The 60,948-nt window shown below is 37.0% G+C and overlaps 5 protein-coding genes across 5 annotated transcripts; 3 read left to right on the forward strand and 2 right to left on the reverse strand.

Annotated features, from left to right (window-relative positions):
- Positions 1 to 6,841: 6,841 nt before the first annotated feature.
- sars2 (seryl-tRNA synthetase 2, mitochondrial) lies at positions 6,842 to 14,961 on the reverse strand. The gene is made up of 16 exons (XM_079387543.1): positions 14,673 to 14,961; positions 14,459 to 14,554; positions 13,495 to 13,524; positions 13,155 to 13,295; positions 12,890 to 12,944; positions 12,527 to 12,590; positions 12,336 to 12,441; positions 9,220 to 9,267; positions 8,924 to 9,032; positions 8,648 to 8,693; positions 8,452 to 8,539; positions 8,147 to 8,259; positions 7,746 to 7,839; positions 7,496 to 7,588; positions 7,235 to 7,300; positions 6,842 to 7,143 (listed from the first exon to the last, which is right to left on the reverse strand). Exons 1-16 carry the CDS (start codon positions 14,937 to 14,939, stop codon positions 7,018 to 7,020), a joined length of 1,542 nt encoding a protein of 513 aa, XP_079243669.1. The 5' UTR covers positions 14,940 to 14,961; the 3' UTR covers positions 6,842 to 7,017.
- A 742-nt stretch (positions 14,962 to 15,703) lies between these two features.
- LOC306851188 (kelch repeat and BTB domain-containing protein 8-like) lies at positions 15,704 to 23,898 on the forward strand. Its single transcript, XM_079387330.1, has 5 exons — positions 15,704 to 16,216; positions 17,406 to 17,559; positions 19,456 to 19,534; positions 20,239 to 20,466; positions 20,553 to 23,898. The coding sequence occupies exons 1-5, from the start codon at positions 16,214 to 16,216 to the stop codon at positions 22,075 to 22,077; spliced, it is 1,989 nt and encodes a 662-aa protein (XP_079243456.1). The 5' UTR covers positions 15,704 to 16,213; the 3' UTR covers positions 22,078 to 23,898.
- Positions 23,899 to 24,722: 824 nt separating this feature from the next.
- Positions 24,723 to 35,510, forward strand: slc5a2 (solute carrier family 5 member 2; the record flags this gene model as incomplete). The annotated part of the gene is made up of 15 exons (XM_079387441.1): positions 24,723 to 24,821; positions 24,936 to 25,007; positions 25,213 to 25,317; positions 25,417 to 25,476; positions 25,555 to 25,659; positions 25,764 to 25,869; positions 26,167 to 26,247; positions 27,176 to 27,387; positions 29,036 to 29,171; positions 29,264 to 29,371; positions 29,526 to 29,676; positions 34,279 to 34,447; positions 34,544 to 34,759; positions 34,839 to 34,974; positions 35,296 to 35,510. The coding sequence occupies 15 exons, from the start codon at positions 24,723 to 24,725 to the stop codon at positions 35,508 to 35,510; spliced, it is 1,971 nt and encodes a 656-aa protein (XP_079243567.1).
- A 932-nt stretch (positions 35,511 to 36,442) lies between these two features.
- LOC306851489 (F-box only protein 46-like) lies at positions 36,443 to 42,703 on the reverse strand. The gene is made up of 2 exons (XM_079387767.1): positions 42,278 to 42,703; positions 36,443 to 39,746 (listed from the first exon to the last, which is right to left on the reverse strand). Exon 2 carries the CDS (start codon positions 39,627 to 39,629, stop codon positions 37,635 to 37,637), a length of 1,995 nt encoding a protein of 664 aa, XP_079243893.1. The 5' UTR covers positions 39,630 to 39,746; positions 42,278 to 42,703; the 3' UTR covers positions 36,443 to 37,634.
- A 2,747-nt stretch (positions 42,704 to 45,450) lies between these two features.
- LOC306851082 (atypical kinase COQ8B, mitochondrial-like) lies at positions 45,451 to 54,332 on the forward strand. The gene is made up of 15 exons (XM_079387143.1): positions 45,451 to 45,543; positions 46,754 to 46,920; positions 47,000 to 47,329; positions 48,013 to 48,079; positions 48,606 to 48,677; positions 48,766 to 48,885; positions 49,037 to 49,122; positions 49,777 to 49,917; positions 50,029 to 50,110; positions 50,224 to 50,317; positions 51,719 to 51,860; positions 52,105 to 52,212; positions 52,726 to 52,791; positions 53,096 to 53,182; positions 53,343 to 54,332. Coding segments are annotated over exons 1-15 (1,854 nt in total). The 5' UTR covers positions 45,451 to 45,542; the 3' UTR covers positions 53,634 to 54,332.
- The last annotated feature ends 6,616 nt before the right edge of the window (positions 54,333 to 60,948 follow it).

A 60,948-nucleotide genomic window follows, 5' to 3' on the forward strand; every position in this document is an offset into this window, starting at 1 on the left:
CTGTGATTGACACACAAACAAAAGGGGAAAAAAGATAATAGCGTCGCTGAATATGAGTCAAATATTGCATATTTCTGTACAAATTAAAGTGTACTCTTTCTTCATGAGTGATTATTAACTAATCAGTATGTCAGGGGTTCTCAACTCTGGCCCTCAAGGTCCACTGTCATACAGCAGGTGCGTCTCAATCAGCTTCATAGTTCGCTAGGTTGTGAATGATTATATTGTGCACACAAATTCAGGCACTGGTAAGGACAGTGGCTCACTACACACTGGTGACTATTTTCGTCCTCATTGTACAACATCACTACTGACATTTATGCACAACAGTAAAACTGATATATATATTTTTTATGCTATTTTCAGCACATTATGATAAATACTTTGTTACATGTATGTGCAAGATTTCAGTCATAAATAAACATTTGCTAGATTAGACATTACCTGTCTAGTGATGTATGTTTATGCTGAAATATAATATTGGTTTGTGTTTTAAAACCTATCACGTCATTTTGTAGCGAATTATCTCTTAAGTTTTGAGCTTCAGAACTTCCTATAAGGGAACATAGTGAGCATCGATGCTTCCTGGTTTTCACAGCTTTTTTAGGGAGCAAACTAAATTTTGTGATTGAGCCCTTAAACACTGACTACTGAGCAAGGGACCTGAGTGATTCACACCCAGAATTTAGATCAACACCTGATCACGCTCACCTGCTTGTGACTTTATATTTAGTAAAACTGAAGAACTTAATTAGTTTGTTCATGTGCACTGCACTAGGTTGGAGCAAAACTCTGCATGTAAGTGGACCTTGAGAGACAATGTTGAGATCTCCTAACATGACAATTCAGAGAGGCAGGATGACTTCTAGATTGATGACTTACAACACTGGTGTCCAGTCCTGGGCATGGAGGTCCAACGTTCTGCAGAGTTTCTGGTGATACTTGATCAACTGCTCAGCTCTGCTTAATTGGGGTTGGAGCTAAACCAAACTAAAAAAAAGAGAAAGACAAAATAAAGTGAAAAATTATGATTCATAAATATGCACAACATCTGAAAATTCGCAAAGATGAGAAGAAACCAATGTGTTTACTGAGAACTTTCAACCCACTGAAAAATAAGAAATATTAAGTCACAGATGCATTTTTATTTATTCTTGTTATTCTTCTTATTATTCTTCAAATAAATTATAATTACCTTTTGGTTTATTGATGATTTTCAGTCTCTGAAATAGAAACATTCTATCAATTATGGATGGCATCATACATCATATGTAACGATATTTAATATGAGATCTAATACCATGTCTACACCAAATGGCGCAACAAAATACAATAGAACCTATAATTATATGATGATGTCTACACTGGATGCGGCGCGGTGCAACACAACAAATCCCTGACCGTAAACTGATGCCTCGTTCTATTTATGACGTACTGACACAAAGTTCAAATGATTTTCAATGGTCCCTTTGTCGCGTCCAGTGTAGACACGGTTTGAGAGTGTCTAGCTTGGGTATAGAGAATGGGAATCTACATCATTGTGCATTGCATTCTGGGTATACAATACAAATCACCAGAGGAAAAGATGACTATTTACGTTAATATTTTTAAGAGCTTCTGGCATTTTATTAGAATAAATGAATGAATATTTGAATCCCTTGTGTTATTAAAGATTTATGTTTTGAAATAAGTCTCTTTATGTTCACCAAGAAAACTGCATTTATTTGATCATAAATAAAAACAGTAATGTTGTGAAATATTATTATTATTTAAAATAATTTTTCTATGTGAATATATTGTAAAATGTAATTTATTCCTTATTTCTGAAGGATAATGTGACACTGAAGACAGGCATAATGATGCTGAAAATACAGCTTTGATCACTTTTTAAAACATACTGAAATAGAAAATAGTTATAAAAAAATGGTAATTTCACAATATTACTGTTTTACTGTATTTTAATCAAATAAATGCAGCAGTGGTGAGCATAAAAGACTTCTTTCAAATACATGACAAATCTGACCCTTAAACTTTAGGTAGTGTATGTTTGAGGTATTACTTACTAGTCATATGGTTCATAATGTCTAGAGATGTTCTTCGACAGGAGATACGCTCCAACTCTAGAGCACGGCCGTCAGCGTGGAAGAATCTAGGAACATAAACAATCTGTCACAGAGCCAACAATATTTATTATACAATGCCAGGTTTATTTACACTATAGGAGAGGTGAAATGCAGAAAACAAAAATAATCATTTACAGAATATACAATTTAATAACAATGTACATTATAGGTTTACTTATTTAGTAATGCTCTTACAGTGTTACTTATATGTTTGGACATCAAAGCCCTTTTAAAATAACTAACAAGCAAACACACACACAATTTTGCAAAAGAAAATTACAGATGCATGGTGATATAGGCAAAATATGTTGTGAAAGATGCTTATAAAGTTTTTTAAGCTTTCTCAGATCACCTGTGTTTTCTATTTCTCTGTCAGCAGCTCCCTTCAGAAATGTTTAAATCAGGAACTTCTCCTGTGTCATAGAGGGTTTTTTCCTGACACTTCTGAAATCACAGAACAAGTGGTATCAATAAGTGTTTAAAGATCAAAACCTGTTTTAAATTTCAGCCCATTTTCACGCTCTGTGTAAGTGATTTATCCGATTAACTGTACAGTAACTTACATACTTTAGGTTGAATTAGTTTACTTCCATTCATCCTTTGACAACTTGCCAGCAAAACCTTTATATAAAAAACGCTCATCTACACATAAGATGCCATTAAAAGCCCAAACTTTCAGAAACAAGAGCTCAAGTCTATAGTTACGTTAGCTCTTATAGTTAGCCTCACGGTTGAGATGCTAACGGACTTTTTCTGAAGACACTAAACCATTTCTATAAAGTAAATATTCAACAAAAGCGTGTCATGAAAAAAAGTGTCAGGAACACTTGTATGTACTATTTGTGTAATTTTAGAGACTAAACTTACCTGAAATGAGTGAAAACAGTAGTGAGAGACGGCGTTTAGCTGTTTGACAGTTGAGCTGCCCCCCGTTTCCATGGTGACTTCCTCCGCTCCAGCTCATCCCGCGCACATTAAAGCACGTAGAAGTCACGCAGAATTTACGTAAATATAATAATAATATAATATAATAGCTTTAGAAATGGTAAACGTGGTGTAGAAATAACAATGAAAAAACATTGATTAAAAACCAAGATGTATAAATAGGAATATATTTTTTTCGTACACATTAATACATGCATCATGAACAATTTTTAAACTTTGTTTCATGTATTTTTAAAATATATTTTCAAAATGTATTTCAATATATTTAACAGTTCTACATTCCTATGGGTGTAATTAATGTGAATTTATTAATAGGGCTATATAAAGGTAGTTTATTATGGTTTTTTAACTACTGAGATGTTTAATATGTTTTTAAGGATGCATTATAGGCATATTATATAAATGATTGTTAACAGGTGCACTACACAGCACAAGCGTAATGGAATTACATGCATACGACGTCGTGGTTACGTTGCCTATTGGTAAGTCATTAAATTACCAAAAATTACCAATACGTTACGTAACGGTTACGTTGCTGGTTAGCTGGGAAGCAGTTCTGGAGAACTGAACACTAAACTAAATCGTCCAACTGCTATCTCAGCATCTGTTCTTTTGTTTTTACCCACATACTGTATGCAGCTGATATCCCCTTTGCATTTAAGCATTTCACTTAATCTTCCATAATACATATGAGGGGTTAAAAATCTAGCAAAATTCTGACTGGCTTGGAAAATAAGACTCTTGCCAAATCCAGTAGGCAAACAAGGTGAAATATCTCTTTTTGATTCCACTAAGTGCCTGAAGAAAAACTCTTGAATGTCTTTTGAATAGTTTATACTGCATACTTTTAAGAATCCAGTGTTTAATCAATCTTGACTGCTCATTGCCACTGACATAAACACTACAGCTTTCATCTTCGATCAGACGGCTTTGGGTTGTTTCCAGATGGACCGTTAAAGAACACAACACACACATCTCCTGGAAATCCTGTACAATTCAACCATTGAGAGAATGACTTCAAATCTTCCGGGCCCGTATTCATGAAAAATCTTAGAGCTATAGAGTTGCTCCTAGTAACAAATTTCTTAGGAATATAGGTGTTTTCTCTTATGATTAAAGAAAAGATCCTAGTAAAGAAAAAAAGTAATTCAGAAAGCATCTTAACCCTTAAAATAGGTCTTAAGGTCCAAAATTGTTAGGAGTACAGACGAGGACTTTTAAGAGGCTTGAGAGTTTCTTTGCAGTGGAGAAAATGGACGAAACATGAAGTGGGAGAAGAAATGTGTTGCACACAATGCATGACAGTGAGTTAATAAAACGCTACACATTAGATGGTGCAGGGTTCATGTATGTGACTGATCTTATTAGACACACACTAACATCTCCGACACTGTGCAGAAATGCCATAGCGCCATAAATGGACGTAATCACTACATTAACATATTTAGCAACTGGAAAAATGCAACTATGCAGCAGTGATGATTTGAGTCTGTCACAACCTTCTTTAAGCAAAGTGATCACACAAACAATTACAGCACTTTCAGAACCTTATTGTGTCGCTGTACATTTCCTATAAAATATGTTAACTATTACAGTATGGTAAATAAAAAAATAAAGAATATATACATATATAATGTGTGTGTGTGAGAGAGAGAGAGCAAGAGAGAGAGAGAGTACAGTAAAACAGGAAAAATTACGCCTGTAATTTCAAAGTGAGGGCTTATAATAGACCCTACCCTTAAAAGCGCTCTTTTATTACCTTCTTGAACAACCTACCAATCACGGTCTTCAAAAGATGCTAACAACGGGGTCAGCCCCACCTCCTCACTAAGATAAAAGTTTGTCTTTTCCTCGCTCAGATTTGCTCTCAGATTGGTCTTGAATCACTTTTAAGACTCCTAGTTAGACATTTTACAGCTAAATTTTGTGTACATAGAAAAAGTCTTAGATCTTTTGAGTTCAGCTCATGAAAAATGGGGGCAAAAACAAAAGTGTTGCGTTTATAATTTTGTTCAGTGTAGGAGCTCTCTGAGAGGATTCTTAGAATCTTTAAGAATATGGGCCCTGAAGTGTTTCCAGCCAACAATGCACGGGGGTGACATCTCAGGCTGAGACTACCCTCCCAGAGACTACCGAACACACAGGTCGGGACCGTGGCTTAGTTGATTTTAGTGCCTGTTTAGTAAACAAGAGATCCTGGTTTCGAATCCCAGTGGTGTCTTTGGTTGTACGCTCGTGTGTGTCAACACCGCAGTCCTTGCAAAGCATGTGTTTTTCTGAGAATGGACAGCAAATATCCAGAGATAAAACCACCCCTCAGCTGCTTTTGAAGGATAATACCCCAGGCAAATTCACCACAGCAGCGAGGTGCCATGGCACATCTGGTCAAAGTGCCTGTCTTGTAAAGAGGAGATCCTGGATTCAAATCCCAGTGGTGCCTATCATCTGGTGGCATTACTCTGTGGGTTCTTTTTTGGAAAGGAGGCCCTGACACTGCCTCTGCTTTTCAAACCACACTTCATTTGTGCAGAGACCAGAGGACCTGTCTTTCCTGCCCACAGAGCATGTGACCACACAGCATTGGATAGGCAAAAGACCAGGAGAACCCTCTGGACTGGGCTCTGTGGCGCAACGCATTGGACTTTTAGATTGTCAGGTGAACAAGATTATAAACAATCTCTTTTAAGGTTTGCTTTGAAAGAGCACATGCACCTCCTTTCAGAGCATGGGCTTTTGCACAAGCGGAATGCAAACAGGGGCAAGTGCAGTGCAAATGCAAGTGCAGCACCTTTTTAAAATGTATTCATACAACTTTGGAATAGTCTCCTAATTTTTCTGTTCATCAGAGCATCTGCCAATTGTTTCTGATATGTTAAAGGAGGGAATCGATTTCACTCTCTTCTCTCCAAAACTGCCCACAGTAGTTTGATAATGTTCAAGTCAGGTGATTGAGCTTTTTGTGAAATTCTCTGTGGATAGTTTTTTCATGGAGTCGAGAGTCTTTAAAGAGAACATTGAGGGTAGTTGTCACTTTGATCCAGTAGTTCTGTGTTGTAGTTGTTATTGTTCAATGGTCCCCATCCCTCACTTTCAGTTTTAGTACACAGTCATAACCGTAAAGACTGTTGATATTAAAAAAAAAAATCAAACAATTGGGCTGTAAAACAGGCTCCCATGATTTGTCCTCAAGTTTTAAGATGGAAAGTTTACCAGCATGCTGTCTTCTCAATGGTGGTAAGAGATAAACTGCATGATATGAACACTGCTGCAAATACTTTCTCTATCCGTTAACATCATTTCATTAGTCATTTTTACTACTTGCCATTAAAAGTCATTTTACAGCAAAATAAATCATGTGTTTGCTCAGTTTGTGAGCTTTGCAACATAGTAGTCTGAATAAAAAATATTTAAAGTCATCTCTTCTGTCTTAACCAAATCAAATTACCACAAGAATTATTACTGCTAAAAAATTAATAAATAAATGATTAATTATAACTGCTAAATACAATAAATTGTTAAATACCATTTGATTCCCATCCCTACTGATCAAGTTATCCATGCTGATATATGCCCTGGCTATCCTAAATTGCTGACAGGTTTGAAAGCAGCACTGCACACTTAGCAAATTAGCCTTCATAATAGATGGGGGGGACCTGACATCATCATCAAATTTAATTATGATTTATATTACTTTGTTATGCTCCTTCTGATGTTTTGTGGCAGTGGTAATAATTTACACACAGACAGGAACCCCAAAAACACAGGAACAAATTCTGAGATGGCACCGATGGCGTTTTATTGAAAATTTGGATGAAGTTACATAAATGTTGGTTTGGAAATGAATTCATCTCAAACAAGAAGTTATATCAAATACCTATATACATTGCATTCACTGTTGAGAATACAGCAAAAACTGTACTTCACTCAAGTCTGATATACTAATCAAGAGTTATTTTGAGGTATGACGCTTGGGTTGGTTTGGTCCTATATATTTAATAGGAGTGTATTTAGGTTTTTCTATCACTTCCAATTCAAGGTAGTGCTGCAAAACTTCGGGAACCAGAACTGTCCCTTCCTAATGGAAGACAAACAGGGAGGCACAATATAAAATTAATAAAACTAATGTCTGTTTAAAAATACACAAGATGTTTTACTTCAAATTCTACCTTGGTTTGGTGTGTCTCCAAAATCGCAATGACAGTACGTGGAATGGCACAAGCTGTAGCATTAACCTAAAATATGGGGAGGAATAAAGAAAGGTTCTTGACTGCTACAGCCATTTTTTGTGCTGAAGGAATGGTTCTGTTCTTTTAGTTATCTCCTACAATCATATTTCATTTTTTAACAGTACGACAAATGGAATGGAATATTGCAGACACAAAACCTGGCTTACCATATTATTAACAGTATTATAAATAGTCTCGTACCGTATGCGCATACTTAAGGTTTCCATCATTTTCCTCATAGAGAATGTTAAGGCGCCGACTCTGGTAGTCTGTGCAGTTTGAGGCACTGGAAATCTGATAAAGGAAGTTGACATTCACCAAAAGGACTCAAAAGCACACATATATTCTTCTTCTTTTTTTTCTTTTTTTAAATTTTAGATAATTTTTACTCATGAATAAAAATTACAATTATATTGACTCTTGACTTTTTGTTTTAAAGTATCATTCCAACCTCTCCAAAGCTGCCACGTCCTGGCATCCATGCCTCAATATCATATTTCCGGAAGGCAGGAGGCCCCAATTCTTGAGTGGGCATATCCAAGACTCTATGAGAGAAATTGTTATTACAATTTTATTAGCAAGTGCTACAAATCTTAATTGTATTCACTGACCAGTGAGAGCTAGTGCAATGAATGAATATTTCACAATAAATATTTCGTCCTTGGTGTGAACAGATATCAAAAACCACTGTTAGCTTAAAAGCCACTTAAAAGAAATGCTATACTTCTATTTTATTGAATTAGTGCAAAATACCATAAAAATGAAAGAAAATTACTATCAATTAGCAACACATGACATGATATGTGATATATTGATGATGGATAATGGTAGAAAAATGGTTAGATTGTAGACCTGTAATGAAGTTTTAGGGAAGAGAAAATCTCCTTCTGTAAAGTGACAAATTCATCCAACAATTGGGAACTCTCCTCTCCCGTCTCATTCGAAGTCACACCAAACATTTCAACCTGCATGAATAAAAACATAGTAAACATCCTAAAAAGTTGTTCATAGTACTACATTTGTTCATAGTACTACATTTACATTGATCTTGACATCACTGGTCTTGATCTTGACATGGACAGAGAATCACAACACAACTTTTGTATTTTTCTTTCATTTGTATTTTTTCTATGCTACCACTTCGGTTTTCTGATTACCTTGTTAAAATGGTGAACTCTGTAGAGCCCCCAGGTCTCTCTGCCTGTATCTGTTTCAGCTCGATAGCATGTGCTACTACAGACTGTCCTAGGACAAAAATGTTTTAATTTATCTTATGAATAACATTTTATGCATGCATCAACAACTTGCAGCATTTAGGCAGTCATTTAGGTAAATCAGGGATTTGTTTTGTACCTGACAGGTAAATCCTTCAGATTTACAGCATGATCCATGAAATAGCCTAGAAGGTAAAATAAAGTAAAAGCTGTCCTTGCTCCTCATAATTTGACTGCAAATTTTGAAAGCCTCAAATATTGGTGACTACTGATCTATATTTCAGAATAAATTGATTAATAACTTGCCTAACAAACAATTGCATTTAATTTAGAAATAACCCTAGAATTGACAATCATATTCAAATATTCATATATGATTAATGATCATATCAAAGAAGTTATTGATTTTTTTCACCTGCCACTCCCACTTCTCCAGTACCAGCAAGATTAAGGTCAGGAAAGCGTGAAGGTTCCAGAGAGTACACCTGGGATTTATGAGCATTAGGCTGCATCCCACAACCCTCCTAAACAACAAATGCAAAAATATTGCAATGTCATGGAGATTCTTTATAGGTTGTCAATAAGTTGGCTAGTTTTGTGAACTTTAAAGGACATCTTTCCATTAAGAATCCTAATACACAACTATAATATGATAAAAATGTTGCTAAATAAAAATCTATATAATGGAGTTCAGAACAAAGCGGTACTCACAAAAACCACAGATTTGATCATGTCAGGAACAACCATGGGAATAAAGCCCTGTAAAAAAGAAAAAGAGAATGAAAAAACAGAGTATTAAGTTCACTCAGCATCTAAGAAGAAACTGAAATAATGATATTGCATATATACAGTGGGGATCGAAAGTTTGGGAACCCCTTGCAGAATCTGTGAAAATGTGGATAATTTTACCAAAATAAGAGAGATCATACAAAATGCATGTTATTTTTTATTTAGTACTGTCCTGAGTAAGATATTTTCCATAAAAGATGTTTACATATAGTCCACAAGACAAAAAAATAGCTGAAATTATTAAAATAACCACATTCAAAAGTTTGGGAACCCTTGGTTCTTAATACTGTGTGTGGTTACCTGGATGATCTACGACTGTTTTTTTGTTTTGTGATGGTTGTTCATGAGTCCCTCGTTTGTTTTGAACAGTTAAACTGAGCACTGTTCTTCAGAAAAATCCTCCAGGTCCTGCAGAATCTTCAGTTTTCCAGCATCTTTTGCATATTTGAACCCTTTCCAGCAGTAACTGTATGATTTTGAGATCCACCTTTTCACGCTGAGGATGATTGAGGGACTCAAACACAACAATTAAAAAAGGTTCAAACATTCACTGATGTTCCTGAAGGAAACACGATGCATTAAGAGCCGGGGGTGAAAACTTTTTGAATTTGAAGATCAAGGTAAATTGTACTTCATTTGTCTTCCAGGACCTGGAGGATTTTTCTGAAGAACAGTGCTCAGTTTAACTGTTCAGAACAAACAAGGGACTCATGAACAACCATCACAAAACAAAAAAACAGTCGTAGATCATCCAGGTAACCACACACAGTATTAAGAACCAAGGGTTCCCAAACTTTTGAATGTGGTTATTTTAATAATTTCAGCTATTTTTTTGTCTTGTGGACTACATGTAAACATCTTTTATGGAAAATATCTTACTCAGGACAGTACTAAATAAAAAATAACATGCATTTTGTATGATCTCTCTTATTTTGGTAAAATTATCCACATTTTCTGCAAGGGAATTTTCTGTTCCCAAACTTTCGCATGCCACTGTTTGTGTATATATATATATATATATATATATATATATATATATATATACACACACACACTGCCCGTCAAAAGTATTGGAACAGTTGCCTCACAGGTCTTTCTAACTGATCAGCTGTGTCCTGTTGCATTAATTCTTCAGATATTAAAAGCAGGGAATGTGTCGTATCAGTTATATCCATTACTTCTATATTCTGAATCTTGCATTCGATGATGACACACACAAACCAGGATGAAGATGAGGGATCTGACTTTGAGAGAAAAGCAAGCAATTTGGATGCTAAAAGAAAAGAGGAAGTCAATTTGAGCTGTAGCAAAAACAAAGGGCATGGAGAAATCAAGAGTTTGGAAACCACCAGCGACACCAGCAACCAACAACTACCTGATCGGCTGAGAAAACAACAGTAGTTGATGACAGATAAATCATAAAAGCTGTGAAAATGAACCCTAAAAGACGTGTCTGTAAAATCACCAACAACTTCTAGAAAGCTGGGGTGATGCTCTGACAATCTACTGTCCTCAGGAGACTGTCCTTTGACACAGAATTACAGATGCTACACAGCAAGATGCAAACCTCTGACCAGCACCAAAAATAGAAACGCAAGATTAGAGTTAGCAAAAAAGCACAAAGGTGAGCCAGAAGAGTTTTGGAGCTGTGTTTATGGACCGATGAGACAAAGATGAACCTTTATCTAAGTGATGGGAAAGCAAAAATGTGGAGAAAAAAAGGGAACTGCAATGATCCCAAGCATACAGCCTCCTCTGTAAAGCATGGTGGAGGTGGTGTCATGGTATGGGCATGCATGACTATCTCTGGAACAGGCCCTCTCGACTTTACTGATGACTTAATGTATGATGACAGTAGCAGAATGAATTTGGAAGGGTACAAAACCATCTTGCCTACCAATATTCAAGAAAATGCCACCAGATTCATTGGGAAGTGCTTCATATTGCATCAGGACAATGACCCAAAACACCCTGCCAGTTCAGTCAAGGAATTTATAAGGGCAAAGAAATGGAAAGTCTTAGATTGCCCAAGTCAATCTCCAGATTTAAATCCGATTGAACATGAATTTCACCAGCTGAAGAGGAGAGTAAAGGCGGAAACTCCCCAAATTGGGATTGGCTGCATTAAAGGCTGGGAAAAGTATTTCAAAGGATGAGACCAAGAGTCTGGTGATGTGTACGGGTCACAGACTCACTGCTGTGATTGTGTGCAAGGGATCTGAAACTAAATAATAGCTTTTAATCTTTTATATCTGCCTTATGTTCAACTGTCCCAATACTTATGCTCACATCAATGAGTGGGATGAACTCTAAAAGTGCTGTTCTTTTTATTTGGTAAAACATATATGTGTTGAAATGGCTAATAATAAAATGTGACATTCTGTAGTTTTGTTTCATATTCATCTTTTAATCATATTTGCAAATGTCTTGACTCCACAGCCAACAGAGCAATTTTGTCTTTACTGTTCCAGTACTTATGGAGGGCACTCCATTTTTACTTAACTAAAATAACCCAACTGCAGTTTGATTGAGATTAATTGGAATGCACAATGAAAAAACATGAATTTTGAAAATGTTTTTGTTTCTGTTTTTGCAAATTAACTCTTCATATATATAATCCGTAATACCTTCGTTCATCTTCGAAACACAAATTAATATATTTTTGATGAAATCCGAGAGCTCTCTGACCCAGGATGAGGAGGAAAAGAATTGTTAAATTAATATATGCAGACAAAAAGTATTCTCGTAGCATCATAACAGTACAGCTGAACCACTGATGTCACATGGACTGTTTTATCAATGTCCTTGCTACATTGCTGGGTCAGGGAACATTTCAGTTGTATTGCTGTCTATGGAAGGTCAGAGAGCTCTTGGATTTCATCAAAAATATCTTCATTTGTGTTCTAAACGAAGGTCTTAAGGGTTTGGAACAACATGAAGGTGAGTAATTAATTACATAATTTTCATTTTTTGGGTGAACTATCCCTTTAATTCCATTCATGGGTACGCATTATTCCAAAAGATGAAAACGTACTAACCCGTTTCTGAAGAAGGTCCATGGTATAATGTTGCAAGGCAAACTGAAGTCTGGCACCTACACCTCTCAAATAGTATGATCTGTGCCCTGACACATGGGCAAGCCGTCTAAGAGGAAAGAGATACAAAGGAAAAATTTATAAAAATAAATATTTAAGTAAAATTAAAACATTAGAGAAAGAAAACATCTAACCTTTGTCTTATGATGTCAAGACTCTCTCCAATTTGCAGGTGGCCTTTTGGTTTGAAATCAAATTCTGTAGTGGACACATGACACAACAGTATATTACAGTACATCTTGTGCAACACATCAATGCATTTGCAAAACATTTTACCAGGCACTGCCATGATAAAGGTACAAATATTTACATAAAATAAATAAACTACTCCGTTAAATACTGATCTCATTGGAGAATTGCTGTCAACTGCAGCAAGAAATCAGGAACGTCAAACCTAAATGTCAATACAAGCCATGATTGCTGCTACTAACCAAATTATATTTTTGACCAAACAATTTAAGTAGAGGGATAATACAGTTTACGTCAAATAAATTTACCTCGTTTCTGACCAACCAATTCAACCACTCTTGCCTGGCTCTCGTCTCCTATGGGCTATCAGAAAAGAAAAAATTACATTCCTGTTAAGTAAAAACACACCTTTGCATGTGCATGTCTTTATATACAGTTAAGAGGAATGAATTAACATTTGATCAGATATCTTGCATAAACTACTACATAAAATGTCCTTTTGAATTGAAAATAAGGCATTTCCCAGGGTTTCCCCCATTTTTTTGTACTGTGAAAAGGTAAGCGGTCCCCTACCACACTTGGATGTGTTCTGTTGGGCAATCTTAGGGCACGGCAGTAATGTTCTTTCTCCAGCTCACCCTCTTTCACATACAACTGACTAAGTTTCTCTCTGATTGCTCTGCCCTCTTCCCTAGCATTCGTGTACTCCTCAAGCTGTCAAGTACATAACAGAGAAAGAAAAAGAAGATTCCAATGTATATCATGCACAGTACATGATAGCAAGTAACATCACTAAAATATATTCACAGCTTTAAATTATTCTCAAGTAATAATTTTTTAATTAAAAGGTCATATTTATTTTCTCAAACTAAAGTCTAAAAACTTACAGAAATCAAAGAAAGCTGGCACTTACATTAGCCAACGTAGATTTGTCATGTTCATCCTGAAGAAAAAAAAAAGTGGGGGGAGGGGTGAAAAAGCACATTTTATCCAGAAATAAATACATCAATAGATTTAAAATTAAAGACTTGGAATATAGGCTAGTGCTCTAATTATGTAGACTGCTAACTGTGCTTTTGTCTATTTTGGAGTGGACACCCAGTCCTCATTTACTTCCATAATACAGAAAATAACAGCCAGAGGACACACCAGAAACTGACCTTCATCGACTATTTTTGGGCAAACTGTTCATTTAAAACTTATGTATATGTATGAAGCAAACTGTATTGTTTTTATTTTATTTTAGCTAAATGGGATAGTAGACGATAGCTATTGCCACCTGTATTGCCAACCAATATCTTCTTCTGTGCTTAAAAGAAATTCATACAGTCTAAGAATGATCTTTTTTTTAATATGTGTATTCTATCAATGCCACTGCTTTTAAATCATAAAAGATAATCTGGAGGAAATGGAGGGGGAAAAAATTGAACAATGCCTCGTTCTGTAATCAAGGAAAACTCTAGGGAGTCAAATAAAATGTTTCAATTACTTCAGGTATATTTTGGGATGTTGAGGAAGATGAAGGTGGATGAGATAAACTTGGAAAGTGTACATATATGTTAAAAGGAAGTAGGAGGAGTTATGATAATACTCATTTGATCAACTCTGAAAGCCTTTGGTCAATGGCAAATGAATACTTAGAGCTCAATTTGTTGTTCTCTGAGGTATGCTTTGGTCGTAAGGAAGACTACCCTAGATCACGATTTTCAGACAAATACATTTTATCATTGAGCAGTTTACAGCACAACAGGTTTGGAACAACATGAGGGCGAGTAAATGATGACAGAATTTTCATTTTGGGTGAATTATCCCCTTTTTTGTTGTTGTTGCGAGTTTAGATGAATAACATATCCTACTGCATAAATGTGTACACTTACCACAAGAGCGCGCACTTTGGTACTGATCACATTCTTCCTCGTCTCCAAATCTGATATTTCTCTTTGCACCTTCTGTAGTTCCTTCCATACTGAGATCTGGACACACAGTAGCATGTTCCAATTACGTTTTCACATTCATTATCTAAAAAACAACACAACTTCAATTCATGTAGCAGTATTGTTTTAATGAATGACATGTAATGCAGTGTCTTACAATAACTCCGACATCAGCTGCCCGCAGATCTCCTTTCCGATTCTCCACCTCCTCCTTCACCGCGTCCGTCTCCTCGCACACACGCCGCATGTCCAGTTTAGGTTTGTGACTGTACCCTTCCAGCACATGCTCGTACAGACTGCTCCTCACCGGTCGAGAGGAGCAAGGTCGGCAGGACCGTCTAAATGCACTGCTGACATTGTGTCTTGAAGACGTAAACAGATACAAAGAGCAAAACCGTGAAGATGCCCTTACGGAGGACGCCATGCTGAATGAGTTTAACTGTACAGGAGCCGATAGGACTCATTTCGTCCAAACGCGATTAGAAATGCCATGACTCGTTAAAATAATAATAATAAATATGTTTAAAATAGCTATTCATTCTGAAAGCTTATTACACTTTGGAACTCAAAAACTTCCAGCTATATTATGGCTGCATTATTTTAGTGGAAATTATCATTAGTTTTGAAAGGGCTTTTACTATGGAAATCGTACTGAAATACATAGGATTTGTTTGTATTACTGAACAGTTTGTACAACCAGCTTTGCAACAACAACATGTTTTTGGATTAGAACAATGAGATAAGGTGAATAATAATAATAAAAGATTAAATTAAGGGACTAGGGCTTTTCTTATAAATCAGATTCTTCTGTTATAGCTAAAAATTTGTATTGCATTTTTATTTTTCAGCACCTTAAGTGAATTTGTAAAAGAAAGAAACTCATTGTGAAATACACAAAACTAGATGTGTGTAAATTTCCCAGAATAAGGATATTATTAACCATAAAGACATCTTTGTTATTGCTCACAAGTCCATAAAGTGAGGAAACTTTGTAAATATCAAGCCATATAGCTGAATACATAAAAAAGTATTATCAGTATTGTCACAAAATACACATTTTTCATATTTATTTGATCAAATCTTCGTCGTACGATTTCACTGCATGGATATAAACCGTTTAATAATTTTTAATGGATTTCTTTAGCTTTGGGAGTTTCAAATTTAAGGAAACGGAAGTAAATATCCGTCACATCCGGTAAATCGGCCAATGAGCAAAGCGGAAGTTTAGTGTGTTGTTCCGGCAAGTGACAGAATATCTCAGCTTGCTTCGCCTTCAATCGTGGAGCAATGTTTGCAGCTGTGAGCAATAGTTGACATTATTGATCAAACAATCATTTATTTATCCTGGGACTACGTTTCGCTGAGCCAATCCGGATTAGCAGCCTTTAATAATCTGCATGGAGCCGTGGTCGACAGTGTGGATGTATCAGGCGCGCGGGTATATTTTTGTGCTCATATGCTAATGATGGACAACACACCGTAATGAGCCGATCAATTTGCGCTGAAACTACCCAGGAAGGTCAAGGCGTTGTGAACGGGCCGAATAGTGTCAGGCCGTCTGTACCATTGTGGCACCCTGAGAGCCTTGATACACAAAATCGAACTCAAGACACCCCAAGAATTAAGAGAATATCCATCACCCAGATCTGTCCCGCTGGGGTCGACTCTCACACTTTCTGATAGAAATCTTCACCTCTCATGGTAATATTTAAAAAAAAAATGTGCATGGTTTTAATGGGCAAGAGTTTTATGCTCGGTTGGGCTGTTTTTGTATTTGGGTGGAGGGCACATTTCGTTTTGCAGTGTAGTATTAATATTTGCATACATACGGTGCATGAAGAATCAGGTTACTTTGGCAATCCCATTACTAATATTCTGATCAACAAATAGCTTCTGGGGAATGTTTTGATGAGGGAAGAAACCTGGAAATAGCAGGGAATTGTTAAATAAATAAAAATATACCCTGTCTAGAAACCTCAAAACAAAATCTCGAAAATGTCTGGAGTGAGCATATTTTAAAATAAATTATTGTTTCCTTGTGTATTGAATCAGTGTTACTGCACATACATTATTAATTTTTCTCATATTTTTTGATAATCTAAACAGAGATTTCCTTAAATATCTTTGAAATCATGAAAGAAACTGTTTTTTTTTTTACATATATACATGTGTGTATTCAGTATTTTATTGTTTGTGCTAAAATAGGTTTTCTACCTTTATAGTTCATTAATATATGGTGTTTTCGATGAAAAGTAACAATGGAGGTTATGCCATGCATGTAAGAGTTCGAGTTTGATAAGCATAAGTTATATTCGAGGCACTCAAATACAAGGCCTCAGAAAACTTCTGAATACTGACCTTCTCTTTCTGTCACACGGAAGATTCAGATATATTGCCATTTTTGTTATTTTCATCTCCCTCTGATGTTTCAAATTTAGTCTAGGAATTTAGTAAATGCCTCTTTCTGTGGTCAAGGACAGTAGGCCTGGAAAAAGTCTAGGGAGTCAAATAAAATGTTTCAATTGAACATATGTAAATTGTAAACTGTTCATCCAGTCATCTTTGAAAGTCTTTATTCAGTGATAAATGATTTTGTATGGTTTTGCTTGGTCATTTTGTAGCTATCAGAGGTATGTTTCAGTCATAAGGGAGACTACCCTGGACTACGATTTTCAGACACATGCATTTAATTTATCATTTTACCTTTGAGTGGCTTGACTTTAATTCTACAGGTGAATTTCCAGCACCATATATTATATTGTGTATATGTGGGTGTGTGTAGTTCAGCCCTAGAAACTGTAAATGTAACCACAGCATTATACTGTCACTATATGAGCATTTGATAAATGACATGTTATAAACGATGTGTTTTTAAATTAACTTGCCACAGATGAATGCTGTCAGAGGTGGTGCGGTTACCTGGCGACCACAGCCGTGGCAGGATGCAGATAGAGGTGGTGGAGAGCCTCTCTCAGATAGCGACTCAGAGGAAGAGGATTTTCCTGATGACTACTCGACTCCCTTGGGGGAATATGTAACTCAGGGTGAGACAATGGTTGTAGTTTTGAACACTGACTGAACAGTGAGAGACAGAATAACAACAAAACAATCCAGAAAAACGCATTTCAGAAAAGTTATAAATTGATTTGCATTTTAATTAGTCAAATAAGTATTTGATCCCCTATCAATCAGCAAGATTGATCTCCCAGGTGTCTTTTATACAGGTAAGGAGCTGAGATTAGGAGCACTCTCAAGGGAGTGCTCCTAATCTCAAATTTATTACCTGTATAAAAGACACCTGTCCACAGAAGCAATCAATCAGATTCCAAACTCTCCACCATGGCCAAGACCAAAGAGCTGTCCAAGGATGTCAGGGACAAGATTGTAGACCTACACAAGGCTGGAATGGGCTACAAGACCATCGCCAAGCAGCTTGGTGAGAAGGTGACAACAGTTGGTGCAATTATTCGCAAATGAAAGAAACGCAAAATAACTCAATCTCCCTTGGTCTGGGGCTCCATGCAAGATCTCACCTCATGGAGTTTCAGTGATCATGAGAACGGTGAGGAATCAGCCTAGCACTACACAGGAGGATCTTGTCATTGATCTCAAGGCAGCTGTGACCGTAGTCACCAAGAAAACAATTGGTAACACACTACGCCGTGAAGGACTGAAATCCTGCAGCGCCCGCAAGGTCCCCTTGCTCAAGAAAGCACATGCACAGGCCCGTCTGAAGTTTGCCAGTGATTCAGAGGAGAACTGGGTGCAAGTGTTGTGGTCAGATGAGACCAAAATCGAGGTCTTTGGCATCAACTCAACTCGCCGTGTTTGGAGGAGGAGGAATGCTATGACCCCAAGAACACCATCCCCACCATCAAACATGGAGATGGAAACATTATGCTTTGGGGGTGTTTTTCTGCTAAGGGGACAGGACAATTGCACCGCATCAATGGGATGATGGACAGGGCAATGTACCATCAGGGCCAGGGCACTGAAGCAAGCCAGGGCATTGAAAATGGGTTGTGGATGGGTATTCCAGCATGACAATGACCCAAAACACACGGCCAAGGCAACAAAGGAGTGGCTCAAGAAGAAGCACATTAAGGTCCTGGAGTGGCCTAGCCAGTCTCCAGACCTTAATCCCATACAAAATCTGTGGAGGGAGCTGAAGGTTTGAATTTCCAAACCTTAATGACTTGGAGAGGATCTGCAAAGAGGAGTGGGACAAAATCCCTCCTGAGATGTGTGCAAACCTGATGGCCAACTAAAAGAAACGTCTGACCTCTGTGATTGCCAACAAGGGTTTTGCCACCAATTACTAACTCATGTTTGGCGAAGGAGTCAAACCCTTATTTGACTAATTAAAATGCAAATCAATTTATAACATTTTTTAAATGCATTTTTCTGGATTTTTTGTTATTCTGTCTCTCGCTGTTCAAATAAACGTACTATTAAAATTATAGACTGATCATTTCTTTGTCAGTGGGCAAATGTACAAATCAGCAAGGGATCAAAAACAATTTTCCCGACTGTAAGCCTCAAATAATAGCACAAAAGCAGTAGATGCAATGGGGTTTATAAGATTTACTTAAACCTGGAAATAAGGTTTTAGGCTTGTAAAGAAAATGCATAAAAGAATAGCTAAAATGTAAAATGAAGAAAAATTTTACATTTTGTCACTATTCAAATAAAGTAAATGTGTAATTTAAAAAAAAATTATCATATTAGAATTAAATTAAATAATAACGCAGTCACACACCTTTAGACCCCACAGATCCAGTTCTGCTATAATGAGTAAACAAAAACCTTTCAGTGCTTCAAAAACAATGAAACTGCATTACATTTATCAAATGTGGCAATGTAACAGTGATTAGGACATAGATGAATCACTTAGCCACCTTTTTATCAGCTTTGTTTTTTCTCTTTGTCATCTCATTCAGGGTTAAAACAGCTGCTTGATGCTCAGCAGCTGTGTGATGTCACTCTTGTGGTGGAGGGGAAAAAGTTTATGTGTCACAGGTAGGTTTTATGGTTTCAGCTTGGAAGTTTGTCTGATTGTATTAATGTACGTAAAGTTTATTTTTTTCATAACTTGAATAATTCCAAAATGGCATACAATCTAATGTACCCAACTATTAAACTGCATGATGAATTTTGTATAATGAAAAAGAGTAGAATTAAATGTATTTCAGTATAATGAATGATATACAGTACCTTTCAGTCAGTAAGATGTTTTTTAACAAGTTGCTTTTATTCAGCAAGGATGCATTCAATCGATTAAAAGTGACAGTAGAGACATTTATGATGTAACAAAAGACTTTTATTTTAAATAAACACTGTTTTCTTTTTACTTTCTCTTCATCAAAAATTCCTGGGGGGAAAAATAAGCAGCAAAACTGCTTTCAACATTGATAATATGAAAGTGTCTCTTGAGCAGCAAATCGGCAGATTAAAATGGTTTCTAAAGGATCATGTGACACTAAAGGCTGGAGTAATGGCTGATACAAATTAAGCTTTGCCATCACAGGAATAAATCTAAATTTAGAAATTTTCAAATAAAAATTAAATGTTAACAATATTTTACATTATTACAAATATCACAAAATATCTTTCCACTGTACACGTTTTTTCATAACATAAAAAATCTTACCACTCTCAAACTGAAATGGTAGTACATATAAAACTGTTCTGTTTTGACACGTGTGCTGTTTTTCTTTTTTCAGAGTTCTTTTAGCAGCAGTCAGCCCATATTTCCGTGCCATGTTTACCAGCCCTCTCGTAGAGTCTCGTCTTACTGAGATCCGACTGGAGGAGGTGACACCTTCTGTTATGGAGACAGTTATCCACTTTGTTTATACAGGAGAAGCAGGTCTTAGTCTTGACACAGCAGAGGACTTGTTTGTAGCAGCCAATCGTCTTCAAGTGATGCCCTTGCAGGATCTTTGTTCTAGGTAAAATTTAGATGTGATCCTCTTGTAATCGTACTACTTTGTATCTTGTCTTGCTGATGCTCACATTTTATTTTCCTGTTTGTTAGATTCCTTTTTGAACACCTGTCTGTGGAGAATTGCCTGGGCATGTACTCTCTGGCTCGTTCACATCATGACCAGCTGCTTCTTCGGGCTTCTTTGAGACTGGTGGGCCAGCATTTCCCTAGAGTCGCCCGGCAGCGAGATTTCCTCCTGTTGGACCCAGGAACTCTTGGCAGCTTGTTGGAGTCGGATCGATTGGGTGTGGAGTCTGAGACTGAAGTATATGATGCAGCAAGGCGCTGGGCAGAATACCAGCCGGCTGATCGTTACATTCACATGCCCAATTTGTTGCGCCATTTACGCCCTGGTCTTTTCGGCCCTGAAGAGAGCCACCGAATGAACAAAGAACTTGGACATCGAGCCAGTACCGAGGGCATGGGAGGACCGCTAAGGCCTCGAGAGGGCATGTTTGAGAAGAAAATAGTCTGTGTAGACCTTAAGCCAAGGGAGGATGCGTCTTTACAGAAAAGGGACTTCACGGTGGATTGCTTCGACCCTCGTACAGGGAAGTGGGAGAAGCTGGCAGCCTTGGGCTCGTTGCTTTGTCCCGGCTGCACTGCTGTCGGAGGTCGACTGTTTGTGGCGGGAGGCATCCTGCGGAGTTCCGAGGTCTCCTCAGATCTTCACGAGTACGATGTAGTGCTAAACCGCTGGATTGTACAGCCATTGATGGCTGAACCACGCGCGATGTTGGGTCTTCTTGGCTGCGGAGGTTTTTTATACGCTCTTGGTGGCTGTAACCGAGCAGCGTTTCTGGACACATCTGAAAAATTTGACCTTAACACGCTGACCTGGGCATCAGGACCTCGTTTGCCATTGCCATTGCGTTCTTTTGCTTGCGCTACCCTCCGCTGTCGTCTCTACTTGCTTGGTGGTACCACACTGGAGCAGAGCAGGGCTGTGGTGCATGCTGGCGTGCTTATATACCACACGGTTACAAATACCTGGAGTCGTGTCGCCCTAGACTCTGGCGCCACCTGCCTGGCTGGAGGCGTAGCAGTGCGTGGCGGTGTTTGTGCCATTGGTGGTTACTTGCGCGATGCCGCCAAGTTCCTCAATGGCAACTACACCCAGGCTGAACCACTAGATGCCACAGGACGTGTGTTGTTCTTCCGAGAAGGAAGAGGATCAGGAGTAGAGCGGGAGGTGGCAGTTGGAGTAGAGCGAGGGGGTGGCGGTAGTGACCGTGCACCTAGTCCGGTGGTTTTTCCTGGCTTGCCAAGGCGGATTGCTGCTGGAGGTGTGGCCAGATGGAAACGCAGGATATATGTGTTGGGTGGTGAGAATGGATCGAGATTCTATGATAGCGTCTACTGCTGGAAACCTGGCTGGCGAAGCTGGGTCCAAAGACGGGAGAAATTACCCGGGGAAACAGGAGGAGTTAGCCAGTTTGGATGCACCACCCTGAAATTCCCAAAAAAACACATTTTAGCACGTCTTCGTGCTGCTCAACAGAAGCGAGGAAAGGAGAAACGACCAACCCGGTCATGCAGAGTCATGCGGATTGACAGGGCAAGTCAGGAAGTGTGATTTTTCAATGACGCCTACTTTTACATCTTTACACTTGGTTGATGTCTAGATGTTTTGAAATTCATTATTTCATTTTTGCAAGCTGAACGCAAGTTTTTGTTTACTAAGTATTGACGGAAAATATACAGTAACATTAAGATATGATTTCAGAATGTTTTGCTCTTAATAATGGCAATTCTGCACAGATGCCCAAATTTGGTCTTAGAAATGGTATCATCTTGGAGAATAATAAACTGTTTGAATCACGAGTTATACACATGCTTGACTCAATGAGAAAAATGTCATTGATGTTTATTTGAACCTTTTTGCTTAAAGTTATTGCTTTTGAGGCTGAATATAGTATACACACATTAGCACATATAGATTGCTACCATAACAGCAGTTGATACTACTGTAAATTCATAGCTTAATATGGGATCTCTTATAATCAGTGTAAGAAGCTTCAAATCGTTTTTTTTTTTTTTTTTTTGATGACAGCGGTTTTAAATTACACTTATGTTAAACTGCTGTTAAGCAACATCACGAGATTCATCCAGGTTTTCCATCAACTAGCATTTCTATGCTGTATCCCAAAATTTGCATTAAAATGCTGGATGGAAAAACCATCATGTGAATGAAATTTGCATAATATGCTTAATAAATGTATACACTTCGTTTGAGGTGTATGATCTTTTGTATTATAATTTGGTTATAAAACATGCATAAACTACGATGGAAATACATTTACAGATGAAATTGTTAGACGTGCATTCAGAAGATATCGTGATTAAATAAATTGCTTAGAGAAGAAAAACATGTTGCTCTAACCAGTCTGAAATTTTATCTTGCAGATGATTGCTAGCACACAAAGTTTGTTAGAGTGTTATATTTGCGCACTCTAAACCATACGCAATTTATTACATTTAATAAAGGAGCAGATTTCCCATTGACTACAATTTTCATTTCTATTTTGTTTTCTATTTAACATATGGTGCAAATTGTTTTTGCATTATATTGTTTTGTCTAATGCAATCTTAGCTAATGTGATAACATAGACCCAGATGATAACCGCTGATAAACAACATTGTAATTCTAAATGATGTGGCTATTCAGATTTAATGTTGCAAACCCTACTGTATTTTAAATGACCTGTAATTCACAAATGCATTTACTATAACTGTGCTGAATTCATGCTTATTTGATGCCAGAATCTCAAGCTCAAAACTTTTTTTTAATAAGATGTCAAATTAAATCAAGTAACACTTTCTCTTTGACTGAAATTTCTGTCTTTTAATCTCACATTACTGAACTAACATTGAACAATAATGCAACAAAACATGAGTCTTAACATTAACACAATCCATGTTATAATCCTTAAGTATCTTGTGTGTTTTTTTGTTTTTTTTGTGGTGTCCACTTGAAGTTGGACATCTCTGGGAGAGTTAATGACATGGTGATTGATTTTCTGCACATCGTTGTAACGCACTGTTCAGCTTGCCCTCAATGAAGTGGATCAGTATACGTATCTGTAGTGCTTTAATGCCAATCTTTTTTGGGTTTAGCTGGTCATCATCTCATCTGAAATGTTTTAAAGCATAGATTCGCGCAATAGAAACCAAATGACTGCTTTTTGTATGATTGATTTCATTTTGTTTCAGTTTCTAAGTTATTGTAATTTTGTTTTACAGTAACATTTTTGCAGCGATAAAGAGACTCCGTACTTTCATCTGATGTCAAACAGGTCTGTTTGTTTTTAAAGACCTACAATTGTCAAATATTGAACATTGTTTGAATGGAAAGTCTGTGTTCTGGTTTGCATTAAATAAATTGAACAGAAGTTTATTTGTTGCTTGTCTTGCAAATATAATTGAGTTGTTGTTGCATTTGAGAAGCAGTGAAGTAGTGATAATGTCACACACCAAAGGGCAAGATTATTAACCAGACCTGCATTCACAAGCTGATCATCCATGAAAGAGTTTACCCCTCCTCTTCTTAGTTATTTCCAAATACGGTTAGAACTGTACTGTTGGGAACATTATTTTAGGTGTTGGTAAGAAACCCAAACATGTTGATTTAAAAAAAAAAAAAAAAAAAGAAATCCTATTCTGCTTATATCAGCATAAAGAAAAACTATGCAAAATAATATTTTATCACATCATTTAGCCTGTTACTCTAATTATGATGTTAGTATAATACTGAAATAAGGCCTATAGGAAAAATGTAAAAGTCAAAGTTTTATAAGTCTATTTAATACATAAGAAATAACAAGCATGATTACATCTTATTAATAAAAATACTTTGAATAGTTTCTCTGCTTTTGAAAACAATGTTAATAATTTTTCATATGCTTTTTTTTAAATCGTAAAATTCTATAATTAAAGTGCTACAATTTAAGCAGTACACTGTTTTGTTTTCTACTGAAAGTTCCACAGCATTAGTTAAGGTGTAAGTTTAGCATTTAAAGTCTTTTTTGTGTGGCTAGTAATAAGTTAATTATTGTTAATAATATTCCTTCATCAGCGTTTTTGCCATGTGGGCAAAGATCATGGATTTTACCCTCAAATCCTGTAAGAAGAAAAGCTTTCCTCAAGTGCCTCATCCGTTGGATGCTTCATGTTTTGTCATCTCATAAATGATATTAGCATCGTGTCTGTCTGTCTTCAAAAATGGAAAACACTACAGAGAAACATGTAACCATCAACAATCCAGCTGACATCAGTGTAATCGTTGGCTACTTTATGGTGGTTATTGCAGTAGGAATTTGGGTTAGTATAAGTTTGTTCTTGTGTGTTTTAACAATTGATATGTTTGTTAACAGAACTACTTTTTTAATTTATGTAGAATGTAGTAAAAGGAAATTTTCTCCTTTTTTTTCTTAGTCTACATTTAGGACTAATCGTGGCACAGTAGGCGGCTACTTTCTTGCAGGTCGGACCATGGTATGGTGGCCTGTGAGTATTACATTTTAATGATAATTTTAATTAAAAACTTTAAATATATATATATATATTTGAGATTTGTAGTTTTTAAATGTTAAGTCACACTCTTTTGTCACAATCTAAACCCTTGTATGAAAATAAAAGTTGGCGGTATCTAAAGTCTTCAACGCTTATTTTAACGCTTTCTCCATGTATTTCTCTCACACCACACACATAGGTGGGTACTTCTCTTTTTGCGAGCAACATTGGCAGTGGTCATTTTGTTGGTCTTGCAGGAACAGCAGCTGCAAGTGGAATAGCTGTCGGGGGTTTCGAATGGAATGTAAGCTGTATATTAAAATATAGAAAAATATTGTGCGTTGTCATTGGTCAAATCAGATTGTGATTCCAATTATTTGTTTCAAACATTTCTGTTTCACAGGCATTGTTCATTGTTTTGTTGCTGGGCTGGGTGTTCGTCCCCGTTTATTTAACTGCAGGGGTATGTTCATTTTTCATTTTTTATGGTGATATTTCAGATGAAAAATGAATAATATGACTGACTCTTTTTTTACAAAAGGTGATTACAATGCCTCAGTACCTCAAGAAAAGATTTGGAGGAAATAGAATTAGCTTGTATATCTCTGTCATTTCACTTTTCCTTTACATCTTTACAAAGATTTCCGTAAGTATAAATACCTGTCCTGATAATATAAAACACTGAAGAATCATAATCTGCGCTTGGTTACACTGAAAAAGGGCACCGATTTACTCTCTCACTGAACGTAGGTTGACATGTTCTCAGGAGCAGTTTTTATACAGCAGGCTCTTGGATGGAATATCTATGTTGCAGTGATTGCCCTGCTCTGCATAACAGCACTCTATACAGTCACAGGTAAAATCAGCTACTGCTCCATCTCATTCCCCTCTACCTTTTTTTCCACCTTTGGCAGACATTTTCATCTAAAGAAACTTTGAAGATTGAAATTTTGAAGACAAACGTTTTGTCAGATCAAGCATTTCTTGAGAATCAAACCTATGACCTATTATCACATTTGAGCTACAGGAATGCTTATAATTGCTAGAAAACAATTGGTTTTGCACAGACAATGTATTACATAGATATTAAATAGCCTTTTTGAAACAAATAATATGTTAATTCGTTAAAATTTGACATGCAATGTCTTTGTAGGAGGACTGGCTGCACTGATGTATACAGACACTGTCCAAACCTTTGTTATAATTGCTGGAGCCTTCATCCTCATGGGATTCTGTATGTACCAATTCCTTATCAAAATTCATTGTCTTATTATTATTTACAGTTTGATGACAGCTTACATATGGAACAATGGAATGAGACTGCACGGGAAGTCATGGCCTAATGGTTAGAGAGTCGGACTTGTAATCCGAAGGTTGCGGGTTCGAGTCTCCGGCCGGCAGGAATTGTAGGTGGGGGGAGTGAATGTCCAGCGCTCTCTCCACCCTCAATACCACGACTGAGGTGCCCTTGAGCAAGGCACCGAACCCCAAACTGCTCCCCGGGCGCTGCAGCATAAAATGGCTGCCCACTGCTCCGGGTGTGTGTTCACGGTGTGTGTGTGTGTTCACTGCTGTGTGTGTGCACTTTGGACGGGTTAAATGCAGAGCACGAATTCCGAGTATGTGTCAGCAAACTTGGCTGAATGTCACTTCACATGCTATACTTATTTATATATTTTTTCAAGTTAACCATCAGCTAAGTTTAAGCACTAATCATCTATGATTTTAAACAAAAATAAACAGTTTTAGTTAGTAGTATTATACTCTAAGAAAAGAAAATCCATATTTTTAATTCTGCATTGAACTGTGTTTTAGGGTTAAAGGAAATGAATGTTAACCTAAAAGTTAAATATTTTGTTTATATTGCATAAGTATTCAATCCACACTTATGAAGTAGGTAAAGGGTATGAAATAATAACCATGTTTTTGGATAGGCCAACAGGCTCAACTGTAGAATGTGGCCAGATTTTTTGTATCGAAATCATATTGCACCTCATGAATGTACAAACGTTTACGTTTAAAAGTTTTTTTTATTTATTTTAACTACATTTTTTACATTAACAAACAAACAAAAATGTAAAAATACTAATGTAAATAACTTGTCAGTAAGATTAACTCTATATTATAAACTGCTACTTGTGTTGCCCCCCGTTTGTCAATAGCCTTCCATGAAGTTGGAGGATACAGTGCTTTACTGGATAAATATAGTTTATCTTTGCCATCTCAGAGGGGTTTTAACATCTCTGAACAATGTTACACTCCACGCGAGGATGCCTTTCATTTACTTAGAGATCCCACAACTGGGGACCTGCCATGGCCCGGCGTGTTATTTGGCATTGCAATTATTGGTAGCTGGTACTGGTGTACTGATCAGGTAAGGACAGGATATTTTAAGGATAAAGAACTTTATATACATATACAGGTGCTGGTCATAAAATTAGAATATCATGAAAAAGTTGATTTATTTCAGTAATACCATTCAAAAAGTGAAACTTGTATATTAGATTAATTCATTACACACAGACTGATATATTTCAAATGTTTATTTCCTTTAATTTTGACGATTATAACTGACAACTAATGAAAGTCCCAAATTCAGTATCTCAGAAAATTAGCATATTGTGAAAATGTTCAATATTGAAGACCCCTGGTGCCACACTCTAATCAGCTAATTAACTCAAAACACCTGCAAAAGCCTTTAAATGGTCTCTCAGTCTAGTTCTGTAGGCTACACAATCATGGGGAAGACTGCGGACTTGACAGTTGTCCAAAAGACGACCATTGACACCTTGCACAAGGAGGGCAACACACAAAAGGTCATTGCTAAAGAGGCTGGCTGTTCACAGAGCTTTGTGTCCAAGCATATTAATAGAGGGGCGAAGGGAAGGACAAGATGTGGTAGAAAAAAAGTGTACAAGCAATAGGGATAACCGCACCCTGGAGGGGATTGTGAAGCAAAACCCATTCAAAAATGTGGGGGAGATTCACAAAGAGTGGACTGCAGCTGGAGTCAGTGCTTCAAGAACCACCACGCACAGACGTATGCAAGACATGGGGTTCAGCTGTCGCATTCCTTGTGTCAAGCCACTCTTGAACAAGAGACAGCGTCAGAAGCGTCTGGACTGGACTGCTGCTGAGTGGTCCAAAGTTATGTTCTCTGATGAAAGTAAATTTTGCATTTCCTTTGGAAATCAAGGTCCCAGAGTCTGGAGGAAGAGAGGAGAGGCACATAATCCACGTTGCTTGAGGTCCAGTGTAAAGTTTCCACAGTCATCGATGGTTTGGGGTGCCATGTCATCTGCTGGTGTTGGTCCATTGTGTTTTCTGAGGTCCAAGGTCAACGCAGCCATCTACCAGGAAGTTTTAGAGCACTTCATGCTTCCTGCTGCTGACCAACTTTATGGAGATGCAGATTTCATTTTCCAACAGGAATTGGCACCTGCACACACTGCCAAAGCTACCAGTACCTGGTTTAAGGACCATGGTATCCCTGTTCTTGATATGCCAGTAAACTCGCCTGACCTTAACCCCATAGAAAACCTATGGAGTATTGTGAAGAGGAAGATGCAATACGCCAGACCCAACAATTCAGAAGAGCTGAAGGCCACTATCAGAGCAATATGGGCTCTCATAACACCTGAGCAGTGCCACAGACTGATCGACTCCATGCCACGCCGCATTGCTGCAGTAATCCAGGCCAAAGGAGCCCCAACTAAATATTGAGTGCTGTACATGCTCATACTTTTCAGTTGGCTAACATTTCTAAAAATATTTTTTTTTTGCATTGGTCTTAATTGATATTCTAATTTTCTGAGATACTGAATTTGGGACTTTCATTTGTTGTCAGTTATAATCATCAAAATTAAAGGAAATAAACATGAATGGTATTACTGAAATAAATCAACTTTTTCATGATATTCTAATTTTATGACCAGCACCTGTATATATATCTGTCTATTTATATAACTCTGTCATCATCCTTGCTTAATTGTTCACATTACATTACATTATGTATTCTACAGGTAATTGTGCAGCGCTGTTTGGCTGCCCGTAGTCTGACGCATGTAAAGGCCGGATGTATATTGTGTGGGTACCTCAAACTGCTCCCTATGTTTCTCATGGTGTTTCCAGGCATGATCAGCAGAGTGCTTTACCCTGGTATGCATTTTAATATTAACATATTTAATACAACATGTCTCCATAATTACAATCTTGATCAAGGAATATCATTTTTTTAATTTTTTTTTTAGATGAAGTAGGTTGTGTGGAGCCAAGCGTCTGTATGAAAGTTTGCGGCACAGCAGTTGGCTGCTCCAACATTGCCTACCCCAAACTAGTCATTTCTATAATGCCAACAGGTAATCAACAGAATTTATTTTTCCAGTGTTTTTAAATTGATATTATCCCCTACACAAAATTAATGTATGAGTTTAACTCATGAATTAACAAGCTATTCTGTTTACACTTCATTGTCTTTCTATTTTCTTTCTCCTCTAATCAATGCCTAAACAGGTCTCAGAGGTTTAATGCTGGCAGTCATGTTGGCAGCTCTCATGAGCTCACTAGCCTCAATCTTCAACAGCAGTAGCACCTTGTTTACCATGGATATTTGGACTCGTATTCGGCCTCAAGCTAGAGATAAAGAGCTCATGATTGTAGGAAGGTTTGTAACCATTCAATTTATATATTTAATAATATGGCATATTCACAGCCAAGGCCTGCCTTGTAAGAGTGTTGAGGTATACTGTTTATATTATAGTACAAATGGCATCAAACTGTTCCTGAATGTATCAGTTCTTGTTCTAATTCCTCTAACAATACAATTAATGATTCTTTTGAGGAACTGTGAAAAAAACATTGTTCAGAAAATAATTAGAATTTGTTTACATCACTTGCATCAAGCAACTTTCCTATTTTTGTTATCTCCAGAGTACTCTCATGGCAGTTCGTAACCTGTCTCCATTTTGGTGAATCGGTGGCAAATTTAAATGAGCAAAATCTGCTTACAATCCATTGATGGTTTAGTTTAAGGCAGACCTTTGTGCTTGTTTTGTTTTCCTAGATATGTTTTCATACAATCAAATGGTACAAATCCATATAAGAATTTCCCAGTTTTTACAATTAAGTTTGTTATTGCTCATAACCTCGGGCCAGTTGTTCAAAAGTAATCTGATTAGATTTCAGCTATCGGATTGGATCAAATCTTGAAAATGGGTTGTTCAAAAGAAAAATTCTGAAATCAGATTAGATCACAAAATCCAATCTAGGTTTTGATCTGGATCAAATTTACAGTTTGTCTTCAAAACCTTTTAGTAAGGTTGGGTTGAAAAAAACGTCAAATGTAAAAAATCCTGTTTAGCAAAACATGGGATTTCCAAATCCAGATAATTCTGATCCAGATTGAGCTTTTTAAACAACAATATATTTAATATAGGTAACGGGTCTAAAGGCACACCTTAAGAAAAAAATGTGCTATTCACTGTGCCTAAAATGTATAATTGCAGAAAAAATATATACATTTGTATTGAACATTAATAAATAAACTTGCCTTGCCTTTAGCCCTGTTGTACCATATATATATATATATATATATATATAGGGTATATAGACACAGTGGGGCAAATAAATATTTGATACACTGACCATTTTTCAAGTTTTCCCACTTTCAAAGAATGGAGAGATCTGTAATTTTCATCGTAGGTACACCTCAACTGTGAGAGACAGAATATGAAAAAAAATCCAGAAAATCACATTGTATGATTTTTAAATAATTAACTTCCATTTTATTGCATGAAATATGTATTTGATCACCTACCAACCAGCAAGAATTCTGTCAGTTTGACCTGTTAGTTTGTCTTTAAGAAGCCCTCCTATCCTCCACTCATTACCTGTATTAATTTATACAGTTACCTGTATAAAAGACACCTGTTCACACACTCAATCAATCAGACTCCAACCTCTCCACTATGGGCAAGACCAAAGAGCTGTCTAAGGCCACTAGGGACACAATTGTAGACCTGCACAAGGCTGGGATGGGCTACAGGACAATAGGCAAACAGCTTGGTGAGAAGGCAACAACTGTTGGCGCAATTATTAGAAAATGGAAGAAATTCAAGATGACTGTCAGTCTCCCTCGGACTGGGGCTCCATGCAAGATCTCGCTTCGTGGAGTATCAATGATCCTGAGAAAGGTGAGGGATCAGCCTAGAACTACACAGGAGGACCTGGTCAATGACAGGAAGAGAGCTGGGACCACAGTCTCAACGGTTACCATTATTAACACACTACACCATCATGGATTAAAATCCTGCAGCGCGCGCAAGGTCCCCCTGTCTGTCTGAAGTTTGCCAAAGACCATCTGGATGATCCAGAGGAGGCATGGGAGAAGGTCATGTGGTCAGATGAGACGAAAATAGAACTTTTTGGTATAAACTCCACTCGCAGCGTTTGGAGGAAGTAGAAGAATTAGTACAATCCCAAGAACACCATCCCAACCGTGAAGCATGGAGGTGGAAACATCACGCTTTGAGGTTGCTTTTCTGCAAAGGGGACAGGACGACTGCACCGTATTGAGGGGAGGATGGATGGGGCCATGTATCGCAAGATTTTGGGCAACAACCTCCTTCCCTCAGTAAGAGCATTGAAGATGGGTCGTGGCTGGATCTTCCAGCATGACAATGACCCCAAACACACAGCAAGGGCAACTAAGGAGTGGCTCCATAAGAAGCATTTCAAGGTCCTGGAGTGGCCTAGCCAGTCTCCAGACCTGAACCCAATAGAAAATCTATAGAGAGAGCTCCGTGTTGCCCAGCGACAGCCCCAAAACCTGAAAGATCTGGAGAAGACCTGTATGGAGGAGTGGGCCAAAATCCCTGCTGCAGTGTGTGCAAACCTGGTCAAGAACTACAGGAAACGTCTGACCTCTGTAATTGTTAACAAAGGTTTCTGTACCAAATATTAAGTTCTATTTTTCTATTGTATCAAATACTTATTTCATGCAATAAAATGGAAATTAATTATTCAAAAATCATACAATGTGATTTTCTGAATTTTTTTTTATATTCTGTCTCTCACAGTTGAGGTGTACCTACGATGAAAATTACAGATCTCTCCATTCTTTGTAAGTGATGGGAAAACTTGAAAAATCGGCAGTGTATCAAATACTTATTTGCCCCACTGTATGTATGTATATATATATATATATATATATATATATATATAGTGCCGTGAAAAGGTTTTTGCCCCCTTCCTGTTTTTTGTTTGTTTTTTTGCATATTTGTAACACTTAAAAAAGACCATCAAACACATTTCAATATTACACAAAGATCATGCAAGTATATACAAAATGCAGTTTTTAAATTATGATTTCATTTATTAAGGGAAAAAAGCTGTCCAAACCTACCTGGCCCTACGTGAACAATTATGAAAAATCCTGTTAAATCATGAAAGAACTGTGATTAACTACATTATTTTAGAATGCTGATTTAAATGTCACTAGCCAAACCGAAGATGGTCCCACTTCATATTAAGTGGGCTTAACTACTATGTACTTACATGATAAAATAAGTACAATGTACTTATTGTGGTCATATTGTATTGCAAAACACTTTTGCTGATATTGAAGGGGGATATGGGTAAGTTTAGGGACGGGTTTGGTGGTAAGGGTAGGTTTAAGGGTGGGTTAAGGTGTAAGGGATGAGTCAACAGTGTAATTATAAATGTAATTACAGAAATTAATTACAGATGTAACTACATGCAAGTATTTTTTAGAATAGAAGTACAATGTAAAAACATGTATGTACACAATAAATGCATCGTACCAAATTATTAATTTAAATGCAAGTACATAGTAGTTAAGACCACTTAATATAAAGTGGGACTAGCCTGATTACTGCCAGACCTGCTGAATGAAGAAATCACTTAAATAGAACCTGTCTGACAAAGTGAAGCATGCTTAAAGAGCAACACATCATGCCGCGATTCAAGAACAGATTACAAACAAAATAGTTGACATGTATCAGTCTGGAAAGGGTTATAAAGCCATTTCTAAGGCTTTGGGACTCCACCGAACCATGGTCAGAGCCATTATCCACAAATGGAGAAAACTTGTAACAGTGGTGAACCTTCCCAGAAGTGGCCGGCCTGCCAAAATTACTCCAAGAGCACAATGACGACTCATCCAGGAGGTCTTAAAAGAATCCAGAACAACATCTAAAGAACTGCAGGATGTCACTTGCCTCAAGTAAGGTCAGTGCTCATGATTCAACAATTAGAAAGAGACTTGGCAAAAACGCCATCCATGGGAGAGTTCCAAGGCAAAAGCCACTGCTGAACAAAAAGAATACAAAGGCTCGTCTCACGTTTGCCAAAAAATATCTTGATTATCCCCAGACTTTTGGGCAAATATTCTGTGGACTGATGAGACACAAGTTGAACATTTTGGAAGGTGTGTGTCCCGTTACATCTGGCCAAAACCAACACAGCATTTCATAAAAAGAACATCATACCAACAGTCAAACATGGTGGTGGTAGTGTGATGGTCTGGGGCTGCTTTACAGCTTCAGGACCTGGATAACTTGCCATAATTGATGGAACCATGAATTCTGCACTCCATCAGAAAATCCGGAAGGAGAATGTCCAGCCATCAGTTTGTGACCTCAAGCACACTTGGGTTATGCAGCAGGACAATGATCCCAAACACACCAGCAAGTCCACCTCTGAATGGCTCAAGAAAAACAAAATTAAGATTTTGGAGTGGCCAAGTCAAAGTCTGGATTTAAATCCAATTTAGATGCTGTGGCATGACCTTAAACAGTCCTTTCATGCTTGAAAACCCTCCAGTGTGGCTGAATTAAAACAATTCTGCAAATAATAGAGGGCCAAAATTCCTCCACAGTGATGTGAAAGACTCATCGCCAGTTATCACACATGCTTGATGGCAGTTGTTGCTGCCAAGGGTGGCACAACCAGTTATTAGATTTAGGGGGCAATTACTTGTTCATGTAGGGCCAGGCAGGTTTGGACAGCTTTTTACCATAACAAATAAAAATCATTATTTCAAACCTGCATTTTGTATTTACTCGGGTTATCTTTGTGTAATATTTAAATTTGTTTGATATTCTGAATCATTCAAGTGTGATATATATATATATATATACATACATATACACACACACATTGCACTCATGCTTAATGTCCAAATGCACATAATGTTTGCATCTATTTCTTTTTTTATTGTTTAAAAATGTATTAACTTTTGTAACAGGGTGTGGATTCTCTGCATTGTCACCATTAGCATTTGTTGGATCCCAGTTGTCCAGGCGGCCCAGAGCGGTCAGCTGTTTGACTATATTCAATCTGTGACTAGTTACTTAGCTCCACCTATTGCAGCAGTCTTCTTCCTTGCCATTTTTGTGAAGAGGGTCAATGAGGCAGTAAGTTAACTGCTTTAAATATATTTAGTCTTTGTTTAATGCCATATCAGAACACAAATTTACTAAAAGCTTGCATCTTCACTTTTCGCTCCTTAGGGGGCCTTTTGGGGCCTGATGGGAGGACTGGTTATGGGTCTGTGTCGCATGGTACCCGAGTTTGCATATGGCTCAGGAAGCTGCCTTATTCCCTCCAACTGCCCAAAACTTGTATGTGGAGTTCATTACCTTTACTTTGCAGTGCTACTCTTCTTCTGCACTGCTATCCTGGTGCTTTTTGTAAGCTACAACACTCCACCCATAGAGGACAAACATGTAAGATGTTTAGCCACTGCTGAAGCTACTTAAGAATACTTCTCTGTATTTATAACATTTACCTTTTCTCTTTGCCAAGCTCCATCGACTTGTCTTTACCTTACGCCACTCTAAAGAAGAAAGGGTCGATCTGGACTGGGAAGAGGTGGAACGAGGAAGAAAAGCTCGAAGAGAGGCAGATGAAAAGAAAAAGGTCGTAACTGAGGAAGATCAAAGTAAGATTATTTATTCTAGAATTGTTTGAATAGAATTGTAGATAAAATGTATACTTGTGTGTGTAGGTCAGGGGTGTCCAATCCCGCTCCAGAGGGCCACCATCATGTAGAGTTTATCTCCAATCCCAAATAAACACCTGAATCATCTAATCAAGGTCTTAAGGATTACTACAAACTTCACGGCAAGTGTGTTGGGCAGGTTGGAAGTAAACTTTGCAGAATCTTTGGCCCTCCAGAAGCAGGATTGGACACCCCTGGTGTAGGTCAAACTAAATTCTTTGCGTAATGATATATATTTTAATTCTTTGCTCTTTGACATAGTTGAACATGGTGACCGATCCATAATGATGAAGATTATTGGCTGGTTTTGTGGCATAAGTGATACTCAGGCTCCAGAGCCCACGGAGGAGGAAGTGACTGAAGCATCAAAACAATTACCTGACATAAGTGAAGATCCACTGTGGAAGTATTTGGTCAATGCTAATGCTCTAATAATGATGTCTGTGGCTGTTTATTTTTGGGGTTACTATGCATGAGGGCAAAACAATGATCATAGTATATGAATCACTGTTTCCCAACCCTGGTCTTGTAATCAAGATTCTCCCTTATCAAACTAATCTGTTTCGACTCATCAGTCTGGAACCCTCTGTAATGAGTGCGTCAGATAAGAGAGACATCCAAAGTGTGTACTGTTGGGAGTACTACAGGGTTGGGAAACACTGATTGAAATTCTTTACACAAGTCTACAGAATCTGTTAATCATTGACTACCTGATACCATGTGTGAAAAAGTCATTTAAATGAAATTGCAATTAAATAATTTTAGAAATTTAATTAAAAGAATAATCATTTAGATTGCTATGTTGTATTTCACTTTTAAGATGTTGTTGACACCGTCCAATAGACAAGATACCTCATGTTTAATGGAATAGCTTGCCCAAAAATTAATATTTGGTAAAATTTACTCACTCTCAGGCCTTCCAATTCATTGAAACAGATTTGGAGAATTTTAGCATTACATCAGTTGCTATCAGTGGATTCTCTTGCAGTGAAAGGGTGCTGTAAGAATGAAAGTCCAAACAGTTGATAAACATCACAATAGTACACAAATGATCCACACAAATCTGGTCAATGATAAGCTCTGTGTTTGCAAGAAACAAATCTTGATGGATTTTTACAAACATGCAGCTTTTACTTCACAAGACGTTAATTGATGGGCTGAAGTCTTGTATCGTGATGTTTTTATCAGATGTTTGGACTCTCATTCTGACAGCATCCATTGGAGAGCCAAGTGATGCAATGTTAAATTTCTTTCAATCTTTTCCAACAAAGAAACAAACTCATCTACATGATGGATGGCCTGAGAGTGAGTACATTTTATAGTATTTCTTTTAAGTATATAAATAATGTGTCACTGAAATAAAAGCTTTGTCTGATTTCCCCCCCAAAATTATTCATTTTTTTTTATTATAAATTACTGTATAAATGGTGCACTATGGAAGATTTTTTGTTAAAATGAACATTTCCAATAACTAGTAGCACAACAAACAGAACTCCACAATTAACTTGTAGTTTAAAATTTTAACCACAGATGGTGATAGAGGACAGAGTTCCACAGTGCACCCTTTGATTATACTATATACACCAATGTATGTCACATACATTTAAAAAAACTAAATGTAACAATATAACTTCTAGAAATAAATTGAATTACAAATATTTGATTGTTGCGGTACTAATACACATGAACGGGAATAGCACAGACTCCAGTTTTAAATAACTTTAATTCACTTTAGAGGCAAAGATTCCCAAAAGCAGATTGACGGTGAAACCTGTAACAGTCTCCCAAACCAGAGGGATCAGCATCAATGTTTTTGTTTGTAAGATTTCACAGACTGGTGGAATGAGCAGAATGAACAGGGTTAAGGCTAGAATCAGGTTGAGTTGTCCTGTTCTTTGTTGTTTTTCTTTCAGACACATGAAGCTAATTACTGCTTTGGCAAAAGCTGCCTTTGCCAACAAGCACACAGAAAGCCTGGCAGGCAAAGAGCTAGGTAAAAGAAAAGGTATGGTCAAGAAATAAAGACTGATTTCATAAATCAATTTGAAGGAGAGAAAATGAAGTCCAAAAACAACAACAAAATGTTCTTCACTCACATTCACACACAAAACAGAACAATCCAACAAGCAGTCAAACTGTTGATTACAAAGTGACATCAGGGATTTGTAAAGTGACATCATTTTGCGTGATTTTGACCAAAGGGACAGCAAATTAAACTCCTCAACAACCCCTGAAGTTATAATCACAAGTCCTGTGTCTAGCCTGCAGGGTTTTTTGCAAGGTTTGGGTCAGAATCAGAGCTGGTCTTCCAAGATTGCCATAGAAATTTCTAACCAATTCAGAAGTACATGTAAAGACTAGTCCCATGCAGCAGACTACCTTATTTAACCAGCATTGGCTCTCAAATTCCAGAACATTGGCCTGCGCATGAAGGGACCAAGAATTAACTATGGTGCACTGATAAGAATTGATACTGACAATGATAGCAAGGTTAATAAGCAATGATAGAAGAGGCGAGCTCAACCATAAATAGTACAGTGGCATGAGGTTTCAGTAGAGCGAAAACAGGGAGAGGAATGACAATCCCCTTACAATATCCTTTACCTCCCATCGTCTCTTTTGGCGCGGGCCTGAACCAGCTCGCATGGCTGTACCCAGTTGTTATCGTGTAGCCCAACTCGACAGCCAGGTGTGTCCTTATCGGTGCGCCGACAACACATCCAATAGGAGCGTCCATAAGGCAAGTCGTGGTGGTAAGGTTTAGGGTGCCAGCGGCAGAGCGACACATCTCCCTGCTCATACTGCCGCTTGCACTGCTTGCAGGGATCGTCACGGTACAGTGGGTCCTGGTTCCAGCGAGAGTCTGTAGCACGCACGCCGTAGGTCTCGATCAGGGTCTTGAAGTCATGGCAGGTGCATTTGAGGGCCGCTAGCGATCGGGTGGGCAGGTAGCTGAAGATATTGACCATGATGTGATCTGGAAGCAAGAGCATGTATTGGCGTGGTTCCAGAAGCCGCTGGATCTGAAAGCGAATCTCAAGGAAGTCATGGGAGACATGACGGTAGAGGCGGCACAACGGAGGGTCAGAACAATCATCCACAGTTGCCAGTGGGGAATCTGGCCTCTCTACGGTAGCCCCCACTGGCCCATTGTTGTTTGCACAGTCTAAAGACCGCATCCCACTGTTTACCGCTGAGCAACTCTCATCTTCAGTAGCTGGTGACTGCAGAAAGAACAGCTGGCCAGGAGGCGGGTCCTCTGAGGCATCAGTTGAATTAGCCCCATTGGGCATAGCAAAACAAACAGTCTCTTCTTGAACATTCTCTGTGCTGTCCTTCCCATAGAAGACACATTGGTCTACTGCACCCGTGACCACAACCTCAACGTGGAAGCCAGTCACCCGCTCTCGAGCAACGGCTGCCTTCTCTCCTGAGGCAGGGTCTTGGTTAGGATCTGGCATTGTGGAGGAAGGCCTGTCAGTGATGCCTTCTCCGAGGTCAGCCTTTGGTGAGCCAGCCAGGAGGGCACCTGGATCTCGAGATGAGGGACTGACCAACTGGTAGAGGTCGCAAGTGATCTTTTCTTTGCTCCTGGTTCCTGCTTGCCCCCCTCCAACTCCACAACTCATAAACATGCATTTGGGCCGGCCAACAGGCTCAGACTGGGTGCGAGGGTCCAGACTTGACACCCGGAAAGCAATCCGTACTTCCCCTCGTCCATGACTTTGAGTGCCACCCACAGAATCACCTGTCTGAATACAATCTCTTCCATTCAGCTCAGGCCGCACAGTTGTACTGTCCAGATTCTGCTGCCGAGATTCAAACTGTGCAACAGCCTGAGCAACCCGTCGGGATTCCTGCTGTTGCTGCAGCAGATCAAAGTCACTTTGAGAAGCTGGTGCAGATGAAGGGGGCTCTGAAAGGATTACAACAGGTTTCTGATGGACTGTATAAGGACTGGTTTGTCCTTGCGCTACCATCCCTTGAAGCGCCAAGGCTGTACGCTGTTCTACAAGAGCCACCATTTCGGCCACAGAGAGCAAATCTGTTTCACTCACTCCAACACCATCCTCGGTCGAGCTGGATTCTGTGGGTACATCAACGACTACATTTTGAGCTCTAGTGGGAGGGTCATAAGAGGAACAGCGACGCCGCCGCTTGGCCTTGGTACAATCAGTAGCCCAGTTTCCCTTGACTTTCATGGCACTAGGCCTGGAAATTCCAGCCCCATTACACTGGTGAGCTACAAAGAAGGCAATTTTCTCCTTGGTGTTGCCTGGTTTGATGACATACCAGGTATCAAGCAGTACTCTGCCATCCTCCATCTGTGAGTTTGGAGAGGGTGAAGCAGGTAGTGGTGGAGCCAGAAGGGTAGATGAAGAATCTGGTGGAGTGTTTTCAGTGTCTACATCCTCATCCTGCTCCTCAGTTACTCCATGGGTCTCTATGGTTGTAAGCCCCGAATCATCAGCCTTGCAGTGGGTAGTAGTTGTTCTGTTGCAGATTGTACCATTGCTGTATGGCTTATTCTGGGAGTAGGTGCCAAAGGGGCGTGGGCACCAAAGCCGGATGTGGGAAAAGGTGTCACGGTTCATTGTGAGCCCATGGGGAGCATACCTGCCTCTATGCTGGGCTGCTACTCTGCAATTCACCGCTCATTTTCACTTTTCAGGCCTGCAGACTCCAGCCGGACAGATTACTCCATCTGAGGACTAAAAGAAAAAAAGGGAAGACTTAGCTTCACTGCATTCATGTAACCATGTTGAAATGACTCAATCAGAATCACAGCAATAAATGAGCATCACTAGTAAGTCCTCTCTACTGATGAAGTCATAAGAGTTATGAATTATCTGAAATGAACGTGAACACCCATTGTTTTTCAAAAATGATACATATTGTATTGAGCAGCTTAATCTGTTCTTTGAGATATCTTATCTAAGCCATTATGTTTTAAACGAGGGTCCTGGGATGTACAGGTTATGTTTTTGCCATTTGCACAAAGTTTTTGTGTCACAGCTTTTTACAACCAGCCCACTGATTGAGATTTTATTCAGTGCATTCAAAATCTTTAAACCAATAAATCTCTCTCACTCTAGACTAGAGCGTAAGCTAAACACATTGTCAAATACAAAAAAAATAGAGGGAAGGGGCAATTAGCTTTGTATTTTGAGTGTTGTCGCAATAGTTTTAATGCCTTTACAATTGCTCCTCAAAGCAAGAGTGTGCTCTTTTTCTGTCACTGTCCATAAAACATTACACACAATTGTTTGCTCTCTCGGAAATACTGACATGGATTTCATGCTATAGCCTATAGGATCTGAATATACATTAAGTTATTTTTCATGAATTTGAAAAATCATGTTGGACAGCATTACTGCCATCTACTGTCCTTTGGTACAAGAAGACAAAGGATAAGACTGGGCTGACAGACTACAATCAATTCTATTCATTTAATGACAAACAAATGTCAATGGATTTTAGAAGTCAATTAAAATGACTAATCATCCAAGCTAACAGGAACAGACAAGAGCGTGCTACTAAAGGTGCTTGTGTAATCTATACAAGAAGCCATCCTTTGATAATTAAAATTCCAATCAGAGAGCCAATTCAGGAATTTTGCCTTTAATATTGAATTAGTCTAAAACCTTTTATTAAGTGTGGTTATGTTAAATAACACCAAAATCCTTTATAAAATGAGATCTCACAGATTCCATTGCATTCCAAAACATGTGGTACACAATTATACAATCAGTTTAAGTCGGTCTTTTCATTCTGGGTGGCAACAATGCTCTGCAACAAAACCCACTATTTCTGTGGCAAATAATCAGCACAACGGTTTATAAATTCTCACGAAGTGCACCATACAAACCTTTAACAACTGAGACAATGCAATTATAGGCAGAGGAGGACCAGTGTTATATTTCAGGACTCCTATGAAACGCATTACACTGAGACACAATTTGTCTTAAATAAACAAACATGATAATTGTGACACCAAACTAAATGGGAGTATAAAAAGCTTTGTTTATAATCATATTGTATGCAATTTTTGAAAGACCTTGCAAAACCAAACAGTAAATTAGTAAATACTACTACACTATTCCATACTACTGGTATGTGTGTGAGTATGTATGTGTGCAAATATATTATCATCAGAAAAATAATACTACTGAGAACGGCTTAAAAAAGATCTCTCATTACTGTGACAAAGAACAGAGAGATTTGATGACTCCAGTAAACTTACAGATAATCAGCACAAACTAAATGTTAAAGGACTTGTTAAACAAGTCAGTCCACGAGATGATTCACTCAGGAGTGAAACACAAAAAGATTTTGTGCACCCCATTTTCTGAATGCCAATTACACATAACAGTGTATATATATAACAGTGTATATACACTCTTTATAACGTCCTAGAAGACCACTGAATCGAACGATATCAAACGATCACCAAGAGCAAATAACAATATAAGAACAACAAAATTTGATAATAATTATTAATTTAATATTCCTATTGCCAATGATCACCCTCGCAAATATCTCAGTCCAAACAGGAAGATCATATAATTGATTTAATATGCAATTCTACGGTCATGATAAATAAGTGCATTATGTTGTAATTTATTGCATCTGTACAGCTCCCCTCCTGTTTACCAGGCCTAACGTTACTCAAGTTAATCCATGCCTTGTCTTAACATAATCGCTTGCCATCTTCAGTGCTTTAAAATACTTTCAGTTAACGCTTTAACTCAAAACAGCAAAGAGTCGAAATAAAGACATAGCGTTTGGGATCATTTGACTTGAGGCAGTTAAATGCTGATCAGCTAACTGGCTACTGCAAATTGTTAGCCAGGTTTACATCTAAAAGGCGAGTGCACTTCTCTGCTTTAGTTGTAATTAACAATAATGTCAACCCAAATAATCGGCAGCAGTACAACTAACACTACCATATTCTCCACTAAAGTGAATGCATTTTATTGATATTGTTACATATCTGCGCCAGTGTGTAGTTAGCATGTGTTTAGCTTGGTTAGCTAAGCTGTCTTCATGAAGTGAAAAACTCTTTCGTATTATATTTTCGTAACTTGTCATGTTTTTTGTCTTACACAGTACAAGTTCAGTAACTCTTTAGTATCAAAAGTTTAAATTTTTTCAAACATTTCCACTTGATGTCATCATCAACAATAAATAATAAACCAAGCTAAAACAGTAGCAGCTGTGCTAGAATTATTTCTCAGCTTACCTTCTTTTGAGACCAAATCTCCGCGGGTATCGTTCCGACAAGCTTTATTTTTATAACAAAAAGTGGCTATATTGTTAAATTTAAGCCAGAAATCGTTCAAATTTCTCTCTGTGGTTATAAAACAATCAGAGATGAAAGCTGAGGTCGATAAGAGTTTGCAGGTAGACTGTTAGCATTTGTGAGCTAACTCGAGAATAAAGCAAAAATCCCAATATTGATCTGGCTTTGTCAACGATATATGCCTATTGTGAACACAGTAATATGTTGGTTAATACTGTGTTTTAAGAAAAAACTATCGTCTCTATTGTTCAACCAGAGTTTTAATACTATTTCACCAAAACAGAAATAGTTAGTAGGTCCTCAAAAAGCAATTGAGGAAGGCCATTTTGTTGACAAGCAGCTGCAAAACGCTAGTAGCCAATGGGAAGAGAAAGTTGATGGCATGCCCATATATGGAAGTACAGGCTCCCCCTCTATCTCTACACCCACAAAGAGGAAAATTCTTCTACCTCATCACCATAATGACCAGCAACGTCTTTCACTTTTACTACATTTCACATAAAAGTCAAGTCTGAGCAGAAAAGATAATTGTAGACTCTGTTTAGGTTCGTTTTGTACTGCACTGATAACTAGATGCCAAGGACACACTGTGATTTCAGATGCATACAATTATCTAATATTTACAGTAGGATTATGATGATTCACTGATAGGTAAAGATGCACATAAAATTTACAGCACAATTTCTGTTAGGCAACACATTTCCACTGGTGAAACATAAGCTGATGTGTGGTATTTTTGGAAAGTGATATTGTACGTAAAAATCATGAAATAAACGAACAACGGTATCATGACCAAAATATTGAAAATAAAAGATAATTAAAAAGAAATGTGCATATGTAAACTATAAAAAATATGAAAAAGTCATATGTACCTGCAATTTATTTTTTGGAATATTTTCTGATAATATTATTACAGTAATTAAAAAAACAACAACTAATGACTATGAATATGAATGAATAATCACGAAGATTTAGTTATTTAAATTGATAATTTGTTGAATAAATTGTGCTTGCATGTGGTCTAAACAGGTAGGCCCAAATCAAATTCCAAAATACTCAGTTGATTAGCCTTTTTATAGTTCATTCATAGTCCATGAAATTATTATTATGATTTAATGAAAAGGCATATTTAAAACCAACCAGAAATGTAGTTATTTGTTTGTTTGTTGGCAAAATTGTTCTTACAATGAATTAGTCAATAAAACAGACAAATAATAAAGACAACAGTTTTCAAATAATCAAATACCAATACATATCCAACCAATGCAGTTATTATAAGCAGCAATGTACATTGTGCAGTGTATTCACCACACAATATGTACAGTAGAGATGCATGAATAGTGCAGCGGTAGTGGTGTTTTTATGTTAGGAACAGATTGGAAGTAGAAACTGTTCCTTATATGGTTTTCCAATTGTTTTCATATCACAGTCAAACCAAGCATGACTGGACATGTTGATTATGCAAGAGCAAGGTGAGCTTGGGTGTGTGTTAACTAAACACACATGTTAAGGACGGAGATGATAAAAAGACAACACATTCAGCAATCTTATAATATGGCTTTAATGTATAAGCATAATGAGAAAGCGCCGTTTAGACCCATAAGGCAAAGTTGACAACACAGTCCAATTAAGAAGTGCAAGAATAGACCTTTTTGTAAGCTTTTATTTAAGGTATTGTGAAATGTAAATAATTGATAAATAGTGCAAGGGATGCAAATAAAACCAGATGCATTCCAATTTACTATATGGAAAACAAATTCAGTTCGTCCAATATTCATAGATTTAATCTACAGTGGACCATCATCACATGTTTTGTATTTGTAGATTAATCTTTTATGACAACTACAATTACTACAGAACAAACTCCACTTAATGTTTCTTGTTTTGGGAAACAGTCATAGATGAAGAGTGACCTGTGAAGAGGGAAAGTGAGGCATATAAAATCAAGGCCTCTATCAACTTTGAACAAAGTTTCATTTGGTCTGAATTTTTAAATGTTTTCTTAAATGTTTGAAAGTGATGAAAAAAAGCAGGGACATCTAATAATAAACAGTTCCTTCAATGAAGCATCATTACATAATTGTGACGTTTCTTCAAAACATAGCCCACATATTCATTACATTCTTATGATAGATAGATAGACAGACAGACAGACAGACAGACAGACAGACAGACAGACAGACAGACAGACAGACAGACAGACAGATAGATAGATAGATAGATAGATAGATAGATAGATGGATGGATGGATGGATGGATGGATGGATGGATGGATGGATGGATGGATGGATGGATGGATAGATGATTGATAGATAGATAGATAGATAGATAGATAGATAGACAGACAGACAGACAGACAGACAGACAGACAGACAGACAGACAGACAGACAGATAGATAGATAGATAGATAGATAGATAGATAGATAGATAGATAGATAGATGATTGATAGATAGATAGATAGACAGACAGACAGACAGATAAATAGATTGATAGATAGATAGATAGATAGATAGATAGATAGATAGATAGATAGATAGATAGATAGATAGATGATTGATAGATAGATAGATAGATAGATAGATAGATAGATAGATAGATAGATAGATAGATAGATAGATAGACAGACAGACAGACAGACAGACAGACAGACAGACAGACAGACAGATAGATAGATAGATAGATAGATAGATAGATAGATAGATAGATAGATAGATAGATAGATAGATAGATAGAGCTTATTCTAAACTTAAATGGAATGTTAAATGTTTAAATTAATGTGTTTTTTTCTGATCATGCTTTACTAATTCATTTGGAAAGTCATACTGTTACTTAGCTCCGCGTGTTTTGCTTCACTCAAAAAGACATCAGTGTCATTTTTAACTGCACTTCTCACACTGGCCAGTAGACGGCGTTATTTCCATCTATTCATTGGCTACTGAGCCATATTGGGTACGCCCCATGTCAAATCCTATTGGCCCATACAAAGTGCATGAACGCGTTTGCTTTTCGTTTGTGATTGGTTGACAGCAAACACAGCTCTTAAAACCAACCTCTTTTTGTTATTTGCAAATTTGGTTGGCTACGTTGGTTATCAATCATTACATGCTTTCCGTGTCCGGTAGTGGTTGCAAAACAGACAGAGGTGTGTGGAGTGGAAAGGACACTTCGCACAGACGCTGAAAAGAATCTAATCTTTCAACAAGAGTAAGTATTATTACCGTTAGAGTAACTACACTGGTGTGCTCATTTATAAAGGCAAGCTGAATACAGCAGTGCAATATGAAGTGCACGTGGGTAATAATGCATACATATTCTCATGCCATGTAGTCATAATTTGTGTATTTTGACAATAATGTTCATGGCATGATTAGATACATTTTAATGCTGTAATATTCAATAGCATTATTAATGCCCGTGTCAGTGAATTGGAACTTGGGATAAAAAAAAGCACTTTAGAAATCATAAACTTTACATCAAGTCTAATTGCTTAATTGCAAATAACTTAAAATATTAATATTAGATGAAATCATCTAATATTCTTTACACTGCTGTGTTAAGGCTGCTCTGTGCCTGCCTTGTGAAGACATAATACCGCATAAAAGCCAGACTAAATTAAGCCTTCTCTAACCCACCATAGTCCATAGCATCTAAGCTTACAGTTGTGTTTGTATCTTTGTAAATGCATTCATGCCACCTACGAGCAGCATTAAACAGCCTGTGTAAAGACAGTCAAATGCTACTTCAGAAGTGCCTCCGTGCCACCTTTGCGCTATTAATATGGCATTAGAAATGTTGATTGAAATGGGTTTAACGGGATAATTCACCCAAAAATGAAAATTCCTCATGTCATTCCAAGCCCATAAGACCTTCATTCATCTTCAGAACATAAATTAAGATATTTTTGATGAAATCCATGAGCTCTCTGACACTCCATAGACAGCAAGGGTACTACCACGGTAAAGGCACAGAAGCGTAGTTTGGACAATGTTAAAATGGTTCATGTGACATCAGTGGTTCAACCATAATTTTACGACGCTACGAGAATACTTTTTGTGTGCAAAGAAAACAAAAAAAGCTCCTAGATTTCATCAAACATATCTTAATTGGCGTTCCTAAGATGAACAAAGGTCTTTTGGGTTTGGAACGACATGAGGGTGAGTAATTAATGGCAGAATTTAAATTTTTGGGTGAACTATCCTTTTAAGTTGAAGCATTTCATTACTCACTGAAAATAAATAAAAAAAATAACACTAAAATGGAAATTAAACCTAGATAGTATTCTTATTAGTGTTTGTGTATATATATATATATATATATATATAATATTAAATTAACATAGCTAGAGATCCCTGCTTTGAATTTCATTAATTAAATTATGGTTCAGGGCACTAACATCTGTGCCTGTGATTTTCAGTGGTGTTGGCAGAAGTACTCCAGGTGTTGAGGGGGGCTGGCAAGGTGGGCGCTGCCTTTGCCAACATTCAGGGTGAACAGCTCAGACTGATGGCCTGCAACTCGACCTTTGGTGCAGGGGTCAAAGCTGCACAGGAGGCGGTTGAGGGCGTGATGGGAGCAGGCGTGGTCAGTGAACACTAGATACGCATGAACACAAGAAGAGAAATTACACTGCTAAATATGTGTGTTAAATTAATATTTTCAGACACCCAAGACTGAGGAGTTTCCTGACATTGAGAAGTGGGAGGAGATGGACCCAGATGAAGCAGCAAAGTGGGCTGTGGGCTCTGAAATGCCACCAGATATTTCCAGCAAAGGTGGAAGGGAGGAAACATCAGAGATGCCTGTTCGTGCACCTACTGGCACGGTCAAAGGAAATGGCTGGCCTGGTCAAAGCACTCGATTTTTGCATGTATCAATGTCTCATCATCGTATTAGGTTTGTCCATGACTCTGTGGTTGCCAGGTTAAGCCCCGAAGACATTAAAAAGGCAAGGGAGGCAAAACAGAATATTGCAAGGCCTGTACGACAAAAGGTAAGGACAATTGGGATGATTTTTTTTGCATGCATCAATCATGTTTAATTATAATTAAATTATAAATATAATTAAAAAATTATTATACGATTTGAAGATACATTCATAACATTGCGTTTTAAAGTACATGGACATTATTAGGCTTACGTTTCTGAAATTTTAACACCAGAAATATATTGAAAATGTATGTTGAAAACATTCTTGCACTAATAAAATAAAACCATATTAGATGAAAAATGACAATTAGAAATGTTGCTTTAACAATTAACTGAAATAAGTTTAAAAGAAATGCATTGAGGCAATTGCTAATTTACTAACTAGAAATAAATAACTAAAAACTGAAGAAAAAAAAAAATTCAACCTAAATATAAATATAAGAAAAGAATAAAATAAAACGGCAAAAGCACATTTATTAAACTGAATTACTCAAAATGAAACAAAAGTTAAAATGAAAACTGAAAATCTAAAAATAAAAGTTAATTCAAACTATTAATTTTATAAACTATATAATACTAAATGGCATTTAGAATGCATTTGTCTTTTAATTCTAAGTATATTGTTTAGTCTGTAAAAGTATCTATTTGCAGGTTTCTTTTTCAGCATGCTCTGCTTATTTATGAAATACATTTTGTTTTAATAAATAATTTAAAGTCTTTAAGCAGTATGATTTTGATGCTTTGCAGCTTAGTGAGCGAGCCAAAGAACGGAAGGTACCGGCTACCCGGATTAGCCGACTGGCTAATTTTGGAGGTCAGTTATTTTCAGTGTTATTTTAATTGTCATTTGCACTGCAAATTGCTTGTAATATAATATAACATACCATAACATAATATTATCTATCTATCTGTCTGTCTGTCTGTCATATAGTGCTGTTAGACGATTAATCGCATCCAAAAATAAAAGTTTTTGTTTACATATGTGTGTGTGCTGTGAATATTTATTATGTATATATAAATACACATGCATGTATATATTTCCGAAAAATGTTGTTTATATATCAAATATATTTATTTATAATATAAATTATATGAATATAAATATAAACATGTAAATGCATGTAAATATTTTCAAAATATATGCATGTATGTGAAATATACACAGAACACACACGTTATGCAAGCAAAATGTTTTTTGGATTTGATTAGTCGCGATTAATCGTTTGACAGCACTAATATAATATATATAAAATTTCTAAAAAAAAATTAGCTTATGTGACCACACCTTAATAATGCATGAATTGTCCTAACCATAATAATGCTGCTGCTTTATTTCGTAGGATTAGCTGTTGGACTTGGCATTGGTGCCATTGCTGAGATGGCGAAGCAGTCTTTTGGAGGAAAACGCTCAGGTAATATGTACTAGCTTGCTTAAATGTGGCTTGACGCCCCTTGTCAAGTTGTTAAAATTATTGGAGTTATTGAGTCTTTCTCTTTCAGATATGGGGGCTCTTTTAGACTCTCCCCTCCTGTCAGAGGCCAATGCAGAGAGAATAGTAAACACACTGTGTAAAGTTAGAGGAGCGGCCCTCAAGATTGGACAGATGCTAAGCATTCAGGGTACACATTTTAACTTTATTGTGAATACTACGGTACCAAGTGCCTCCATTTGTTCATTTTAATGATGATGCTTAATATTCCCTTTTTAAGAGATCCAGCTTGAAGTTAAAAGCCTTTTTGTTTTTTTTCTTTCTTTTTTTTGTTTTTTTAGATAATAGCTTCATTAACCCACAACTGCAGAAAATATTTGAGAGGGTTCGACAGAGTGCAGACTTCATGCCAGCCTGGCAAATGCATGTAAGTTACTGTGTTTTCTTTGATCTTGTAAACTTTAACCACATAACTATTAAAAGCTTTCCAATCTTGCTGGAAAGTTCATTTTTGCTAGCAAGCAGTTTTAATATTCATCAAAAAATGCTGTTAAGACACCAGCTTAAAGAATTTTTCATAACAATGTTATTTTAGTACTTTTTATATACCATTATAATATTTATTAATATTTTTTATGTATGAATTTATATGTTTTTAGTCATTTTGATATATGCTTGGTTCCAATATTTCCATTTAGCTTAATTTGAATTAATTTTAGTACTTTAATTTAAACTTATTTTAGTTCAATTGCCAAGGCAATTTTTTCATTTAATATTTATATTTTATTTAATTTCAGCTTTATTTAAATGAACAAAAACTTAATTTTTTTTAGTAGTGTTAGTTTTATTTAACAATAACACCAGTGTTTTATAGATGGGCTTTTTTGCCTTCCAGCCACAAGGGAGAGACAGCACGCTTTATACATCTGATTGATTGAGCTACTAGGTGCCCGTGACCGTAATAATAATTAGGTGCTTCAAACCCCCTGATAGTGCTTTCTAACTGACATTTATCAGATGTTGTTGAAGTCACTTTGTGATATCTCACCAACTGATGTCTGTGTTGAAACTCCATGTATAGAAAGTGCTTGAGGAGGAGTTAGGGTCTGGATGGAAGGAGAAACTCTCATCAATTGAGGAAAAACCCTTTGCTGCTGCCTCCATTGGTCAAGTTCATCATGGAGTCTTGCCTGATGGGAGGGAAATTGCTATGAAGATACAGGTATTGGACTGAAATTTTCATAATCTCTTTTTGTCAGAGTAATCTGGGTTATATGTGTAAACATTCATCATTCATTCATTTTTTGAGCTAATTGTCTCTCATATACTACAGTACCCTGGTGTTGCTGAGAGCATTCGTAGTGACATCAACAATCTGATGTCTGTTCTGAAGATGAGTGTTGTCCTGCCTGATGGTGAGCACTGGCAAATGCTTCTATTTGTATACTTAGTTCAAAAAGCACACATTTTATATCCATATTGAGTCACGTTGTGTGGGATGTCAGTAACTGGTGATTTATTTTACCAGGTCTGTTTGCTGACAGTAGTCTTGAGGTTCTTCGGAGGGAGCTGGCATGGGAGTGTGACTACAAGAGAGAGGCAGAGTGTGCAAAGCGATTTAGGTATTCTAAGTTGTTTGAATGAACTGCAATTTCATACATTTGTCACTACACTAATGTTCAAAAGTATGGGGTAATGTATTTGAAAAAAAGTTCTGATAGTTCACCCAGATATGACAATTTGATGTTCATCTGCTTACCCCAAGGGCATCCAAGATGTAGGTGAATTTGTTTCTTCAGTACAACACATACAATGATTTTTAACTCAAACCGTTGCAGTCTGTCAGTCATATAATTGCAGTCAATGGGACCCACGGCTTTGAGAGTCAAAAAAACATACACAGACAAAACCAAATTAAACCCTGCGGCTCGTGATGATACATTGAGGTCTTAAAACACAAAACAATTGGTCTGTGCAAGAAACTGAACAGTATTTATATAATTTTTTACCTCTGATCCACTGCAGTGTCCAATTGTCCTGAGCGCGTTCACAACATCCGGCGCGTGACGCGTCAACATGCTCTGGCGACGCAATCTGTCACGCGTATACGTCACTCATTGTTTAGATCGCTTCCGCGCATGCATCTACTATGCCAGAGCACGTTGACACATCACGCGCCAGCTGTTATGAACACACTCAGGACAGTTGGACTGGGCGGTGGATCAGAGGTAAAAAAAAAAAGATATAAATACTGCTCAGTTTCTTGCACAGACCGATTGTTTTGTGTCTTAAGACCTCAATGTATCGTCACGAGCCGCAGGGTTTAATTTGGTTTTGTCTGTGTATGGTTTTTGGTTCTGTGGGTCCCATTGACTGCCATTATATGACTGACAGAGTGAAACAAAGTCACCTACATCTTGGATGCCCTTGGGGTAAGCAGATAAACATCTCATTTTCATTTTTGGGTGAACAATCCCTTTAATTGATCGAAAATACAGTAAAAGCACTAATATAGTGAATATTATTGCAGTTTAAATAACTGGTTAATATGTTTTAAAATGTATTTATTACCGTGATGATCAAGCTGAATCTTCAGCAGCCATTACTCCATTTTTCAGTGTCACATGATCCTTCAGAAATCATGGTATTATGCTGATTTTCTGCTCAAGAAATATTTTGTATTATTAGTGTTGAAAATTAATGTTGTGCTATTAATTTTTATTTTTCAGGATTCTTTGATGAATAGAACATTAAAAAAAAACAGCATATGTTTTGTAAAACTTTTGTAATATTATAAATGTCTTTACCATCACTTTTGATAAATTTTAATATGTTCTTTCTGAATAAAAGTATTAATTTAATTTTAAAATATTGTTATAACCCCACTTTTGAATGGTAGTGTACATTCCAGTAAAAGAATCAAATTTTTATAAATCTGCACTTCTCTGTTTAAAAATATATTACAAAAATCTTTACATGTTGAAAATTTTTTTTTTTTTTTTTTTTTTTTTTAACTCTCACAGGAATTTGCTTAAAGGTGATCCAGTATTCGTGGTTCCTGAGGTATTTGATGAGCTGTCGAGTCGTCGTGTGATCACCATGGAACTAGCTCATGGAGTTCCACTGGACTGCTGTGTTGATTTGAATCAGGGGACTAGAAATGAGGTGGGTTTGAGAAATAGACATTTACTATATATATATATATATATATTTTTTTTTTCTGACATTATGCTGAATTTTTAAATCAAGGATAGACTGTTTGCATACATCTTTTTTTGGTCATTTGTTGCCTTGACATTGCATAAATAACCTACGGTAATGTTTCTTCTGATTTGGAAATATTTGGACATCTTATTTTATTGTGAAAATGAATTTGAGAAAAAAATTCTCACTCACCTTTATTCTGTAGATCAGTTTCAACATCCTGCAGTTGTGTCTGAGAGAGTTGTTTGAGTTCCGCTTCATGCAGACAGACCCTAACTGGTCCAACTTCTTCTATAACAGTGAACAGAACAAGGTGAGCAACTACTAAGAAGATGATCATAATGGACATGTCTATTATCCAGTTTATCTATAAATCTAATTAATTGATCTTCTATAGTTTCATGTTCACACATTCAATTCCAAATGCTGTTCTATTCTTCAAAAAAAAATCCTGAGGAAAAATGTATCACGGTTACAAAAATATTAAGCAGGAAACTATTTTCAACATTAATAATAATAAATTATCTTTGAGCAGCAAATCAGCATATTTGAATGATTTCTGAAGGATCATGTGACACTGAAGACTGGAGTAATGACTGCTAAAAATAAAAAGTTATTTTAAATTATAGTAATATTTTACAGTATTGCGGTGTTTACTGCATTTCATTTCAGTAGTTTGTCATTGTAATTATGTAATTATTTCTTTCATAATTCCCTAATAGCATGTCTTTGTTGTCTGGGTGCTGTTTCCTTTTTGGTTGCCTTTCCAATTTTCCCTGCTAAAACAGTGAGTACAACTTTAATAATTTGTTCTTCATTATAACAGATATTTCTGTTGGACTTTGGAGCCTGCCGAGACTACCCAGAGTCATTCACAGATGATTACATAGAGGTATAGATTTTTAGTCAACACTTTTGTTGGTTTGAAGTGGGAAGCGATCAAAAGGGTTTTTCAAAAGAAAACATTTGTTATTAATGGGTAACTTTTACTATTATTATCATAATACATAAAGTATGCAGATCGTTTTAGTAAATTTGAGAATTACAGTAATGACACATTTGAATAGAACTGGCAATATAAGATAATGCAAAACATATTGGTTAAACTAATGTAAAAATATTTCCATTCTGTTCTTCCATTTTATGTACCTTGCTTTAAAATATGCGTAACCTTTTGTCCAAATTGTCATTCAAAGGTGGTTCATGCAGCATCAGTTGGAGACAGGGCTACTGTTCTGCAGAAGTCTAAAGATCTGAAGTTCCTTACCGGTTTTGAAGCCAAGGTTAGTGGCTTTATGATTTCTAGTATTCCTGTCTTGCATAATTTCTATCCATTTCTCATATATTCTTGTTATTTCCCTATAGGATCGAAGCTATTACTTTCTGTACCACTCTGCAGCTTCTAAACTGTTCTCTTTAACAAAACTGTCTTGCTCTCTTAAGGCCTTTCAGGATGCACATGTAGAGGCAGTTATGATCCTCGGCGAAGCGTTTGCTTCTACTGAACCGTTTGACTTTGGCACTCAGAGTACCACACAGCGCATCCAGAGCCTGATCCCTGTCATGCTTCGACACCGTCTCACTCCACCTCCAGAGGAGTCTTACTCTCTGCACCGCAAAATGGCTGGCTCATTTCTCATCTGTTCCAAGCTGAACGCCAGCATTCCCTGCCGAAATATGTTCCTTGACATTTACAATGCCTACCAAAGTAAGAAAAGATGCACCCAGGTTTAGACTTCTAGAGGTTGGACTAAAGTACCGTGTGAAAGTACACTACAACCAAGGGCGATATTCATAAAGGAGAATTTATTGTATGCTTTATATATGATAATCATTCAAGAACTTCAAGGACATTATATATCTGGAGAGTTTAAATGTTCCATAATACAATTCTATATGTTCTACATTTGTTTATACTTTAAGCTTAAACAACAACAACAGAATACTTTCATTTGTTGGTTTATCAAACAACAAGCTCCGAGTGTGAAGGTGTATGTCTGTAGAATTTGCTCAAAAATCAATGTTATGATCATTGCCAAGCTTTTAAAATGAATATTAAACCATGAACATATTTCCTGCAGTGGAGTGAAACGTGTTTCAGAATTCCATAAATGTAACAATAGAATTTTAGAAGGGACAATTTGATTTAACATCATGTTGCTATTTATTTCATGTTAGGAAAGTCATTGCAAGTCCGTGTGTGCAAAATGTCACTTTTCATCATTAAAAGTATGACAACTGTGAATATTATACTGACTATAATACTTAAAAACGACATTCTGCTTGCTCATTCATTCATTCGGCAAAAATGTTTTATTTATTTTTAAATTGTTCACAGTATAAACTCCAATTGTTGATGTATTAAATAAAACAATTAAATAAAATAAAAAAACAAATACATTTGAAAAGAAATGCATTCGAAATGGTTCAATTAAATTGTTGTAATGTATATTTATTTGTTTAGAGCTCAGTGAAGATGCATAGTTTATATTTTTAAACTCAGAACAGAACTCAACCCAAAAGGCAGTAACTATGAGCACTCGCTCAGTTTAAATAATAAATAAATTGTTTTGGTAATGCAGAAACGTAAACGTTCAGAGAAGTGTGTTTTGGCCTCTAGATGACGGTATTTTATGCCTGGCGTCTGGATACATTGTATCCCATTCAGACTCTTAAACATCAGCGGGAAGAGCAAATTTGCATAAACTCCCGTGTGCGCCAATGGGCTCGTCGAGTGGGCGGGGCTAGCGGGAGGAGCGCAGTCTATGCGCCAGTGGCTGCTGCTCAGTGAATAACAAACGCAGAGATTATCCAGAATCCGTCCATTTCTCACGGTCGTTTTCAAAATTTACGACCATCCGAAGCGCTTCCGTCCACGTGCATCTAATCTAGAGTCAGTCTGGCGAGAAATTCTAATGTAGAATAATCTGAAGTTATTTCCCACCATATTTTCTGTGGATTACACAAAAGGCGGCACGGACACTCATTGTAGTTTCCTTCTATTCGGTAAGTCCCAATGGCAATCTGTGCTCTCGTTTAACATGCATTATTTATAGTTTTAGGATATAAAATTGAAGTGGTTGGAGATTGCACGTCTATTGATATCTGGTTTCTTTAGGTCCATATGATAAAACATGCAGGTATTTGTTCAACAATAATGATGGAGTTATTCCCTTGGAGTTATGGGAATATAATGGGGCGAAAAATTAATTAACCACTGACGTCCATCAAAACTTGCATTTCTGGATATATTAGAATGTCAGTGCGATTGAATCCAGATGTTTATAAACACACAACATCATAAAACACCACCTATAAGAAAGATGCATATGTAAAAATAAAAGTCTAGTGTAAAATTATGTAATAGCCTACTATGAGAGTGATATTATGTCTTTATTAGAGAACGCTTTACAAATAGCCTCTCTCATCAATAATTAGATGACTCTTATTGATCCATAACGGTTAGGCCTTACACTCTGAGGAGTTTGTCAGAGCCCTCTCACTGAAATATGGTATGAGTACAGGACTGCAGTGTACAGATGCTTTGTATGTATCAATATCACCAACATTATAATGAGCATAGAGTGATTAGAAATACAATAGGTAAGATATGTTTTCCTTAGATGCTTATTTTTACTTACAGTCATAGTTAAATGGATTGTTAAAATTATGATGGTAGAATGGAATTATGGATAGAATTTGTATTTTGTGGAATTGGCTTTAGGTTAAAAAATCTTTGAAACTATGTCTTCTGTGAAACACAGTATCAAAGTCCATGCGATCAAAGTCACTGGGGTCCAAAACATACATTGTCATATTTGGATGAACTATATCTTTAAATCTTTCAAGTCTAGTCTAGTGTTTCTCCCACATTAAACTACCAAGCATAAGACATCAGTATTTTCATCATAACATCACAACATTTTTGTTTATATCCATTTAACTTGCTACAGTAATTTTCTGTCATTTCTATTCAATTTTATATGTTCAGCTTGATCCTTTTCATCAGTAATTCAAATCAAAGTGGCTGAAAGGCTCCAGGTTGATTTGATTTTGCTTACAATTTAAGGTAGCAGTTTAAACTTGTCTTCAGTTGTTGGAACATTTTTTTTTCTTTTCATGATCTGACCTTTAAAATAACCATCTACAATAGTTTAGTTGTGTACTTGTGCTGATAAACCCAAATTCAAGCCTATAGGCTTTCTAGAGTTAAAATATTATTTTTTTCAAGATTATGAATTTTTACTTTTTTTTTCATCCCCCAAGGGATCCAGTCTTGAAAGTAATTCACATAGAAAAACTGTAAGCAACTTTTCTGAGCTGCACTATTTAATCACCTGTCACACTGACTGTTGGTACTGGACATCCATAACAGCTGAATGGGGTTTTTTAACTGTCCTGAGTGGGTACCGTCTGTTCTGCTTGTCTGTGGTGTAAGTGTGCGCCCCATTGTTATCCAGATGGATGAACAAGAGGACACAGCAGCTGAGACTACAATAGCGTAGGGGCAAAGGGCAATCAGACGGCTGCCAGCTAAGCTGTGGCACTGGAGAAGGATGTAATTTCCTTTGTAATAATAAGGGTGTGACTTCTAAACAATGGACTACAATTCTACACTATAGAGAGGGGTTGCTTGAAAAAGCCATTTCCGTTTTTTTGCTGAGCCATTCTTCAGTTGCAATGGGCGAGGGATTTGTGTCTTTGTGATTTGGTTTATTTACTGTCATGTTTCATATCTGACAAGGCTTGTGGTTTATCTCATTATCTCCCTTTCATAATGTATAAAATTAAAAGATCGGCTCTTGGTCCACATTGTACCTCAGCATATTTTGCACTATATATATGATCCTGGGCTACAAAACCAGTCTTAAGTCGCTGGGGTATATTTGTAGCAATAGCCAAAAATACATTGTATGGGTCAAAATTATCCATTTTTCTTTTATGCCAAAAATCATTAGGATATTAAATAAAGATCATATTCCATGAAGGTATAAACATGCATTGCTAAGAACTTAATTTGGACAACTTTAAAGGCGATTTTCTCAGTATTTAGAATTTTTTGCACCTTCAGATTCCAGATTTTTAAATAGTTGTATCTCGGCCAAATATTGTGCGATCCTAACAAACAATACATCAATGGAAAGCGTATTTATTCAGCTTTCAGATGATGTATAAATCTCAGTTTGACAAATTGACACTTATGACTGGTTTTGTGGTCCATGGTCACATGTATGTATATATATATATATATCCATCTAGTTAGTAAATATAGTATTTTTTTATTAAATTTCATGGTTTTCTTTACCAAAATAATAGATTTACTATGTTATGTAGCTATATGAATCTGCAAATCATTCTATGTTATAGCATATATTAAAATGCCATGGTATTTCATTTTCCAGGGAAAAAAAAAATGCCTGAACAGGCATAACTTTGGAAAAAATGACTCTTCCAGTTTCCTCTACATTTGTGTGGAAAATCCTGGAGTCATTCAAAGTAATCACATCAAAGTATGCATGGCATTCAGCTGTGTAATCAGAGTAGTTTAGCTCAGTTTAGAAGGCTGGCTTTTACACTCCATGTACACGTTTGAACGCTTGCTTGTAGATATTTTCCCTCTGCATTAAAAATATCATAACACATCCACTAGTACATGACTTTACATTATGTATGACCACTCTTTACAGTCCACACATTACAGTGAGAGCTCAAGTGACAGAGTGAACCAGCTCTTTCTCCTGCTAGTGCTCATAATGGGTAATTTAGTGATGCTTGGCAAAGTGTCAGGATTCTGCAAAGGAATCCGTCTAGGATCAAAAAGTTTCTATTGAATTAAGGAGTGTAAAATGTACTGTAGATCCAGACTTGTAGACTCCATTTCATCTTTTAAGTTCACTTGTTGAAGGTAAGGAAAGCTGATTGCATTAGACACATAAAATAGGTCTCATGTTGACCCTAAACACTATGGCGCCTTCATCACCATTTATTTGTAGATAACTGGGTAACTGTCCTTCTTTATACTGTGTTCTACATGATTGAGTAAATGATGCTGGCAAACTCATTCAGATAGAATTAAACTGTGTGATGGAAGGAGGTGGAGCTGAACATGGTAAGAATAGAGCAGCTTGTTTCAGTCATAAACAGAAGTGCTGCAAATACTTCTACTCATACACAGAGCACAAGCTCTTGTAAAGTATCTGCAGCAGTCTTGTGTTTACGTAAGAGAAAAAGTGAGAGTGAGAGAGCAATAGGGATAGAGAAACAGAAGATGGATAAACATAGTAGCGTCTCTCTGGTTGTGCCTCAGAGAGGCTCCCGTGTGGCACAACTTCAAAGTCAGGGACACCGTAATTACGAAATGAAATGAAATTCCCTACTGATTGCGGTGGTGAGGCACTCTTCATATATGAAGCAGAGTCTCCTGTCTGCTCCCTTTGTAATTTTTAGCATCCACACATCTCAAACAGCAAGACACTGCTTGTTTTTTTGCAAATGTTGCTGTCTGTTAGCCTTTAATTCTATCCAGAGTACCTAATATGCATCGCATATTTCACACCCTACAGGACAGACTCATGCTGTTAACTGTGCTGTGTTCCAGAACGGAAGTCTTAGATAATCAAATTTAGGTCTAATTTAAAAGAGATGATTTTTTGATGATGTTTCATTCTCTTAAAGCAGCAGTGTGTAATTTATGCACCATTAATGGCACCAAATGGAACTGCAAAACAGTTTCCATGAAGTACCTCAAACACCAGGGGCACAGAAACCATTATAAACTCTTTTTAGAAATGTGTCAGTTTGGAAGATTATCAGTATACAATTCAAGAGTTTTAGTTTGCTTAGCTGTTGTGCAAAGTGTTAAAAATTGCATCTAGTGGATACAATGCTATTGTAACTGGCAATGTCAGCTGTGGACTGAATGGACTTTTTATAGGTGTTTGTAATGTCTGATCAGAAGTCATTATTTATTGAATCATTGATCCCAATTGGTTAAAAAATATGGATTCATTTCAGTAACAAAACACCACTGAATGTTGCTCAGAGACACACGATAGTTCTGTTGTGCCTTTGTTTGGACCTATTTTTTGGCAAAAACAACATTAATAGTTAAAAATATGTTTAACAGAATTACAGTGTTAACTTCTTGTTTATTGAACACATGTATAATCGTGCTGATATTGGGGAAAACAGCAACCTCACTCATGATATTGCTTAACTCTATTAGGTGATATAAATATGACTAGACAAAAACTAATAAAGGGATTTTTCTGCTTCATACATTGAATTTTCTAATTTGATCTGCTTTCTAAAATTAGCTGAAAATGTACTGAAAATAGAAATTTAGCATTACATAATTTTAATGAGAGTCCCAACAGCTGATAAAAATATCACAATAATCCACAAGTAATCCACACCACTCTAGTCGATGAGCTAACTAGTAAATCGCTATGTTAAACTAGTAATTTAGCTTGTTAAGGATTCTTTGTGGTTTAAAGGAGACTGGATTAAATTTCGCCAAACACATTCCCTGTCCCTCATTGCTTGGACAAACTGATAGTCACTCCCCAAACTCACTTAACTGCTTGAGTCAATGTTGCTTTTGTCATAGCAATGTTGAAAGTGCTGCATTTTCACAGTGTTTACACTGTGGAAATAAATTAGTCATCAGATTATTATACTGTGTATTTCTCTGTGTATTCAGCTGGAATAGAAAAGTATTTTAATATCTTTTTAAGCAACCGAGATCACAGCAAAAGTCGGCATGCACCTCAATATGCCAAGACATTTCGATTTCTCTTTGGACTTTCCACAAATACTCATCTGAAAGGTTAAAAGTATCACATGTCTGTGACGCGGGGAAAGGTGGCCAGGGTTTGTGCAGCTCCAGCCCTTTAATGTAATTGCTGTGACTCATGCCTAATGCTAACATAGCCAAATGATGGAGGGCGTGGAAGCTTTTCCTTCTTTGCCTATCCTGACATTCCCCCGTTTACAATCCTGCCCTTTCCAAACATCTGTCAGAACCCTTCAGCTGTTGAACAGATGTTGTAGATCCTCTCATCTATAACCGAGGATCCCGCTGGAATGAGATGGAGGAAACAAATAACTACACAGACATTTTCAATTTTTATGGTGTATTTCAGTCCATAAATGGAAATAAAAGTGAGTGGTGCTCCATGGAATATAAATGTTTCTATGATGTTGAGAACTTTATCAATGTGTAGCGGCACACTGGCATCAAAATCAGAGACCCATCCATTGATCACAATTGATTTAAGTGGTCATCGTGGGAAATGGAGATCATCTGACCACTTGAGATCAGATCATGCATGACAGATGTTGAGGTCAATTTGTATTTTTTGTGGCTGTTCTCTTTTTGATCGATTTTAATATCCTTTCATGTGTCACCAATACCATTCCTACAAACCACTGGCTAAAGTGTCAGGAAGGAATTTATGGAAAGTTTGATTTTATGTGAACATAATAAACTTTTTTATGTAAACTTCTCAGGGAAGAATTTTGTTGCCAAAGCCAGACAGTGAAGTGCGATGGCAGAGTTGCGAAGATCCAAATGTCCAAAAATTAAATAGAACATTTACATTACAAAATAAAAAAGCAGTAAAATACTATGTTATGCAGTAGCCAAAATGGACACTAGTGTCATGAAACACTTGCACTACCCGGAGAAGGTTGGATTTCTTCTTTTCTTCTAACGTATTCTAAATCACATCTTTCTATCCTGTTTTCTGTTTAGCCTCCTGCCCTCGATCAATACTGCTCATGCGGAGCCCATCTCATCTATTATTGCAACACTTGCTCGCTGTCTTGGTGTAGTGGTCTCAATCACTTTCACTTTTTCATCAGCTTGAGTGAGGCTAGAAAATAAACATATTCAGTTCCACAAAGAATTGTCTGAACAAGAAAACCTGCCTATATGAGTGCAGTCTAAAGAGGCTTTGGTGAGTAAGCCTGTTATTTAGAAAAGTAACAAGTACAATTCACAAGCTATTTGTCAAATACAATAGGTCCATATGCATATCAGTAAGTC

The sequence above is a fragment of the Barbus barbus genome (assembly GCF_936440315.1).
Source record: "Barbus barbus genome assembly, chromosome: 31".
Classification (NCBI taxonomy): domain Eukaryota; kingdom Metazoa; phylum Chordata; class Actinopteri; order Cypriniformes; family Cyprinidae; genus Barbus; species Barbus barbus.

Bases quoted from the DNA above. Each gene is read 5' to 3' on its own strand.
- sars2 (XM_079387543.1), bottom strand. From the start codon at position 14,939: ATGGCGTCCTCCGTAAGGGCATCTTCACGGTTTTGCTCTTTGTATCTG. The intron at 9,268-12,335 runs GTTAGTACGTTT...TCTTTTTTACAG, and splicing joins TGGACCTTCTTCAGAAACGG to GGCTTTATTCCCATGGTTGT. The intron at 7,589-7,745 runs GTTGGAATGATA...TTCCTTTATCAG, and splicing joins GACGTGGCAGCTTTGGAGAG to ATTTCCAGTGCCTCAAACTG.
- LOC306851188 (XM_079387330.1), top strand. The intron at 19,535-20,238 runs GTAGGTTTTATG...TTCTTTTTTCAG, and splicing joins AAAAAGTTTATGTGTCACAG to AGTTCTTTTAGCAGCAGTCA. The intron at 20,467-20,552 runs GTAAAATTTAGA...CCTGTTTGTTAG, and splicing joins TTGCAGGATCTTTGTTCTAG to ATTCCTTTTTGAACACCTGT.
- LOC306851489 (XM_079387767.1), bottom strand. From the start codon at position 39,629: ATGAACCGTGACACCTTTTCCCACATCCGGCTTTGGTGCCCACGCCCC.
- LOC306851082 (XM_079387143.1), top strand. The intron at 48,886-49,036 runs GTACACATTTTA...TTGTTTTTTTAG, and splicing joins ACAGATGCTAAGCATTCAGG to ATAATAGCTTCATTAACCCA. The intron at 50,111-50,223 runs GTGAGCACTGGC...TTATTTTACCAG, and splicing joins GAGTGTTGTCCTGCCTGATG to GTCTGTTTGCTGACAGTAGT.